The following is a 72,089-nucleotide window of genomic DNA, read 5'->3' as shown; positions in this document are numbered from 1 at the left end:
TCATTTCTCGTTGAAAGTCGACTTTCTGTATAAGCTGTGGAGGAATTTCAAGAAATGTTCTGATATTTCCCTAGTTATTTTGAATAAACTCGTATAACATTATTTGATTCCATAAATCGCCTACAAAAGGAAGATCTCTTCTAATTCTTCTCCGGTTGGCAAAGTTCTCAAAAGTAGCTAACACATTCCCTCGTTGAATGGGTATACTAATCCGTTATATGAGAAATGCTGTAGCTCTGGTATCTCCTGATTTTAGCGATATGCACTGGACAACCTCATTGATAAAATTAAACCTTTCGTACCCCCATGAACCACTTGATTCAAATTGCTATTGTAAGAAACCAATATTCGTCCAATAGATTGAGATATTTGTTTCTATATTCAACCGCTCTTCGCGCTGTTACGAGTCCTGCTCTAGTCAATGCTCTGAGACATTTGAGGATGCATAATTATCTGTGCAGGTGAAATCCCAAACAAGTGCCTTCCCTTTTTTCCATCGTAGTAACGTCATTCTGCCAGGTCTTGTTTCGTCATTGCGGTTGCATTCATTTGGTTCTCTCATGGTGCAACGGTGGTTGTGGAGCAACGGTGTGGCCCGCAGATATCTATTCCGAAAGGTAGAGCAGTGGCTACTCGAAAACTCTCATTAGATAGATGTCATCCCTAAAAAAGTGAAGGTAAGGCTTGAAGCCATGCTCTGTTTTCAGGGGATGTGACAGCAAGAAGCCTAACTTGATCTTCGAGGTTATCAGTTGAGTTTAGTACTGAAGCTATATGAAGCTTTATTATAGGTTCATCCCAGGCTGACTGGATATTTCTTTTTTCTAGTGCTGGGGGATCTAATAGTATTAACTCAGTCCATTTGGCCATGCAATCCTGCACACCTTGAACAGTGTTTATATCGACTTCCCACTGGAGCAGAGACCCTATTAACTGTCGAGAGCCATAGACTGAAGAGAAGAAAGGCGGAATCGCAATATCTATAGTGCAACGTATGCCAAGACCTCCATTTCTAACTTTTAAAGAAGCTTGTAGCCATGATTTGTTGCCTAAGGAACAGTTGAGAATTGATTCTAATCTGGTTTTTAAGTTTTCATCGAATTTCTCGGGTAAGACACCTCTTCGCCAACAAGGAGAACATCGCAGGAAAGAGAATAACCTTGGTATTGAAAATAACGAGTCTATATACCAAGATTCATATCTCTAATACGTCCCTAATGAGATTTCGAGATATGACTATATTACTATAACGATTGCTACTCCTGCCCTGTTTCTTCACGCTTTCTTCTTCCCTTCTAAAAGAAACATCAGAAAACCATCAAAGACGTCTATGAAAGAGAACTGTAAATATCAAATCTCATGTTTCCAATTGTAAGGCATTTCAAAGTATGACAATCTCTTTATAAAAGTTGCAAATCCCGTCCTTTTCTCTCTCTCTCTCTCTCTCTCTCTGCCTTTTATTCTCTTCTAAAGGAAACATAAAAAGGGATGTATCTAATTAATTTAATATAATTAATTAATTAATTTAATTAATTATTTAAATAAAATAATATGTCTCTAATTAATTTAAATTAAATGTTAAATACCTATTTTCATGTCTCTTACCTTAAGAGAGTTCTGAATATGGCCATTTCATTTTAACAATATTGCAAAATCTCACTCTCATTTTCTCCTTGTTCTTTTTCTTCCTTGCAAAGAAATAGAGAAAATGCTTAAATATTTCTTTAATTATTTTAAATGAACAGTTTAAATTTCGAATATCATGTCTTTAACTTAAAGAATTATCATGCTTTAACTTAAGACATGTTGGTGGTCGCCTTGGTATAACAATTGCAATTTCATCCTTATTTTCAATTCTGCCTCTCTTTCTTCCCTTCTACGGCAAACATCAAAAACGCTGAAACATATGTGTGATTATTTTAAATGTGAAGTACGCATATCAAATTTCATTAATCTACTGTTCAAGGATAAGGACATTTTAAAGTATCTTCATAATTCAGATGAAGAAACCCTACATTTAGACAATAGTAAACTCGGATGAAAATTTTTGCTTACATTTTGACAAACATTGAAGGATACCTTGCATTCTTGGAGAGAGTAACAACATGTGATGAATCGTGCATTTTAAGTATGCCATAAAATCAAAAGCAATTATTGCATTGGAAGAGCCCGAATTTGCAGCGCGACAAGGAAGATCGAATAAGCAAATCAAAATTTAAAACAACAATGTTAGTTTTGGGATAACTTTAAGGATATTTTTTTCGACATCCTTGGGATTGGGACTGCATTTTTGGCAAGCCAAATATCTCAGGTGGAAATCTAACCGGAGACTATGCATATAGGGAACATACGCAGTATGAGTTTGAGTGAGTTTGAGTTTTAGATTTTAACCTAAAAAGTCGATTTCAATGTGGCATTTAAACAAAGTAAACTAATAAAACGCCTACTTGAGAATGAAATAGCACACGTAACACCGTAAACTCGCTTATTGTCTTTTCCTAAGGAAACTTTAGTAATTTTAACTTTATGCGTAATACTTTGGCTTGATTAGTAAATTTAGAATTTAACATCCGTTTCAGCGTTAATCTTATATGAAACCTGGAAATACAAATAGACGCGAAATTCGAAGAGCATGAGCTTCCATCAGCTTCCACGCCGAATAATTGTATCGTAAGAATAACACCACAAAATAGCTGTGTATAGTACTTTCAATAATATGATGTGTACGGAAGCATACATGAATATACAGTGAATGATTAAAGTATCAGTACCATACCATAGTTTATATAATTTCAGCAGTTTGTATAATATCAAGGGTCTAAAGTGGTTAATTCAGTTACCAGTATTAGTTTATAGATCTAAGAATACATCGATATTAATATTTTCCATATAAATTTATTAATTTATGTAATTAATAGCTTATTTAAGTAAGGTGTTTTCTGTTAAAAAATTATAAGTGTAAAAAGCTGTTCGTACACCTGACATTTACGAAGCAAGTAACAGTGTCACATGTACAAAAGGTCAAGGAGTTTCTTTTTTGCGGCGTAATATTTTCTCAGTTAATATTGGAACTAGAAGTTGTTGGTTTTACTGAAGATATTAGGTTAGCTTAGCTTAGAATGCAAGCGGAATATATTCCTGGGACGCTTTCTTCACTGACAAAAAAACACTTCCCCTTTTATTACTGTTTTTACTCTATAAGATTAAAGTTAAAACCTGAGGTTTTTGACTTAATTTAAGCTATTTCCGGTTTGAATGTAGTATTAATAAGGAAGATGCTTTATATTTAAAAATTATAAATCGGTTTGAGAGAAAATGTGTCTCGCATTCTGTGATCATAACTCCTTTACACTGAGAAAATTCCGTTCTCCGGACAGCGATATATTGTATAAATATACGGAATCCTCTTGCTTACTACAGAAATCAGTCTGGAGCATATGCTATCCATACGCTACTTAGGCATTGTCCTTAGATATTACATCATGATGTTGCAGTATGTATGATATCTAACAGTCTTCCTTATATTACACACACACACACACACACACACACACACACATATATATATATATATATATATATATATATATATATATATATATATGTTACCTTCGTCAGCTATACGTCCATTTGTATGTGAGCTCCTGTCCGCCTGTACTATTTCATACGGAAAGTACATACAGATGGAACAGTTATACAGAAAGTATTATAAAACATGCCTGTTCAGTTACACGTTTGGTGCACCTTAAATCCAAAAACTACAGGATTTACAAATGTAACATACGATTTTACGTACACCACATACATTTTTTTTCTCAGTGTATGTAAGTCAACATTGAAACCGGAAATTCAATGGATATCTCTCACTTCCAGTGTTAGTGTAGCGTTAAGGAGTGGAGATGAAATATATTCAACGCTTACTCGATTGTAAGCAATCGCTACTCGTTATCTGTTACAATTTTTGCTCTGTACTCTCCAACGTTAAAACCAGAAATAGTTAAGTTCTACATCTTCCAATTAATGGATTACCTCTATCAAAATTTATACTCCTAACTTTGACGATTTTTTATATCAAGTACTTCTCTGGACATTTTGTCTCCCGAACGAACGCAGGAACATATAGAATAAATATATATAAAGGAGTTTTAACAAACTAACCTCTTAAAAATAAAATAATCTTCAAAGTGATATGATTGATATTTTGTGGGGTTAATTTTGATACCTAAAGTTATGTGAACTTTCTGGAAATGGAAACAACTTAAGTGTCGTTGTAACCGTAGGTGAAATCTTTTATTATTGAAGCAGAACATGCGAGATCGGTAAAAGATAATTATACAAAATGGTCCGGAAGTGGGCGTCTCACCGTTTAGTTTCAACAGTATAGTGTTACTTCTGGTAGAATGTCTGTACACAGTTACCTTGAAGTCTTAAGAGTTTTAAGAGTCATAAACATCGGTATGATCAACATCCATGTCGTAACACATCTGAATTCTGAGTCAAGTTCTCGCAGATTTTTTTTTTTTTTTTTTTTTTTGCGGACATACATTGTTGATTACTCCAATTTCAGTGCAAATAACTCCCACCAAGCAGAAAACAGGAGAAAACAAGTGAACATGGATAGGAATCTTGCCAGACAATGCCAAGCAATGATAAAAGACAAAAATGTTGGTAAAACCTTAAACCGTCAGAATAACACCAATTATTGGTACTCCCACTTCCGAACCAGCCAGTATGTATTTGTGAATTTGGGATGTTACTGTACATTCATTTCTACTCTTGCCTTGATATATTGCACACTGTGATTTGAATGACTAGCGTGCATAAAGATAACGTCATTGTTGAGATCGATTTCCTACCTTTCACCGATTTTTTGTGATCAATTGCGAATACTATTGGATCTGCTGTACAAGCTCGTATACCATGATTGTATGTAGTCTTTTGGTTTTTGAGTTACGGAGCAAAAACATTTTAGGGTTCAAACACTTAAAAAAATGAACTAATCTGATATGGGTCAAACGTGCCACTGAGCTAAATCTACTTTCTACTGAGGTATAAAAGGTTTTGAAGTATTAAAGCAGACAGACTTTTCTTCCCAAGTTACGGGATTTCACATTTTCGAAAAAAAAAAAATGCAAACTCCTCTGATTTGCATTAAGCTTGGCGTGGTGGTAAATCTTGACATGCAATACAAGCGTGTGACATATTATGGTTCCCGAGATATGGACACAAAAATATTGTGGTTTATATTTATTGATTTTTTTTAAAAAATATTGAAGATTCATCAAAATATCACAGAAGGAAATGTTTCTCTGCACTTGGGAAAACCAGTTAGAATACTCGGTCGCAGAATGTTTTTCAGAATCCAGTCGTAGTTCATTTGTTTCAGCCTTTCTCCTACAAAATACAACAGTTACTAACAAAAACCCTCAACTCTAAAACCACACATCGACAAATATGTTTCACTATGAGAGTAATATTTTTGAGATTGAACTTTGAATTCCTGCTTATTCACAAAGTTTCTACATGTGAACCAAGGAAGTTGAACTTACTCTCATCAATCGTGTTCACTTTGTTCCCAAAGTTATTTAGTTTATCCTTGTTTTATGAGAATGTCAGGTGTTTCTTGTTATTCCTACCTCTAATCCAACCTTTAATCTTGAGACAAGCTTTTCTCATTGTGGATACTAACACTTGTACTCCTCATCTCTGCAGTTCATTTGCAATTAGAGGATAACATACTTTACGATTCCTTGTAGTAGCACGCAATATATTGTTCATTCTTTATTTGATAATAGTCTTTAGTGACTATCACTATGCTTGCTTTTAAATGTCCGGCAGCTGTACAATACTTATCTCTGGTTCGATCTCCAGCCAAGTAAATTTTTGTGGACAACATAGTTTCCTCCCTAATCCAATTTTCTTCCACATTCTCATTCCACCAATTCTTCAATCATCATTCAACTAACTTAATCATTGTCTCCTTTCAACTAAAGGACAAATTGTTGGACGATAAACTAAAAGATTCCCTTTTCATTTAATTTATGAATAGCTCTGTAAGGCAATGTCCGTTTATGATTGATAATGTTGTTGAAGGAAGTAGTCTCAGGATTTTCGATATTTCAGACAATTACTTTGTGAAGTCTGACAATACTTTTTTTTACTGCCTTTCTTCGTTCTTCCTTCCTAGGTTCGATCTCAGCCCCCACCAAGTGAACTTTGTGGTGGACAAACACCGTGTGCGTGGGTTTCCTCAGGGTTCCCCCCGTTTCATCCTCCTTTCATAATTCCACCATTTCATTCATTACTTATCATCACCGTCTCCTTTAGCCTAACCGATATAGCCATGGGACGTAAAACTCAAAGATTTTATTTCATTTCATTTCGTTCTTCCTTTCGCTTCTCGCTTCACATTTCCCTTCACTAAGTGTTTGTGATAAATAGAATTAGAGAAATAAGTTGATGTATCTATCTGTAGCCTTTTAACGCATCATTACATGAGTTATCGTAAAAGTGCTTGGCAGGTGTGATTACTATAAATAATACTACGTTGTACGATCACCTAGTTGACAAGGCTAAGCTGTGATAACTAAGAATAGCACTGAATAGATGGTGCAATTAGTAAACTACTGGCACAATATAATGTAGACGTAATGCCTAGGGTTCATAAATATGACATGTACAATCTCGACTTACTTTGCTCTCTAAACAATTGTAAACACGATTTCAATAACTTTAGTGTATTCTTTCAAGTCATTGCATACCATATACACAGACCGAATTAAAAAAAAAAAAAAAAAAAAAAAAAAAACAGTCTTGAATTCAAAATATTGGAGTTTTATGAGCTCTTGAATAGTTTAGTTTTATCCTCAACGAACAGAAATGTATGTTGTTTCATACAATCTACGGTTGTTAACATTGTGTTTGAAAGCATATGTTTGGACACAACTATGAAACCTATGTCCTATTATTATTAAATTCTTTCCTGCCTTCATACAGATACCAGAATAATAAAATATGTATTATCTTTTTATACTTACACAAATCTCCGGCTGTTAAAGGATACGTTGTACACAATAAAACAAACACTTGAAAACTTGTATTGAGAATCCTGCGTGTGGAAAACGCCATGTTTCTGTTAGTCTGTATACTTCAAAAACTAGTATCTCAACGTATTTGATTTTGTTTACGATTTAGAATATCACATAACGCCTGTTATTTTACGATTTCTCACATACTAAACTTACAATTAGTGAAGATCTGCCTCTGACCTTGGCACTATGTTTTTCTGAGCGAAAACATGCTAAGTATTCGCGTTGTTATACGAGTTTTTTTTATTTCTTTTCTTTCTTTTTTATTTTTTTTAAATATAAAACAAAGTTTCAAATATCACGTAAGAATCACTAATGTAGCCAAATGTTAAATTGCGCATTCAACTCAATGAAACACTCTCAAGGACTCGTACAAACCAGTTGTGAAGTGTATATTTCCCAACGTTTAGTTGTCGAGACATCTGAACCTAAATATAATCTACTATTAAGGAACAGCCCTGCAAATAATTTACATAAAACATAACGTAAAACTTACATAAAACAAAACTCTTGTTGATAAAGCGATACTCACTCTTACATTTACATTGTTAGAAAGTATTGACAAATTTCATTGCCGTTAATATTACCATTTACAATATAGTTTGACTATAATTAGCATTTGAACAAAGTAAGACAAAAAAAGCTAAAATATTTTGAATTGCCTTTTTCTCTTCATTTGAAAAATGAGATGAAATGAAATCTTTGAGTTTTACGTCCCACGATTATGCTGGTTAGGCTAAAGGAGACGGTGATGATGAGTAATGAATGAAATGGTGGAATAAAGAAGGTGGGAGGAAACGGGAGAACCCCGAGAAAACCCACGCACGCGGTATTTGTCCACCACAAAACTCACTTGGCGGGGGCTGGGATCGAACCCGGGATCTCTTCATTTGAGTGTCAAAAGGTTAAACAAATAAGATTTGCGAAGTCCATTGAGGGTCTTCGTACTTATCAATTAAAGACTCAAGGACATCTTAGTTTACTTCACCTATTGCCGGAGTCTTACATTGTAGGGGCGTATTTTTTATTCAAGGTGAAGAATTTTAAATTGTAAATGTTTTTAATCTGACTTTTTTAAGTAAGTAAAAATATTTAAAGTTGTATTTATTTTTTGAAGGAGCTCTTAACACCATGCACATGACTGCATAGAAGTGGTTGAAAACGGGAGAACTCCAAGAAAACCCAAGCAAAGGGTGTTCTTTGTCCACCACTAAGATTACTTGATGATCGAAGCAAGAACTGATTGCACTAGAGGTGAACGCTGTGCCACTGAGCCACCGCGGTTCCTAAAGTAATAGATTATACTAGCAACTAGTCTTCCAATAAAAAGGGAAAAAAGAGAAAGAAAGAAAGATAGGAAAAGCAGAAAAGGACGTGCACATTATGATTGAAGAAAAATTAAAAGAGCCACGGTGGTTCAGTGATATAGCGTTCACCTCTGGTGCATGGGGTTTTTGGTCCGATTCCACCTCGAGCCAAGTGGATATAGTATTTACTCGGTTATCTGAAATTAACTTGAGCCTGAAGGAATAGGCCAATTTTTGACTTTCAAAACGGCGCATTTATGTTTCATAAAATAGAACTCGGATGACTTTTAGAAAATTCACTCTGGCTTGTATTTTAAACTTAAATTTGAGAGTGTGAGGTGTAAATTTGCAATATTTTAAATACCAAACAAGGAATATAATTAGTGTGGAACAAACCACTTTCCACAATACATCAGTATCTTACAATGTTCAACGACATCCATAATAATCATGTTCTTTCTACGCCGAATATACTTACAATTTTTCCAATTTCCTTGTTTTACTATAAAATAAATTAGAATTAAAAATGGTAAATTCCCTTATTATTACTTTCCGGACTTCGGAAAGTAAATTCGGAATTCTTAAAAGTTTCAGATTTCTGCGAAGTTTCGATGTCAAAAATTCCGGAATTCGAAAAATAATCGGAATTTTTCCGAATTCCTGATTTTTCTGAGTTCGGAATTTTTTTAACTTCCGGAATTTTTTTGATATCGGATTTTTTCCGAAATACTTAAGTTTTGGGAATTAGGGAACTTTTCTGAATTCCGGAATTTTCCGAATTCCGGAAACTGAAATTGCCTATTACGGAAAATTTTGGGTATGCCTAGACAGAATTGATTTTATTTATATCGGGGGCAGTTGTTTTTTCGGGGATTATTTGATAGATTTCCGGGACAGTGATGGGGATAGTGAGTGGATTTTTTGGAGAAAAGTTTTGATCGGGGTGAGATTATAAGTTCAGTGGGGAAAGGTTTATATGAGATCTAGAAATGGGTAGGGAGTACGTGTAATTTTGAAGGTGAGTTGATGGAAACGCTTCCAGAACTTGGTGGAATGAGAGGTATCAGCAAGAGTGTTGCACATTTTAATCAAGCTGAGGGGCCTGTAAGCCACGAGATAATTATGGACTGTACGTTGGTACTGACACTTGAGGCGAAGGGATTTCGGATTTCCTGTACGGGTAAAATCTCGATATAGTTGGAGAGAGCTTGTGATGAGCAAGAGATAGTGCGTTGGGAGTGGTGGTTGGTGTGGTCTGATTACATATTATAGTATGCATTTCTGTGACACTAAGCGAATGGTGTTGGTGTAAGAGTCGTGTACAATTCTATTTGTGTAGTTGGAGGCGAGACATCAGAGAGCTTTTCAGAGATCTTTTCAATAACAAACCCAGTATACTTTATCGAAACGAGGAGTACTACGACTGGAAAAGACTGGGCAGTAGAACGTGATTGCCGGAGAAGGATTGCAAGTTTTACCGGGACATGGTCGCTCCCGAGTGGGTCCAAGACCGTGATCGCACAGCGTGGAGAGAGAGATTGTCGGATTTTATTACCACGTCCGGGCTGGAGTTACTTTCGGGACGAGTTGGTTTGGGGAGTGTATGGATTAACCCAGTAGTGTGAGTAATGATATACGTCTGAATGTCCAGTTTCTGGTGGGATGACCGGCTATGAAAGTTGAGATCGGCCATAATAATGAAAGAGCGGAGATTAGAAGAGATGTAGTGAAAAGAGTCTTAAGGAATGGGATGACCGGGCAGAACATAAGCAGTAGCAATAGTGACAGATGGATGTTTAAAATAGAGCGTAAGAATAAGATTTTCCAGAAAATTAGAAACAGTGGAGAGATGCTGGCGATAAGGAACACTTGGTGGAAATCCGATGACGACCCCAACACTAGCATGATGTGCTGGAAGAGCATTATCATAGCGAACTAACTGATAACCAGAAATACGGGGATGGATTCGCGGGAAGATTCCAAGCGCATCGGCTTCCGAGAATATTAGAAATACCTAGCTACTGGCTGTGAGAATTTGCATTCGCTTTTATTGTTTATTATAAGCAAAGATGTACGCAGTATATTTGGCATTTATATCAAGTAACAAATAAACCTGTGAATTGTCTGACAACAGTTTCATGATAACAGTGCCGTCATCTGTTTTCCTTATGTCCTAGCACATAACGACAGATAGCTCATCCTGGTTTTGTCATACAGTGTGAAATTGTCAGTAATGGAAATTTTGCGTTTCTTTATCCCCAACCTATTATACCAAGAATAATGCATTACTGTCTGCATGGTAATATTAAAGTAACATTTTAATACTAAACCATTATATGATTACAAAGAGTTTCATTACTTACTGGAAATCACTCATTGTAAGTGTATTTTTATCCATTTCCTGGGATATATAACGTTACAATGATTTTATATCATTCCTTTACGTAGTTTATTTGTCGTACTTTTCGAGTGAAAGGTCAACTGTACGTAGAAATTGTACATAATCATATTACTCTTAAAATATCTTTTAATAGCAATGATAAAACAACTTGTCTCCCTTTATAATGTCTGTATACTACGGATGTGTTTGCTCTTTGCAGTGCAGAAATGGACAGGTCTCATCATCATGCCAAAATTTCATCCCTGACGTACAATTTGCACTTTACTACGATCATTTTCACATTATTCAGTTTTCTTTAACATTACAATGTAAAAAAAAAAAAAAAAAAAAAAAAAAAAAAGGGGGATTGCAAGGGAAGTTTTTCCTTTCTGCGATATTTTTTCTTATTCATGTCAAAAAACACGTATTGGATAGGGTAGCTTTTCATATTTTCATTCTTCAAAGACATTTAACTCTCTTGGACGACGTCACGATCATCTTTCCAGTCTGGAATGTATTCTTAACATTGCAAAACTGAAAACGTTCCTGTCGTTACGGACATTTATTAGGTACTACAGATTTTTCGTAGAAGACAAAAGGTAGCATGTTTATTTCCGCCTCGACGCATGACAAATTAACACTATAATGGTTTCAAGTCAAAATGTACGTAATTTAAGTACGGAATCAGTTGTACATGTCTTTACTGTTAAATTTTCGATGGAAATTTTTCTTAGTTCACAGTTGATTTATTCAGGTGATTTTCTTCACATTTCAGAGGCATACAGTATATTTCATTAACACCTATATAACAGTGTTGGAAAAATCAATTAATATCAATTGCAATTGATCAATTAATTGAAAGTAATTACTCTGGTAATCAATAGCAATTGATGCAAATTAATCCTTTATACATTACATAATTTGCAATTAATTTTAAGTCAATTGTTAATCGTTAGCTGGTCACCAGGAAATTAAAACTTGTAATTGTTATTTATCAATTGCATAAGTGCAATTTAAACATTTAATTGTTAATTCCAATTGAGCAATTGAAACATGTAATTGTTAACTACATGCGAAGTCAAGGAATAGTTGAATTGACCTATTATTATTGCATATTGCTTACTAAATTTGTCAATTGTTCAATGCTCTTCATATGGACGTCTGATAAAAATAGTGAACACCAGCAACTTAGTTTCATTTGACAGTGTGAATTATGATAAACTTGCAAATTATGCAGATATATAAAGGTAACCAAGAAAGTTCTCTTGCGAATAGAAATAAAGAGAAGGTCAGTTGAGGGTGTGGGCATATCCAATATATTATCTGATTGTGGCAGTTTAGTTACACTTTAAAAATGCGTAAGGACAGAGTGAACATGGGACCTGCACGAAGCGTGAAAATGGCGTGTATGCTGTACGATTTTAAACTGGGGTAAACGCAGCTGCATTGGAGAAGATATGGCAGGCCTTTGGTGAGGGTGTCGGGACTACCCGGACAATGCACTGGTGGTTCAAAAAGTTTAAGGACGGTGACGAAACACTCAAAGACGCACCGCATGCTGAAACACCAATACATGTTCAAAATGAAGATCTTCAGGCAGCATTGAGACGATCAGTGGCCAAACATGTGAGGAACTGGTACTACAATTCAGTGTGAGTGCAGAAACTATTCGGCAGTACCTTCATAATCTTGGGAAGCACTACAAGTTGGGTCGATGATTCCCACATGATTTGACTCCGAGACTGAAGGCAACGCGAGCAGACACCTGTGTTTCTTTGCTGTCTCGTCTGAAAAAGAGCCATTTCTGGACAGAGTGTTGGCAGTGCGTCCTATACGGGGCTCCACGGCGCAGTCATCATTGGTTAGCGTCCTATAAACCGATTCCAAAACGGCCGAAACCAGCACTGCACCATAAATAGTTCTGTGTATGCAGTGGACTGCTCGCTACATTGTGCATCCGGAACTGCTACCAGATGGTTAGAACATCAATGCAATTATGTAGTGTCAGAAGTTGAGTCATGATCAAGAAACCTCAAAACTCTGGAGCCAGCATTTCTGAATCGCAAAGGGGCCTTCCTATTAGAATACAACGCTAAGTTCCACGTGGCTAAAATGACCTGTAATACCATCTACGCCTTGGATGGGAAACACTATTGCATAGGCCTTACCCCCGGACATTACACCTGCCGATTATCATATGTTCTATTCCTTGGACAATCAGCTTCGAGGACGCCAGTTCAAGTCTCTGGTAGAGGTGGAAAATGCACTTTATACCATCTTCACTTCACTCCCCACCAAGTTCTACCGCGACGGAATTCATGGCCTTCCAAAGCGTTCGCAGAAGGTCGTCGATGCTGATGGGGACTATTCTTGGTCTTCCAGGTATGTATTAGGTAACGTATGTATGTTCGAAGGAGGTGGATGGAAAAGCGGCATAACTTTCTTGGTTACCTTTATACTATAACTACAAGTTGCAATGGAGGAATGAATTCAAAGATAGAATCTGTTCCTCTGACTCTGAATTCTTATCAAAAATCCATTACTCGCTATCTCTTACTCTTTTTCACTCTGCGTAGCTTAACATTCAGATTGGAAATTCTAATTAATGTCTATCACTCTCTTGCAATAAATGAGTAAAATCAGACATGAAATATATTCCTACAAAAAATGCTTATTGGTAACAACGCAATCGGTGTTGTAACCAAAAAGTACTAGATGTTCACCACTTCCGTTTAAACAGATGTTGAAAAGTCGAAACAAATCTAACTGTTGGGATGCTGAATCTGTGTTGAAAAAACAATCCCTTCGAACCTTCTTTGCCCTATGAAAATAACTATTGAAATCGAAAGTACTACTATACTTCAAGTACTTCCCGTTTCTTTAGAGTGTTGCGTATGGTGATGACATGTTCTCTCCAGACACTGAGTCGATTGTTGAAAACTGCTTGTTGCCATCTTTCAGCGAAACCGCTTGTCACTAAGTTTTACTGTTCTTGTTATATGACGATCAACGCTGAAACCGGAATTGACTGATTTTTACCACTTAGCATTTGAACAGAGGTTTAATAAAGGAGATGGGCCTTATTCTCGAGACGCTAAATCGAATGCAGAAAACAGATTCTCGATTCCTTTTACTGCTTCTGTCCTATAAAAATCAACATTAAAACTGGATGTACTAGCAAACTTTAACTAATTCCGGTTTTCGTAGATTGTTGCAAACGATGATGAAATATTTTCTTGAGACGCAGAAACGCTAAGACGATTGTCACTAGCTTTTACTGTTTTTTTTACTGCGAGGATGAACTTTGGAACCGGGAAACGTTTGATTTCTACCTACAGTATTTTGAAATCAAATTAACCTGAGCAATAGATATTAGAACCCTTTTAGGATTCCCACTTTTTGAAAAAACTTTATACTTTTACTCAAAAAGCTACTGCTTCCTTAATATTTATCATTGGATCATGATTCATACTTCTGTTCTTCAGGATAGAGTATATTTTCCAACGGTACCGGGGAAAATAAGGAGAAACCTGGAGATGTGAAAGTTTAGCGCCCCTCTGGCCCGGACCTGGGTTCACGTAGAGATTTTATTTTATTTTAAGATACGGCCTTACGTTTGTAATATATGTAAAAAATTTCAATCTTGTATCTTGAAATCTAAGGTCAGGAGAAATTTATGAAAATCTGAAGGTGACCCATTTTTCATATATATATATATATATATATATATATATATATATATATATATATATATATATTGTATATATACAGTATACAGTATATATACCAGGTTATCATAAAAAGTATCGCTGTTCAGAGAACTCTGCAGACGTAACTACTTGACAGAATACAACCAAACCTGGTAGGAGTACATTTGGGAACATACAGAAGCGATTGCTGTAGAATGCAGAATTAGTTCCAATTTTCGCCACGAGAGGTATTTGTGGTGCTGTACAACACCAAGTAAGTGCATTGTGGAAGAAAAATGACACTAGTGATGATAAATCATAAGAAAAGCTGTGACTAACCCGCCTGTGGATCTCGTGGCACTGATTACCAGTGCAATTAATACTGCGTGGTCAGTGGCGGATTTACGGGAAAGGGGCCTTTCGAAATGAAGCGTCCTTCTAAATTTCTTGGATATCTTACAAAAATGAAGTTAAATGTTAGTCTTTCCTGTGATCCCTAAAATACAAGCTCCCTTCAAAATCCCAGAAAAAGATCAGTGTCAAATTTCGCCTCCAGATATCATTGTGTTTCTGTTCAGTGTTAAGTACGGTGGGTGTGATATGGAAGACAAATGATATTCTTGATATTCAATGTAAGGAAGGACGTATTTATACCCCTTGCGACCCGTGGCATTGATTTGTACTCCTATTAATATCCCCGTGGTGTAGTAATGTGTTATGAGCGATAACGGTGATATGGGGTTCTGTCCAAAAGTAGGTCTTTGACATGAAGGTCCCTGAGGAAGGAAAATATATGGAGACTAGTACCGTATGGGATGATGATGGCGTTCTAAGGACGGGACTTACAGGGTAACATGGGATCCGACTCATATGTGTCTTCACCGGAAATCGAACCCGGGACCCCTTGAACAAAAGGCAAAGAGTGTAGGAAGAAAAAAAGAAGCAGACATCGGATCACCATCAATTCACTTCTGGCACATAATGGCCCTTAAACCCGTATTAGCAAAACACATGCAGACGTGAGTAAGCGCCTGGGGAGGTAATTAAGTCTTTCTTATCATTTAGCATCACTAGTGTCTTTTTCTTCCACTCAGCACTTACTTGGTGTTGCACAGTGCCACAATTACCTCTGATGGCGAAAATTGGAACTACTTTCTTCTGCAGCAATAGTTTCTCCATGTGCCCAAATATGCTCCTATCAAGTTTGGTTGCATTCTGTCGAACGGTTACGTCTCCAGAGTTCTCTGAACAGCGATACTTATTTTATGATAACCTGGTATATATATATATATATATATATATATATATATATATATATATATATATATATATATATATATATATATATATCATATATCCAGGGTGGAACGTAACTCCACCAAAAAACTTTCGAATGTGATTCCTTATATGAAGTGAAGAAAAAAGTTCTAATAAACATGAGTCGAAAAACGTCTCTTCTCAGAGTTATGAACCGCCAAAAATTGGAAAAATGACGTTTCGAAATGCTCTGCTTCAGAAACTATAGGACATATCCTAAGCGGTTCAAGGAATTACACAGGAACTAGTATGCGCTCTATCTAAATATCGATGTTTTTCCATCCTCCGTTGTCGTCGAAGAGAACTGTAAAAAGGCAGTTGAGCTATAAGGATACTACTTTAAGTACCAATGGTACGTTTGTTTCGCTAGTCGTGGTGAATTCTGAAACATGGGTATTAAGATAGAGCGCATACAAGTTTCTATGTAATTTCTTAAACTCCTTGGAATATGTCCTATAGTTTTCAAGGCAGGGCGTCATTTTGAAACGTAATTTTTCAAATATTCGGCGGTTCATAACTCTCAAAGTGGACGTTTTCCGACCCATGTTGATGAGAACTTTTTTCTTTCATTTCATATAAGGAATCACCTCGCAAAGTTTTTCGGTGGCTTTACCTTCCAACCTGTATACAGGGTGGTCCATTTTAATTAATCCACGGAAATATCTGAAAAATGATAAAACATAGAAGAAATGTTTCAAGTGCACGTTATATATTGCTAAGGGGGAAACCCAATCCGCCAAAAGAACCCCTCTCCGCCCCCCCCTAAATGAGGGTAACGGGGGTAACTTTGAAATGTCAAATAGGAACATGGGTCGAGTAATACCTCGTTCGAAAGGTCTTGGAAAACTAAGTAACGTTGTACCACAAGATGTTTCATATTGTGCACCGGTTTCAAAATGGCCGCCATGATATGGTTCGGAAACTCCAGTACCCGTAGTATGAAAACCAAGGAAGGTAAATGAATGGAACAAAATTAAAATACGTAAATATCATAGGGCATATCGAACGGTGTGGTCCCTGTGATCCCAGTGGTCTCCCTAAAGGGGTCTTGGGGACTAACTTCTAAATTTCAAATAGTAACATGAGTCGAGTGGTACCTCGTTCGATAAATCTTGCAAAATCTAACATATTGCAGGAGAAAACGATTGATGTGAAATGGCAGTGTTCTCAAAAGGTCGCCGAAACATAGTATCCGTGTCAGAGAAAAGGTTTAGTACCCGTAGTATGAAAGCGATTGGAGATAAATCAACAAAAGAAAAACTGGAGTAGGTAACTGACTGAAGGCACATCGAGAGGTGTTGTCGGGTTGACTCCAAGGGCCAACTGAAAGGTGTCCGGGGCCAACTTGAAAATTTCAAAGAGCAGCTTGAAGCGAGTAACATCACGTTACATAGACAAATTAATATGAAACAGATTCTGTAAGAAAATTTTCGTCATGAGACACCGTTTTCAGAATGATCGCAAAGACATGGTGACTGTATCTAAGAAAACGGCTAGTGCCCATAGTATGAACACGGTTAGACATAAATGAAAATAACGAAAATTAAATAGGAAAACCACGGAGGCGTTCCAAGGCTCGAGAATAATACAACAGAGATAAAAATATTAGAGTAAAATTGCCATAATGTATAGAGAGAAATACAAGTCCTGCAAAATAATCTTTCCCTGCGCTCTGTATGTGAGTGGGGTGGAAAGTAAAGTGAAAGTTCAAACGAGAACTCTACTTTAACTCGTAAATTAAGGCTAACCTTACAAATAGGTATGGTGTGGTTGAAACATTTGTTTGTAAGGATGACGCTGTAGTGACTAAAAAAAGAGAAACTTTTATGTAATGCGTGCTGGTTACTCAGAAAGTATTTCGGGGATATATGTACACACCGTTTCGTCCCTCAAGCTCACAATATGACATGAATGCTAATAGTTAATCAAAATGTAACTGTGGCCATCCGCGTTAACTTAGTGCACCAATTCTCTATGCATGAAGTCTGCCTTCCAAACAGCATTGGGTAGGTCAAGCGTACGCCCGAACCGTTGTCCGGTCGGACATTGAAATTTTGAAGTTAGCCCACAAGACCCCTTCAGGGAGGCCACTGGGATTACAGGGATTACATCATTCGATATGCCCTATGATATTTACGTATTTTAATTTTGTTCCATTTATTTACCTTCCATGGTTTTCATACTACGGGTACTGGAGTTTCCGAACCATATCATGGCGGCCATTTTGAAACTGGTGCACAATATGAAACATCTTTTGGTACAACGTTACTTAGTTTTCCAAGACCTTTCGAACGAGGTATTACTCGACCCACGTTCCCATTTGACATTTCAAAGTTACCCCCCGTTAACGCCATTTAGGGGGGGCGGGGAGGGGTACTTTTGGCGGAATTGGTTTTCTCTCTTAGCAATATATAACGTGTCCTTCAAAAATCTCTTCTATGTTTTATCATTTTTCAGATATTTCCGTGGATTAATTAAAATGGCCCACCCTGTATATGCACTGCATCATTACTATTTGTCCTAGAGGCATGCTTCAAACGCTATTTTCTTCAGTATAGCAAACTTTTGACAAAGGTAGCACTCACACGTCCGCATGTCCGTATCATATACCTCAACCGAAAAATTCGGGAAAACCCCTGATTGTTTGAACCTTCCCGCCAAAACACTTTGTCCCTCAGGCCTTAGGTAGGGATCTCAAGTTTTCTTAAAAAACGATGAGCTGTAATGGACGTAATACGTGTGAAAAATGCCAATCGTGTATATTAAAAACTAAATAAATGAAAACTTTGTGAAATTTGCCTTAAGAAAGAAGAAAAAGTCACGCCCCTCCGCCCCACTTGACGCCGCAAAGTTGATCTTCCGGTTCCAAAATGTATCTAGAGTGTTCTTTTGTCCAGCCTTGACTTGACCAATGAAAAAATTCCGCTTACGTACCTGTTATAGAATCTAAATAAGAGGTCAAAGACTATACTAACCTATAGTAACAAAAGTTAGCAAAAGTCCTAAAAGGGTTAACCAGCGCCGAAGTAAAGTTGTCTTGTAAGATATCACTTAGTCTTCTATTAATCCTCTTTAACAATATTTATTCTGATACCATAATATTCTCGACAACTAATTGACATTTGCCAGTTCATAGTTGAGAGCAAACCCATAACCACTCGCTTCTTTTAAATCCCTATTTTTAGCTTTATTCCCTTTCAATGTGTAAAGTCATTCGCATACCCTCATTTCGTATGTTGACAAACAACCATGCCATTTGTTTCTCTAAACCTATTCGAACCATAATGTTTGTCTCTCTGACAAGTATTGTGTAGCTAGGTTTGAACATTTATTTAGGTATTATGAGCTAAACACGTATGGTATAAACAATCCGTAATTTTGAACTTTATGTTTTAGTGGAATGAGATCAGATAATATTTATTCGAACACAAAAACGATATATCTACACATAAATGAATTTGCTAAGCTTCAAAGCTGATCTTCTTAGTTTTCCGTACAATTTAAAGCATACAGCATTCACACTGTTTTCATAATAAAATAATACTCATTAGAAACTACTGTAGTTTAATTACATATAATAATACCAACAAAAATAGTTTTGCAAAACAACTTTATTACCGTTATTTACATATGACAAAATATGTGTTTTTAATCCCGAGGAAACATCTCTTCGAAATTTGTAGTGTTGAAAATATTTTGAACTAAGTTCTGAATTAACTTTCCAGTTTCTTTGTCAATTGCTGGACTCATAAATTCACATAGTACAAGGAAGTTATCATTCATAAACTTGTTCAGTGTATTTCCTGAAACGAAAGAAGAAAGGTTGAAAATGCACAAGTTAAAATCACATATGAATAACAAGTTTTAAAAAGTTAGAATGTTGTTAAGCTTGCTGTTTAAATACTTTTTTTTTTTTTAACTTCGAGTTACGAAGGGAGAGAAGAATGTATAGTGATGTTGAAAGATTCAAACTTGAGATTTCAACGAATTTTAACATTATATGGCATCTAAATTATGAACAAGTGTGTTATGGAAGTATGTCCGCCATTTGTTCAGATGTATGAATACTCATTTTGAGGCCATATCACTTAATGTAACCACATTAATGTTTAAAGTTTCTTTTAAATTTTCAACATGCTCTGATCGAAATTTTCTCCCTATCCCTAGAAGCAATTAACTGAAGGATGAAATAAATGCAATTTTCTTGAAAACGATACTAGTAATTTTTTTTCCATAGTGTATAAGCCAATAGTTCGTTAACACACTATAATATGGTATCAATCTGTTATTTCACATGTTACTCTCAACCCTACAATGGGGTCTAAGACGTTCCTCATATTAAAATCCGCAAGATGTAGTTCCTTGTGTGCGTGTTTAATAATAGTTTGCACGTGTGTTTCGGTCAAATTTCTCAAAATCTGCTAACGGCATTTTTGCTCATATTCAGTAAAATATAGTAGTTATTTTCCTTGGAGATATTCAGATGTAAAAGAATGTTGGGTGTGTTCTCCAAGTTCGAGTTACGCCAGTAGTGAAGTCCTGTGATCGAGAAAATATGAACTGAAGATTTGACCGTTTCATAAATTGTATGTTGCCCATTCAATGCACAAGAGAATCAAGTCCACATTTGTTTTGTCATTTTTGACATTTTTCGTCTTAAAAATATTGGCTTGAACGTCCTTTCTGGTATTAAAGGATTGTTGTCCAGATATTGTAAATAACTTTAATATTGCGCAAAAGAATGTTATCGTTTCATGTAAAAGTTTTATGTCTCTTCTCGCACAACTCTGGCAATCTGACTTGATTTCCTTGTGCTCTGAACACCGCATATGCCTAAGCAGTGTTTCTTCAACTTTATTCAATCTGTTTACTCCTATGTATACAAGTCTCGAAAGTGCACTTTTCAAATGTATCGTGACCAAATGTTTAAAGCATCGTTCCAATAAGTTTCCTAGTTAGTTGTTTTGAATTTTCATCTAATGCCAAAATACATGGGTCTTTACCGCAATGATTACCTTGATATTTTATGGAAATAAGTCCTTATCAAATCTACAATATGACTCAATTCATTGTATAAACGACACAAAAAGGGTGGTGTATTAATTGTGAATATTCAGATAATTCTTTCTGATATTAGATTTAATACCTGTATTATCCACTCTACTATCGCTTGGATAACATACTTATAAATTTATTTGTAAAGTTCCTTCTAAAACAAATAGTTCTGTGTAATTCTAGTACAGTATATTCGGAAGATGATACAATAATGAGAATAAAATTCAATTTTTATGGGCCACCTCGTTCATAGTGTTCAAGACCCATCTTTCGTTTTGAATGAAAATTGCTGTTATTTACAAGTAATAGTTGGAGGTCCGTCATGGCTATGTCGATAGCAAGCGCACCTTTGGTATGGGAGACTTCGTTTCAGTTTCTGGCGAGATCTCCTGTGGCTCGGATCCGAGGTTAAGATGAGGTCTACGTTCCACACTGCTAAATGGGGCACTAAACTTAAATCCAATACAAGAAAGATTTATTATTTCTAAATTTGAGAACGAGGTTGCGATATTATATTGTCAAGTCTTTTCTGGATAATGGTTTCTAATAGTATAGTCGATAACCATAAAAACGGACATGCAATATTGAAAAAATAACGAATCATGTATTTGACTTTAGAACGTGGGTAAACTGCAGAATGACTGGAAGTTTGATTTTCATGCAACGTTTCAAAGGTAGTCTACAAATGTGAATTATGAACAACGTTAACAAATGTAGTACCATTTTGAAGTTCGTAGAACGTAGCTTAGATCTTCGACAAAACTGCAAGATAACTATATAACTATTGCTTTTAATTTGCCAATAATATATCGATATTACCAAGCATCAATGTCAGCTTCAGTTCATTAATTTAACGTCTAAATAATATACAACCTATTTCTAATCAAATTTGGAAGGTGAATATACTATCTCTCTCTCTCTCTTACACACACACACACTATATATATATACTGTATATATATGGAAGCAAAACATAAATACCAGTAAACATTTACCCGGAATGGAGTGGTTTCAGAATTACAGGCTGCCGAAATCGTTAGAAAATGAACCTTGGAGGTGCATATCTCGAAAACTACTAGGCATTGAGCTCAGATGGCATGTTATCGTCTTAATCTTGTGAACTGCTGTATCAAAAATGCATGATTTAGATTCTTTAAACAGCGGCACAAGGGATTTCCCCACACTAAGCGAGAGTTGCCCGGATGTTTCGTTAAAATAGGTACGTCGTATCGTACAATATCCGTGACGTATGGAACGACGTGCCAGGAAGCTACAGAAAGTCATTGTCAAAACTACTATATGAAGGGTTTTCGGTATGTTGTGTGTGGTTTCATAATTACAGAAGGGAATGTTTGTAGTTGACACAATGAAAATAAAGAAAATTTTAAATTTAATATTTCACGATCATATCAAATGGGTTAAAGAAGAGAGAAGTTTATGATATTTAATGATTTTGATGTGATGAAACATGACAGCAGGAATATTCGTTTCGGGTAGGTCTACGGAAATTCCGATGTTTCTCTAAATGTAGTGTAATTTTAAGAATGATTTTGCAAATTTTAATATAATTTATTCTCGCGTTGAATTTAGGCCCGCCCCGAAATGAAATTCTGTATATGTACCTGCGTGGGTACAACTCAAGTGATTATGTCTCAACAAGGTTCAAAAGAATATGTTAAGCAGGTAGACATCTCGAAAAGCGTGCATAAATGAACTTTCTAAACGGATGACGGATAAGACAAATGAAATCGCGGTGACAGGTGGCCCATAAAAAATCACGACATGGGCAGACTACTTGAAAGTGAGTCTCTGCGCACCATCGTGTGCGCACCACCACTGAGTGTTCGGCATATTCTTGCAGAACGTCTAGAATAATGAATCTTTAGAGATCTAGGAAAAAACATTTTTAGGGAATAATACCAAGTTTTGGGTGATAATGTGGTCTATAGTGACCATATTGTCAGTCTTATTCATTAGGTTGAAGTAGTTAACTTTCTATTAGCTTTTCCGTATCTTAAAGGTTTTTTTCTGTATTATGATACCATTATTGACCTTGCGTTGGTGTTTCTTTTGTATATATATTTTATGTACCCTATGGCTATCTAAGACTTCATTCACATCGAGACTTTCACATTTTCTGTACCTGTTACCACGCTTCTCATGCAACACTCCCTGTTTGTGCTCTCGGCACGGCCACAATACTTTTATGTCTTCTTTCCTTTCTAAAAAATTAAGCAATTTTCCACTCCTTAGAATACGCAATTTAATTAGATTGAAACGATAAAACCCATAAAGCCCAAGTGATAACTGTGCCCAAAATCTCATTTCAAATGATTCATTTTCTCTTTTCCCCTGACGATAAGACTGACAACTTTGAAGTGATTTGCATGTACTGAGAAAAAAAAAGAAAAAAAATGAAATTGTTTCTTCTTCTTTCGTTAAAAGCGGACTTTCGGAAAACACTGTGATCTAATTCCCGGAAACGTTCGCCCACTTGTTTTGAATAAGAAGTTTGTATTCCAAGTCTCGTGTGTCTAGTCTTCGACCAAGCCTCATGTCTGGGATTTCGAGATACGGCACCATCTTATTACATGTATAAGAATTGCAATCCTTCGCGTTTTGTTAATCTCTTCTAAAAAAAAATAAATAAAAAACTCATCAGAAGACTACTTATCGTAAGCTGTGTGTAACATTGGGTTTGTACAGTACTATTTGTTCTCAACGGATACGTAGTTTGGTTAAAAGATTTACCATTACTGTTACAAATTTCTTTCGAAGCGCTCAGCATATAGCAACGAAATCTATTTACTATATATTTGACACACTATTATGGATATCTCATGCAAGAAGTCGATTTTGCTAAATTTCGAGACTGCGAAAAAATTTTAAAGAAAAAGTTATTTAGGAACATTTGTGTTAAAGTTTACGAAACTCCAGTGAAATCAAACTTGTTTCAACAAATATTTTGAAACAAGACAAAAGTTAAATATGCACTAGAACGTTTCACATAAATAATCTCTAGTCTTTCTATGACGAACGGTCATTTAGTTAGTTCCTCATTTATTAATAATAATGTTATTTCTGCAGAACTAATAGTCTTTTATGTTACAAGCTTTTTAGAAGATATTTGCACCAAGCAAATCTGTTATGATCGAAAAGGAAAATTGCTTCGTATGCACTACTCTTAAAGGAGTAGCAAAAAAAAAAAAAAAAAAAAAAAAAAAAAAAAGATAAAGTTTATATCCACTGGCCATATAACATCTCCAGATACGAATTAATATTCTCTTCAATCGTCTAATTACTTTAACTCATAAGATAGTCATTCCCGACTAGAGGCTGTATGACGTCCTAGTGCTGATTCCTTAATAGTGTAAATCACTTTACTACGTAGGGAACAACAAGCAGGCTGAAAACTTGGTGTTGATAAAAACCAATGGAAAGAGAAAGAAATATATCAATGCCATAGTACATGATTTTATGGATACACTTCTCGTCAAGTCATGACTACTCTTGAACTACCAATACTTCTATATTTAATTTATCTACACCGTCTCTTTCCCCTTCTTTACTGTACCGTTTGCTCTATCAGGTCGTGAAAGCGTAGGCCTACATTATACATTGGTCAGTTGGAGATGACTGCTCTAAGACTACTGTATTGTTGATTTTGAGTTTAACATCCGTTTCAGCACCGAGACTATATGAGACGTGGACCTACAGATTAACGTGGAATCCGAACCACATGAGCTTGCACAGGGAATCATACCCGGATCTCACACGCCAAAGGCACGTATGCTAACCGCTTAACCACGAAGGATCAACATGTTGTTTGATGTGGCTACAGAATTAATTGTCTAGTGATGACACAAAGACAGATTATTGTTTGAAAAGTTGTTAAAATACCCGTTCCTCGCACGGGAAGAATAGCCTGATGGAAAGCACTTGTACCTTTTCCCGACGCTGAACTTGGACTTAAATGGTGTCGGAAGTTCCATTGATCATCTCAGCGACTACGAAATTTATGGATTTGAAATTAATAGTTGTCGTTTCTGCTTTTATAAGTCACTCCCTTCTCACTCTCACTCATCACTACGCACGCTGATTGGACCTAATTTGAACTTAATCGGCACTGACAGGATTACTATTATAACATGCTACTCAGACAACTATGGATTGGACACCCGAATAGAGATAACGGACGAATTTGGGCTTAAAGATTTTAAGAATGGAACTATTCAATTTCAACAAGCTAGAAAACTATAGACAGAACGCTCATATTTGCCACTTTTGCTTATTTGTACACGCCATCTGCCTCCATACACCGTCTTAGTTGGGGGGCCGCGGTGGCTCAGTGGTAGAGCGTTCACCTCTGGTGCTTGGGCTCCCGGGTTCGATCCGAGCCCCCGTGAAGTGAACTTTACGGTGGACAAACACTGTGTGCGTGGGTTTTCTCGGGGCTCTCCCGTTTCCTCCCACTTTCTTCATTCCACCATTTCATTCATTACTCATCATCACCGTCTCATTTAGCCTAACCGGCATAATCGTGGGACGTAAAACTCAAAATTTCATTTTATTTCATTTCACCGTCTTAGTTGTCAAAAATTTGCAATGATGAAAAGCTATGGTCAGTATCAAAAACATGAAAATCGGCACAACGATACAAGATGAGTCCCATGTCATGTTTCGTATATAGATATTCAAGCTTTTTTGAGTCTAACGTGTAAAGCAAGCAGAAAACACATTGCAAATATTAGAATTAAGAATACTGTATCAATCTGAATCCCAAGAGTACGGGTAGTAGAAGAATTGATAGCTCCAAATGCTTAGTAAATATTCGGTCTCTTAGATATAGTTCTTTCCGCTAGTCTAGTATCTATGGGACATTCTTTGGTACACGTGGTCCTAGATTCTATTCGCAATGGCGAAGCATTGAATACAATACAGCGGGTTAGATCCTACCTTAAAATGTAAATCAACATTTCCTACAAATCAAGGTAAACTACAGGAAAACACAAGAATAATAAGACTCACATATTACTTGAAGCATCATATAATCTTTGGGGAAAGTTATTCACATTACTTTGCTTTCAAGAGTGCAACAGAAAATATTAGACGTAATTAGAGAAATATTCTTTGTTCTTGATCAATTGAAACGAATACTAAGTAAGGGATAATCGGTTTCGGAACGCGTAATGTAGAGCAATCTGCTACAGATTGAGTTCTGATTCTCATCCTAGATAGAAGTATATTACTTATCTTAATGTATTTTTTGTACATGATTACACAAAATTTATAGTACAAGACTTACCTAGAAGCTTGTTGCCGTTAAATAAGTTAGTGAATTCTGTGCTTCCTCCATGGACCTCAATATGATACTTGAAATTTTTCACTTTCATGTACGTAAGTCCTTCTTTTTCTGTTAGTTCTGTGTGAAACTTTGCGTAAATGTCTGAATTTACTGCATATATAAAAGTATTATTATTATTAACTAGCATATTTCCACAATTTTTACAACTATTCAAAGAACAAATTAATTGCATGCATTATTCAGTACATTTCTTAGATATGTTTTTCCTCTCTTAATTTTTTTTTTTTTTTAATATATAGTGCAGAGATTATTTTCCAGAACAATCATCACCTACAGTAACACGTCTCGGCTGCTGCCATCTAATTCCCTTCATTTTCACACTATACTACAATATACTAGGGCGAGTAAAAATTATCTACACTTTTGTCATAACTTTTCTTACATTGCGCACTTTGTCTTCTGTCCTCGCATATTTTATTGTTATACTGTTGTGGTAATGCTTTGAAAATGTGATCTTAATTCCTCCATTTTTCTTCCTTCTGTTGCAGATATATCATGGCTGCTCCATTAGAAGTTTGCACCAAAGAGGAACAATGAGCAGTGATCCGATTCCTCTGGTCGGAGGGGGTCAAAGGATCAGGCATTCGTCGCAGACTATCAGCGCAATATGGAAGAAGTGCACTATCATGTAAAATTGTGTTTTCGTTGCTCGAGAAGTTTAAAAGTGGTCGAACAAGTGTAATGCATGAAGAGGGAGAAGAACGGCCATCGACCTCCACTACAGATGACAACATTCAGCAAGCTCGAGAAATGGTTCTGGCGAATAGGAGAATTACTCACGACGAGGTAGCTGGATCCGACTTTCACTTATGCTCAAGAATGCTTTGCGTAGTCGCCGATTTGCCTCAGATTTAGACGTGCAAAATGTGGTGCAAAAGTGGCTTCATGACCAACCGAAAACCTTTTATTTCGAAGGAATACGTAAGCTCGTTGACCGTTTCGCCACGTTCATTGATAAGGAGGGAGATTACGTAGAAAAATGATGTGCATAGTATAACATTCATGTAAAAAAAAAAAAAAAAAAGAAACTGTAGAATGAAAAGTGTAGATAATTTTTGACTTACCCTCGTATAATAGTCGCGTTACCTTTGACATCAAGTAATTAAAATAGACATATCATAATTTTACTATAGATATAATGTAAAGTTTATACTGTAATTTTTGTGTGTAAAGATAAGACTTGTTATTTAATAAATCAAACCGATTTGAGAAATAAAAATGAAGTGGTTGAGGTTAAACTATAAGGCATAACTTTCGAGAGAATCATGGAAAACAAATTGTTATAGCATTCGAAACGATGGTGTTCGTTGTGACTTGGTCACAGGTAATACTTTTTATTCTGTCATCTGGTTGCAGTTAATAGTTTTTATTTTCTTGGAAAAGATTATATTTGTCTTGTTATGTATATATTTGACTTGTTATATACCAAATAAGAAACTTATAGTGTGACTTCTCCTAACAGTGACACATACACACTTCTAAGTCACAATTCTATTTGTAAGACTTTGATCTAAGAGTTAACCATGGATGGATATATTAAATGTTACAGAGTATTAACAGAAACAATAGAAATAAAATTAAGGAATAACATCTTCAGTATGAAGGAAGGCTTAAAAACGAGACCAATACATAAAATATTAATATAATTATAAAGTGAAGAAACACACACACACACGCACACACACACACACACACACACACACATATATATATATATATATATATATATATATATATATATATATATATATATATATATATATATATCGAGAGAGAGAGAGAGAGAGATTTGTTTCTAAAAATAGCCAGCGTGCCGGCACGCTAGACCTCAGATTCATAAAGGTTTAAATGTTGCATGACTTTCAGGGCAATAATAATAATAATAATAATAATAATAATAATAATAATAATAATAATAATAATAATAATAATAATAATAATAATATTAATAATAATAATAATGTTCAATAGGCTTTCTGCTTTATTTATCTCACGAATCCCATCCGCAACTTTATATGTCTCACGGCCATTGAACTTCAGCGACAAACACATTTGTTTTGTTGATATTATTTTGTTGCTCAGTGTTTTCAGAAAAAAAAAAAAATCTGGTCGGTTCGGAACCTTTACGGTTTACGTTACCTTGTGAAAAATGAATGGGAAGAGCAGACGCGATGACTTGCCCGCAAGTGAGAAACAGAAGAGCTTAAATATTTCTAGTCCATGAATACAATTAACTGACTTCAAGAAAGAACATAGATTCAACTTTTTCTCTAAAATGAAAAAAAAAAAAAAAAAAAAAAAAAAAGGAAAAACAATAAAGAACTCTGATTTTCAATAAAACTATATATTTACTATTTGGAATCCTCGAAGTTTCTTACCAACTCCTTTTTTGAAACAAAAAAAGAAATATTTCGTTATCACTAAAAGGTGCCGGTAGACTGTACCTTTGCGTACTGCCTGGAACAGAATTATACCTTAAACTATTTTACCTTTCATTTTGTTAGTCAATCAGCAAATTATATTGACATGCCTTAAATAAAGTGTTTCGCAATTTTCTCTCAGAATATTCCTAACTTGCCTTAACTATAACTTTTTCTTATCAGTAATAATGTGATTTAGAGGTTTAGTTTTACTTACGGGCCGTAGTGTTAGTAGTTCCATGACCTTGAATTGGTAAAACCATAAGTCTTCCATTGACGTCATATTCACCTTGGAAATTTGTTACGTCTACTGTAGAATTCATTTCAAAATACAAATTATCTAGGTCAACTCTGCAATATAAAAGAACATATTTTTTTTTTATTTATTAATTCTTGGTCTATTACAAGATAGATTTAGTATACCTATATGTCGGAGTATCTTCGGTAATAACAGTAATAGTGGTAATAATTTGGAAACCTAGTCCATTGCGTACTAAGTCTAAATGAGGCGGAACCAAGCATATTTATTCAGCACACTGTTTCCAAAGCAAGTTCAAAGACTATAAAGCTGTGGTTTTACCAAAATATTAAAATATATTTTAATATACGCTTTGCTTATTATTTGTAAACTTAACATGAACGAAAGTAGTAATGAATATAAGAGTACACAATGCATTACTGATATAATATCAGTAACAATTTGTACATGTTATAATGGGGTGGGGGGACACTGAACAATTTCATGGTAATTTACCTTATAAGCAAACGGTTCGCAACGAATCGTAAAAACTTTACATAGAATCGAAACCCCAATATGTTGTTCAACACTCGGTGCAAGCACTGCGCGATATCTGGTATAGAATGGATGCTACGTGCGTGGAAATGAACACATGTGTTTTGTTCAGAGTCACCCACGATCGAGAGGTAAAACGAAAGAAGGGGGATGACACTGAACATTAAAAAAACACTAAAAATATGCAGAAATACTAAACGTATATATTTTAGGGAAGAATAATCTGCATGAATGATCTGTCCAATAAGAACAAAGCAAGAGATTTACTAAAGTCAAAACAAAATCAATAATATATCTACTGTTTATTAAAACTCCTCGGGGAACGCATACCCCGTAGAACTAAGCAATGCTAACATGTGCTCACGCACTGGTTCTGCATCGTCCACAGATAAAAGTACATCGTCACCAGTGCTTACACAGACTATGCGGTACCAACGGCTGCATCCTGAACATTCGATCCAGTTACCTATTGCAGATAACCCAGGACAGAGAAATGAAAGCGCTTGCAGCATTACATCACGTAATTAACGAAATTTTTTTTCTTTCTCGGTGCATGTTACGAACACTGAATTTGAACAACCTTTGTCTGCCAAGACACGCTCTGATTTATTGGTGAAAGAAAGGTCAGTCTCTTCCACGTTGTAGATGTGTTCCGGAGAGTTGACCAAGCCAGTGCCAGTGCCTTCTATTATTTTGTTTATCAAAATATTCTGTGACAGCTTTCTTGTTGAAACCTTTTGCTCTTGCAAGAGATAGCTGTTTCAGGGTTCGTAATAATAATTCAGGGTTTCGTTTGAGAAACAATCGAAGCCAATCTTTTCCCGCCGATCGCGTCTCCCTGCTAAAAAAATGTTTCACTGCTTTCTTTTCAGCGTAGTCAAATGCGGCTTTTCTTACATTTTGCGTTGTTATAGGGAAAGTTTTTCGTGCCACCTTGAGCAACAAGTTTGCCATTTCGTCTTCTTCTTTCCCAAATACGGGCTGACCACCTTGTGACCTCCTACTGACAGATTTCAACAGCAAGTATAACGTGCCCTCGGGTATCTCGTATTTCTCGGCAGCCTGGCAGAGGGATAGTTTTTTTTTTTAATTTTCTCATAGGCTTGCGCCATTGTTTGCCCATTCCATCGTTCATATTTTGTGCCATTCTTTACTCTCTTGTAGTCTCTGGGCAGCTGTAATGAAACATGAAACCCTGATAAGGCACTGTATACAAATTGTACAGTAAAACATCATAAGAGCAATACAAAGCTGCGTTCAGTGTCACCCCATCAAATCTGTTCAGAGTAGCCCCACAACGCAGGTTATCGGTTAAGTGTTCGTCATTTTTCAGAGATGGCAGCACCAGTCAGCATGTAGCAGTCAGGCATGACTAAATCCCCGCCAAATTTCCATGCATCAACAACGTGGTTCTGTGCTGTCTCTCATAGAAATTACACACTATATACACAAGGTCGCAAACTACAGTATGGCTATTTTATTACTTGATCCTTACATTTGTGTTTGTCTCTTTCGCTTTCCTCTCCAAACCAAACGTGAGTTCCGCACGTCGCATGAATATTTAGCTCACCAAACAAACGTATTCAAATTCCACCCCTTTCTACCAAACTCAAGGTGGCGATTTTTAGAAACAAATGACAAACGTTAATATGTTCAGAGTCGCCCGCCGTTCATAGTTCCCCCTCCCCACTCTAGTTTGAATCAAAGGTCAAATTGCTTTAGTAATTATTAATCACCATACGAAAATTTTATTTTTTTATGTTTGCAACTACCGCCGCCTGCAGCCAAGTAGAAAAGTGAAATAATTAATAGACTTATAAAAACCTAAACCAAAATGCTTAAATGATACAGAATATATGCAAAATATTGTTTCAACACCTAGAAACTAGCTAATCGTGTGTTTATAACAAGCGATTTGCATATTACGATGAAGAAGCGTAAAATGAAATGAAATCTTTAAGTTTAACGTCCCACGGTTATGCCGGTTAAGCTAAAGAAGACGGTGATAATGAGAAATTAGTGAAATGGTGGATTGAAGAAAGTGGGAGGAAACGGGAGAACGCCGAGACAACCCACAACCACGATGTTTGTCCACCACAAAGTCCACACGGCTCGAGCTAGGATCGAAGCACTGACCCCAAGCACCGGAGGTGAATGGTCTACCACTTAGCCACCGCGTTTCCAATGAAGAAACGTAGTATACCATAACATATAATCGTAGAAGACGCAAATGACCAACTTCTACAGAATCAAATAACCATTTTTGTGATTGAACGACCACATAGTAGCAGCAAAGTTGTTCAGAGTGAAGTTATGCCACATGTCACTAACGCCGATTCATAGCACATGGAACGCAGAAGAACGCCCACTCTATCTGAACTTCAGTCATCCTGATTCCGATAGCCAAATAACCGGATTGATTTAATAATTTAAAATAAATTTATTTCTTTGCAGAAAAGAGAATTTCATAAAATTCCAATTTAAACTAATGTTAAAATGTACACAGTTTCTACGTAAAATATAACCCGAGTTTCATACACTCATCAAACAGCCCAAATAAGAAACTTCTTTCTTATTTTTTCTTTTCTTGCATATAGTATACTCGAATTTATTTCATTTCAGCATGACTGGTGAGATGGATATGATTGTAAATACCTTATTTTCAACTATACCATCAAAGTGTTTGCGGTTGTTTAAATTTTAAATTTTCTTGACATGTACCAGATCTTCTCCGTACCCCGTCAGTACTTCAAAGAGGCCAAGTAATTTGTCCCCTGTGAATCTATTTTCCACGACATCTTCTGTTGATAGCTGCAAGAACATAACAGATAAATTGGAACGGATTAATTTTAACTGATTCTTTAAACCATTAACGTATGCTTTTATCTGGTGATTGAGATCTCGCATCATACGTTGTAGTGATCACTGATTCAGTCTCAGTGAACCAAATGACACGCTGTGCTTTTTTTTGACTGACTTCACCATCGCAATTCAAGGACAACACCATGACACTAAAAGTTTTAGCAAAAGTCAAACGGAAGTGAAACTTGATGATGCAACAACTTCACCTTTCTAGGAACAAGTTTCACGAGTTTCTGAACAGCATGGGAAATGAAAAATACGTTAGTCTAACATACAGGAAAAATGCCACACACTTAGAGTCCCCTAATTATTTTATAAGGACCATGAATTTTTAAATATAGTAAGATTAATCTTTTTCGAAATATGTTATGTGTATCTGTTTATTAAACAATATTTTAGAACAAACGTTTAGAGATATTTTAACCAATTTCGAAAAAAAATAGAGATTGTCAGTTTCACTTGGATGTAAGTATGTATATAGGTATTCACGGTAAGTATGTATATATGTGTGTAAGTATGTTGGGGATTATATTTAGAACTGTTGGTGATATGTCAATATTGGTTTTATTAAGTGAATAAGGTAGATTTAAAGTATGAAATATTTAAACATTTTAGTAATTAATTAACAACTTATTTAAAATACGGAAATAATTCCTGCAATTCTGGCGATGAACATTTATTGTGCAATACGTGAGTACAAGATAACCAGGAAAGTAAAATGGATTGTTTACAATTAAGGTGCTAAGAAAATGTCTATAGACAGCTTTCTCAACTGCAAATTTAGCCTGTTGAGTACCAAGAGTATATGATACGGAACCAATGAGACGGACAATGAGATGATGAAGGTAGGTGGTGATATCAATACTGCTAACACGCCGATTTTCTTTGACTTTTTGTCAGAATGAGCTATCATTCATTTTGTATGAAATTAGTCACCCGCTACGAGAAGCATCTTGAACATCAAAGATGGACAAGTTAAACAAACTTAAAATAAAATCAACTTACTTCAACTAAAAGGCAAAAAGAAAAAAAAATACACTAAGCTAATACACTTTAAAAAAGTGCACTTAAAAGCAGAAAATGAATTTTAATAATTCAACAGACTTCCGAAAGCACTAGAAACTAGAAAACAATATTAATACAGCGCTTGAAAATACAAAATAATTTGTTACTATTATCTGAGCCAAACATATTAATGATTCAAAATTGCAGTAGAAATAATTTTGTATTAGGAATTAAGTTGCTCTTCTTTGCAGTTAATATTTTATTATAGATAATAATAACAAATTTTGTCTCATTTTCATCGTTTTAAAATTAATATTTTAAATTACACATCATGATAGTGTAGGCATCGGGGCTTAAAAGTTAAGTTCTAAGCCCTGATTGTTACAAATCATGTAACGATTTGGCGTCCGATATTTTTGAATATATACCCAACACTGATCACAAAATTGCAAGAAAAAATACCGCACTGAAGGGAAGCGGGAGGAGGGTAGAGCCGACATTTTTGCCGTTTCTATTATTCACTATATCTCTGTAACCATTAGAGCTAAACCACCCAAATTTATTTTATTTTGTTTATCTAATATTCTCCTACAATTTAACAGTAGTACATGTTTGTGCTAAATATAATGGTTTTGTTGTTATTTTCATTTTCCCTCAGTATTGGTTGCGCGTGACGTTACTTTATAATCCATAAATTCTTTACAAGATCGAATTCGGAAAAATGTTTTCTCTAGAAGTATTTTGTCATTTTATGCTTTTCTTTCAAAAAACGTATATTTATATTAGCGTAGGACTAATACTGCCTGAGTTATAAGCAAATTTATTCTGTTTAGTGCGAAACTGGTAACGGCGCTGCCCAGGAGTTACCTTCCCACAAGGGATAGATATAGCAGCTGATGATATTATATATATATATATATATATATATATATATATATATATATATATATATAATCTTGTCTGTCTACAAGAAATATAATACTGATGATTAAGTCTGTCTATGATCTAATTAAAAATATCCATTTTTAATACTAATTGAGACACTTTTTCCAAAAATAACTTTTGTCAAAACAAAATTTATCTGAAGAATGAAAGGAAAGCTTTCTCTAGCACACACAAGAAGACATCTGCGAAGCTGTTTCTTTATACGTGTCTCTGATACCTTCTAAAGCACATAAACATGCAGCTTTTTATTAATGTTTTTAAATAAAAAAAAAAGTTTTTGCAAGGGCTGTTTTTGCAATAAGACCTTTCATTTATGCACTGTAATGATAGTGAACGAAATAGAACAGGAACCAAGTGTCAAAACTGCCTTCAAGGAAGAATCACGAACAATTTGCTATCCACTTTATATATATATTACCACCTTCCCTTCTTAATACTTACTGTGACGCAAAGGGGCGCGGTGGCTCAGTGGTAGAGCGTTCACCTCTGGTGCTTGGGGTCCCGGGTTCGATCATAGCCCCCGCCAAGTGAACTTTGTGGTGGACAAACACCGTGCTCGTGGGTTTTCTCGGGGTTCTCCCGTTTCCTCCCACTTTCTTCATTCCACCATTTCACTCATCTCTCATAATCACCGTCTCCTTTAGCCTAACCGGCATAAACGTGGGACGTAAAACTTAAAGATTTCTTACTTACTGTGACGCATTAAGAAGAAAGCATAAAATATGCCTAGTGATCAGTTTTAAAAATGTCAAATCTTATTTACAGAAGCAGCACTTGCTTATTATTATGTACAGCTGCTATATTACAATAAATCTACAAGAAGAAACGTAATACAAGGAAACCATATGTTTAAGAAATCTCTACACAAGGGAAAGAATTATTTGATTTCTAGAATTAGTCCTCGATAATGCTATGCCACTCTTATTAGAAAAACATGAACAAATTTGTGATGTCTTTAAGGCATCATTCAGTCTTCTTCATAACTCTGTTCATTAACTGATATTGAATGTTTATACTCGCTCGGACAACTACACGTTGAAGTGCAGAAGAAACCGCGATTCTTACATTTGCATTTCAAACTTACACTCTCAGGTTTCTGACAACTACAAATGGTAATCTCTAAACAAGAATTGGGAATGTCTTCGAATGTTTTCAAAATTGGCTTCAGAATTTGGTCCTTCAAGTACCATCCGGAGTCTTCTGGCCTTGGTAGATCAATCTCACACTTATCAGCGTTTTCCAAGTTGCTGCTTGGTAATGGTGTCTCTTTATGTGCTGTTTCAGAGCATCACTAGTTGTAAGTAATCTCTCCAGGCTGTACTTTCCTAAAAGAAGGGACCTAGCTTCATCACTTGTCTTCACATCTTATGCTACTTTTTTTCATACCGTTACAGTAAGTACTAAAACGGTAAGGTGGTATGTAAAAAAGGTGGATGGTAATTGTTCATATCCCCTCTTTGAAGACAATTAGGAAGCTGTTTCATGCTCTATTTCGTTCAATACCATTGTAGTACATAAAGAAACAGCTTTGCAGAATATCTTCAAGTGTGTACTAGAGACAGCTCTCTTTTCATTCTTCAGAAAAAATATTTTGACAAGAGTTATCTTTAGAAAAAAGCGTCTCAATTAATATTAAAAATGGATATTCTTAATTAGATTATAGACAGACTTAATCATCAGGATTATATACTTGCAGACAGACAAGATTATATATATATATATATATATATATATATATATATATATATATATATATATATATATATATATATATATATATATATATATATATATATATATTAAATATCATCGGCTGCTATATCTACCGTTTGTGGAAATGTTACTCCTGAACCGCGGCGTGACCAGTTTCGTCCACAACAGAATAAAGTTGCTTATAACTCAGGCACTATTAGTCCTACACTAATATAGTTATACATTTTTTGAAAGAGCATAAAATGAAGAAAATTTTTCAGATGAAACATTTTTCCGAATTCGATCTTGTAAAGAATTTATGGCTGAAAAACTGACCTCACGCGCAACCAGTTCTCTCTGAAAATGAAATAACAACGGAAGCTTTATATTTAGCTCAAAAATGCACCACAGCTAAATTGTAGAAGACAATTACACAAACAAAATAAATAAATTAGGATGATCTAGCTCTAATGGTTTCGGAGATATAGTGAATAATAGAAACGGCAAAAATTTTGGCTCATCTCTCCTCCCGTTTCCCTCCAGTGAGGTGTTTTTTCTTGCATCTGGCATTTTTGTGATGAGTGATGATTATATAATTAAAAAAATATCGGTTGCCAAATTGTTACATGATTTGCACTTAAACTTGAAGAGGAGAGCACTTTTGTCAAGTTGATGTCTAGAGTATAACCTTTTTTTAAAAAAAAATAATTTCACAAATTATCCCGATTTCTACATATCCAGACGAAGACCAAAACTCATTAATATGGACAACTAGAGTCTCATCTCATATATATTCACATTTAAGTAACTAGTGAGTTGGAAGATGACGACTAATAACGTCAGACTAGATTTAAACACAGTCTATTCAGAACTTTCATTTCTAGACTTTAAAACTATGCTATGCCTAAACGTTGGTAGTCTTTTAGAACGGATATGTCTGAGAGCGTCTGTCTGTCCGTCGGTCTGTTTATCGGAGGTATCACAACAAAAGCTGTTAGATATATCGAGAAGCTTTGTTATTTATTTATTACTTACTTTTGTGGAATCCGTTAAACGGAAAATAATAGAAAACAACAGTTTCCAGTTTAAATGTTGATCACTGTAGACCACAAGAATGAAACAGTCAGTTGCAAGAAGCTCGACTTATTATCTCAAGAGAACATACTGTACTATCATCATTCGCAACATTGCATCAAAACCAGAAAGTATTCCAATTTACTAATGTTCACCGACATCAACGGAGATTTCAAAAACGGAAACAACAATACAAATGTTCCTTTTACTTGTTGCTTTTTTTTTTTTTTTTTTTTTTTTTTTGCAATTCATTCAGTGTCACAAGAATAGGTCCACCTCATCAGTTAACAACCTATTGAACCGGAAGTGGTAGAATTCAACAATTTTCTGTTTCAATGTTGATCGCTGTAAGATAGAAACACTAATACATAGCGACAAGCTTCTTTGTTGGTAATCGATTCAGCATCTCAGGACAACATACTATCATCACCTATAGCATTCTAATAAGATAGGAAGTTGTAGCTATTTATTGGTACTTCTAATTTTCTTTTAATAGAGCATAAACGGTAAGATATATCCTAAAGCATTTTTATGAAATCAATTGTACACCTCTGAAAAATATTCCAACTTCTTAGTTAACCTTTTGTTCAAAATGGAAGTTGCAGAAATAAGTTTAAAGAATAGTAGCGAGGGAACAGAAACTGTAATAGATAGCGACTAGGAAGATTGCTTGGCATAGAGCAAAACTACTAAGATATATAAATTTTTTTTGCAATTTATTCAGTGTCCCAATTATAGAATGCATCATCTCGGTCAACCCTCTATTCAAAACAGAAGTGGTAGAATTCAACCGTTTTTGTTAGATGTCGAAATCCACAGAGCAAAAAATAGAGAAAAACGGTTTCCTGCATCGACCAGCGTCCCTGCAAAAAGTTATAATTCTTCCGTAAACACTGAATTCAGGCCGCAATTGATAGAATTCAACCATTTCCGATTCCAACATCGAACACCATATAAATAAAGTAGTAATTAATAGGACAAACAGTTTTCTTTTTTTATTAATAAATTTAGTGCTCAAGATAACATATACTCATCATCCGTAACATTTTATCAAAACCAAAATACTTAAAATTTATTAGAGTTCCCTTGTGGCTAAGCTGTTAGCGTACGCGCCTTTGGCGTGGGAGACCCGGGTTCGATTTCCGGCGGGAGTTCATAGGGTTCAGATTCCACGTTAACCAGTAGGTCCACGTCTCATATAGTCCCGCTGCTGAAAGGGACGCTAAACTAAAATCAACTCAACTCAATTTAAAATTTATTAGTACTTTCGATTCCAATAACATGTTTTGAATACGCATATATTGATTGAGAATATATAGATTATATTTTTATTTTACTATGTATACATACTTTTCATTGTTGCACAATTAACAATAATAATTCAGTTGTTAGAATACAGAAATGCACTTGACATTAAATTAACTAAATAACCTATCAAATACCTAAAAAATTTAAATATCCTAGGAACACCAAGGTATTTTTTGTTTACATGGAACATCAACGGGGGAAGGGGGGGGCTCTGAGGCCCACAGGATAAAGGTAATTATTAGGCACAGAAAATAATTTATCTTGTCTGATTTATGAGCTTGGGTTGTCTAAGACATCATATACTTTTATTGTCTTTTATTACTAGGTTTCTAAGTACAGTGTTGCCAATTGTGTGTGTGTAATTGTTTTAGTTACCATTTTTATTAATGTCAGTAACTATGACATATTTATTTTAGTTGTTTGCATAGAAAAACTATTAAACAGATCAATAATAACTTAGTAGAGAGTAGTATCCCAGACAACCCATACGTGTACGACACATGTGCACTATCCATACATAAGCCGTACATTTGCACATGAGCATTTGTGTGGATGATGAACACATACATAACCCGTACACGTGAATTTGCGTGGATGAAGCACATATGCATAACCCGTGTATGTGCACATGTCCCTTAACGTGGGTTATGCACACGTACATAACCAGTGACTAAGTCGTGCATGTGCACATGTGCATTTGCATGGATAAAGTACACATTTACATAACCCGTGCCTAAGCCGTTACATACACATGTGCATTTGCGTGGATGAAGCACAAGTACAGAACCCGTGCTTAAAGCCGCTATGTACACATGTGCATTTGCATGGATGAAGTACACATTTATGTAACCCGTGCTGTACCCGTTATATACACATGTGCATTTGTGAGGACGCAGTGCAGGCACGTAACCCGTGCTTAAGCCGTTATGTACACATGTGCATTTGCGTGGATGCAGCGCACGTACAGAACCCGTATTTAAGCCGCTATGTGCACATGTGCATTTGCATGGATGAAGCACACATTTATATAACCCGTGCTTAAGCCGTTGTGTACACATGTGCATTTGCATGGATGCAGCGCACGTACGTAACCCGTGCTTAAGCCGTTATGTGCACATATGCATTTGCATGGATGACGCATATATTTATATAAGCCGTGCTTAACCCGTTATGTACGCATGTGCATTTGCACGGATACAGCGCACGTAAGTAACCCGTGCTTAAGCCGTTATGTGCACATGTGCATTTGCATGGATGAATCACATATTTATATAACCCGTGCTGTAGCCGTTATTTACACATGTGCTTTTGCGTGGATGTAGCGCATGTACATAACCCATGCTTGAGCCGTGCATGTGCACATGTGCATTTGCGTGGATGAAGCACATTTAAATTACCGTTGCTTAAGCCCTTGTGTGCACATGGGTATTTGCAGAGCTATTACACGTGTATATAAGACGTCCATATTACCGTGCAAATGTATAATTTTACTTTCATTCTTTTACTCTCATTCTCATCAACAGAAAGTAACCTCCATTTTTGGTAGGTGTCGTTTTTCCTCCAGGCGGCGTTATAGAGATTTTTCGCCGAATAACAGCTGAATGATTGTAAAAACTCCATAACGTCCACTGAGCTAGGATACAATTTCAACAGGTGGCAGCATTGTACTGATGTAACTACAGTCAGACAGTTCATAGGTTTACAAAATTATTTTCGTGACCTATTACAGCAAAATATGTTGCGTTATTTGTTACTTGACAAACATGTCAAAGATACTACCTAGAGCTTTGCTTGTTGCAAATAATAAACTCCAAAACTAAACTTCTCACTGACAATTATTAGTTACTTGTTATATACTTTGAAGGTGAAGTCTTTGCAGTAATAGACGGTGTTACTGCGTAAGACACTAAATATATAAACTCCTTTTTTTCGTTGCATCTCGAATTTGCTTTTACATCACCTCTGTACTACGAGGAAATCACCTGTGCACTACATGTAAGTCATCTGGGTACTGCTTCAAATCACCTCTATCGTACATGTAAATCATCTGGGTACGGCGTGTAAATCACCTGTGTGTTACGTGTAAATCATCCCTGTCCTACATGTAAATCATCTGGGTACTGCGTGTAAATCACCTATGTGCTACGTGTAAATCACCTTTGTCCTACATGTAAATCACCTGAGTACTGCGTGTAAATCACCTGTGTGTTACGTGTAAATCATCTCTGTCCTACATGTAAATCACCTGGGTACTGCGTGTAAATCACCTGTGTGCTACGTGTAAATCACCACTGTCCTATATGTAAATCACCTGTGAACTACATGTAAATCAAATACGTGCTACTTGTAAATCACCTGCGCGGTAGGTGTAAATCACTTGTGCAGGACGTGTACGTGTGCATTGCACATGTTCTGTGCACGTGAAGATGTTGAATAGGACCTGGCATGTATATGTGCATCACATGTACAGGCGTGCATTTATATAGATGATGCACATGTTGCATCCGTGCAATTGCACATGTACTATACGGATACTGTACGTGCATTGTGCTGTCTGGGATGTGTATAAAGGCGGCTTCTAAAAGCATTTTGGCGCTGGTGCAGTAAAGTGAGATAGAATGGTTAAGAGTGAGGTATAGGCCTATTTCAGTATTAAAATAAATTCAGGATTAATCTTTTATAATTCCAACCCAGTTATCCTTGAAATGGCGAAATTCCTTCAAATTTTGTTTCTGCGCAAACATAGAGAGTATGAGGAACGTTCATTTGACACTATAGCGGATGTCACCAGAGAAGTAGTGTTGCCAACAAAATTTACATTTTTTCTAGTGGCACAACGTCAGGTTTTTGCACCTATGGAATGAACATATAAAACGTAAGCAAACTGCGACTTGTCTGTCAGTTTTGTAAACTAATACCACTACGACATCATGAACATTACAAGGGATTCATTGCAAGAAACGTATCACTGCTTCCACTTGTACCATTTGTACTATCAAATAAAATGTTCAAATCACTGTCTTTTTCATCAAAATTTGACAGGGTTATTTCCACCTTGCTATATTCGAACTCACTACCTTCTATGTTAGATTCATTTAGAAGTTTTTTAAGTTCTTTCTCAATTGAACTTTGGCGAAGAGCACTATTTGCAATTGTTCTAATGCTGCTGCAGATTCCCACATACAGTCACAGTCACACAATAACGAGCTGACAATTTCCTATGAAATATGCGTTTTTAGTCAGTGTTGTAGGCAAGAGGTGCAGCAGCATAGTTCTTTACAATCACTATTGAAACCTGATTATCTCTCTTTATATATATATATATATATATATATATATATATATATATATATATATATATATATATATATATGTGTGTGTGTGTGTGTGTGTGTGTGTGTGTTAGTGTAATATAAAGTTGCATATTCAGGTGTTAGCAAGTTTGAAGGAATAAACTAATAGAAAATAAAATATTTAGATGGTAAAAGTACTCAGAAAAATGTATATATTAATTTTTATAATATGCCGTTGGCAACACTGCAAAAGAATAATAGCTTAGAGCGCCCCTGCATGTTCTAATACCAAAATTGTTTCAAAGAAAAATAAAATAAATAGCCAAAACTAGAGATGGGCACGAGCAAGTTCGAGCGAGTTTTCATTGAAACTCGACTCGACTCGAAACAGACATCTTTGAACTCAACTCGAGAGCTCGGCTCGAAAATTTTCCTCCAACTCGACTCGAATTTGACTGTAGTTCCGAGTCGAGTCGAGCCAAAACGAGCCAAATGCTGTTCGTAGTTTCAAGTACTTTCTTGAAGTATCCTACATAGACAATATAATTATTTTCTATGATACTATTACTACTACTACTACTACTACTACTACTATATTATTATTATTATTGTTATTATTATTATTATTATTATTATTATTATTATTATTATTATTATTATTATTATTATTATTATTATTATTATTATAACAACACCGTGCAGAAACATGAAAGATAGGTGGTTTGTATCTGAGTACTAAAAACTAGTTGACTGCTGGCCTCGGAGGTCGTGAAGTCTAGGAGGCAAGGACATCGTTCACGAGGTTCTGGATTTGAGTTTCGGAGGAGCGAGTGTCCGGACTCGAGCCAAAAGTTAGAGGGCACCGGTCACACATGTTCAAAACTGCTTGATCCGGGTTTAGGGTTCTCAACGGCTTGGCTCACAGCTCATTAATTCCCTATCGAGCCTAGCCAACTGCTCACCCACCCAAACCGACATGAGCAGAAACAAACCGAGCTGATGGCTCCCCCCAACCGAGCCTGCTCGAGACGATGGTTCACATGAGCCGGGTCGGTGCCTAATCTCAACCAAGCCGGCTTGAGCTGTTCGCTCAGTTGAACCAAGCTCAGCCGGTTAACATCCCTACATGGGTTGAGCTTCTGGTTCTGCTCAAAACTTTATCCGTGCAGGTCTTAGCCTTGATGGTGACTACTACAGTATATATTTGTGTTAGTGCTAACGACATTTGAGGCTGTTTCGATTCAAAAATCTATTGTCGTCTTGTCGTCTCACCTCGTGAGCAACACTAAAAATATCCCACATTACTGCTTAAATTTCTCATAGCTTTCGCTTTTCAGTCTAATCAGGTAAAACTTTCAAAACGAGTTAAAACGAGCTAAAGGAGCTAGCCATTTTTCAAATTCGACTCGACTCGAAACTCGACATCAAAACAGGGACTCGGCTCGAAACTCGACTCGAGAAAATTACCTTTGACTCGACTCGAATTCGCTTCGAGTTTCGAATCGAGTCGAGTTTTAGCTCAACTCGTGCCCACCCCTAGCCAAAGCAGTTCCCCTAGCAATTATAACAGTTACCGTATACGTTGAATAGCTCCTTAGTACCACCAGGAGGGGGGCTCGCCTCTGAGGCCCACAGTACTTCATTTATTTATAAATAGAAAAAACGAAACACAATACCAATTCTTTTTTAAGCTTGACAATACCAATTCTTTTTTAGATTTTTATGCATTTAGAAATGTTAAAAAATGTAGGAAAAATAACTTGGGTTCCTCCGAGGCCTCCCCCCTTGGTGTTCCTAGTGTTAACAGACGTTTCAGGACCCATGCATAGGTAAGGATTCCAATTGTCCTTGTTTAGTCAGAAGACTCTTTTCATTTTGATCCTAGTCCCGACTTGTTTTCAAGTGAAGTTGGGATACCAAATGTCCCTATTTAGAAATAGTTAATAAATAAACTCCATTGTTCTGAATAATCATTTTTTCAGATAAAAACAACAATTAAAATTATATAAATTAATATGCTAACTAACGGCTGAGAGATATATAAAATTTGCTGTCATCTGTCTTTTCTCAATGTCTGATCAAGAGGACGTTAGGTCCTTGAAACTGTAACAAAAATCGTATAGTTATTAAATAATTCATTTTGTTCTGGCCAGAAATATGTTTTAAATGTTATTAGAAATAGTTAAATTATTTTTTTTCCTTTTTAAAAAAGTTAAATGACATACAGACTGTTATTTTGTTCTTTGAAGCGTATAAGGTACAATTTAGATATTCGTAAAAAGTCAAGAGAAGCGCCGTTGCTTGCGGATGTGTGGAAAGTGCGCTCCGATAAATCCCTCTAAAACCAGGGTCTACCGTGGTGCTGGACTTTGCCGCTTTCACGGATTACGGGTATGGGTAGTGGTGTTATTGTGTCAGAATTTCATGTTACTCTAGTCAACTCGATTATATTATTCTTATGAATTCAGTGTGGTTCTTGTAACTTCCAATCAGTAAATTTAACTTTATAATCAAAGAACGAAGAAAGGAAGATTCTTTTGAAAAGTAAAAACTTCTGACTAGTTAAAAAGGCAGAAACTGTGAGTGTCATGATCTTGCTAACTATCTGTGTGTGTGTGTGTGAAAGACCTGGACGAATAAAGACGTTGACGTTGGAGACACGTAAGTAGAACCTAATCCTGTTATCAGCACACTTTAACAGAATATAGTAAACATCGTAGTAAAAACACGTGCATGGTTTTAATAAAAAATCTCTTAAGGCGGAGATTAGGAAAATGACATTATAGTAGGTATAGTGTGACTATAAAATACGAACTGGTATCAATATTTGGTGAACTAATAACAACCAGTGACCAGACTCTTAGGATCCCTCCTAATAGTTTGAGAGTCTCCACTAGAAGACTAACATGAGTCAGTCGGACGAAAGAAGACCCAAGAGTAGTTTTGGTAGTTATGAAGAGATGATTATGGCCAACTTAAATCATTGCCTGCGAGCAGCAAACAAAAGAGAAGAAGTGTCAATCCCCCCCCCCCGAACCACACGAGAAGAAGATGAACAAGAACAAGAAAACTCAGGTGTTCAGAGTGAGGTTGACAGTTGCTCTACAGGTATGAGTAATTATCAAGAAGCACTTAAGTTTATTGATAATACACTCGACGTAAAAAAAAAAAAAAATAGGAAAGTAAAAATTGATGCAGTTAAAGAAGAACTAGCGAAATGGCTCTTCTATCAATCCAGGATGAAAGGAATCATTGATCATATTAAGAAAGAAAATCTAAAACTAAAGGACGAAAATGACGAACTTTAGACTAGTCATTGCTGAGGAAAAATAAGAAATCAACGTACTGTTTCGTGCACAACTGCTGATCCCAAAACAAAACCTTTTGCAGAAATAGTAAAAAAGCAAGAGACGGTAAGATCAAGAGCAATTAAAGAGGCAATGGCCAAACAAAAGTAGTCATATTTCTAAAAGGGAAGGAGAATGAGTCCATCAAAGATCTTCAAACCCAGCTTGTGAAGTCTTTTAATTCAATTAAGGAAAGAGTTAAAGTTGTTTCTGTCAAGCGGGTGGGTTGATCACTGATAGTCGAAAAAGAAAATGAAGAAGATATAGAAAAAATATCAAAAAATTAAAAGGTGAAGGAAGAATTCAAAATTGAAGAAAAGAGAAAGAAAACACCATTATATATAAGGTACCGGCAGAAGAGAAAGACGCAGATATTGTGTCCACAATTATTGAGCAAAACTTGGAAGATAACGATGTGTAATTGGCAAAGAAAGAAGAAAAGCTGAAATTCAAAACTGGACCAAAGAATGACACCAGCTGCCATTTGGTAATTGTAACACCCAATGAAATCTATAAGAAACTACTACACATAGGGTATATTATCTATACATACAAATAGGGTATATTATCTATACGAAGCCTAAACAATCAAAGATTTCGTTTGAAGTCCTAGATGCCTTCGTTGTCTTGATTTAGGACATACCCAAAGGTTCTGCAAGGATGACAAACCAACTTGTAAAATTTGTGGACAAAAATATCATGAACAAAATCATTGTTCGGGAAAAGGTAAACCCAAAGTTTGTATGCCTTACCAAAAAAGAAAGAAAATGTGTACGGCTTCCAACGAAAAGGAATGCCGAACATACAAAATGTTGTATGAAGTAGAAGTATCCCGAATTGGCTATGGATAAGTGTTAGTTAGAACTGATATTTAAACTACAAATTAAGATCATCTTAGAGAACAAGAGAAACAAAACAAGACACTGGAAATCTTAAAGAAAGCAAAATATCGATGAACACGTAGATTTACGTATCAATCTGTATGAATATAGTTTTGACAATATAGAACAATTTTTTAAAAACTGTATTGATTCAAACAATAGGGAAACTTTGAATTTCAATTTTATATTTGAATGCTAGAAGTATACGAAATAAAATTAATGAATTAGAACTACTTTACATAGAATGCATATTGTAAAACATATAATTATTGTTGAGACATGGTTGTATTCTCGTGAAATTGAATACTATAATATTAATAACTATAAGTTCTATGTGTGTAGGGACTATAATCGTGGTGGAGGAATACTTGTTTATATCAGTAAAGAATAAATTTGTAGACAATTACGTATTATAGATAAAGCGTATAGTGTACTAGAAATACAAAATTTTTATCTAAGAATTTAATTCTTTTAGTATATATAATCCAAACAAGAATATCGTTAATGAACGGTTAGATGACATGGACATTGTGTTAACTAGTTGTAAACATTCATCCATTCTAATGGTAGGGGACTTTAACATTCACACATTAAACTGAGATTCAACTGAAACTTCAAAATATGTACAGTTTTGTGGAAATTATGGCCTCTTTCAGGCAAATATTAAATATCCGACCAGGCTGACTAAACAGGAAAACCCTGATAGATCATGTATTAGTAAGAGACTTAAGTGAAGTGGTTTCTGTTAATAATATATTAGCTGATATAAGTGACCATAATATATTAATATGTAACATCATATTTCAAAGAGTTCAATATTATATAAACAATATAGAACATTCACGTTTACCTAAAATAAATTCTAATAAACTAAATAATTATTTTAGGAATACAACACTTTCTTTTAACTACTAATTGTATTGATGCGCAATGCAGTAAATTGATAAAGTATATGACAGAAGGGATTGGAATATCTAAATATAAAAGTACGCATAAGGTCTGTAGGAAAGGATATAAACCTAAGTCTCCTTGGATAAACGAGGAATTTTTGAGTTTAGTAAAAATGAGAGATAAATTTAAAAAAATCTCTTTAATTAAAAAATTCTCAGATAATATAGATAAACACAATGAACATAGAAAACTTAGAAATATGGAAACAAAGTCGGGACGGCAACTGAAGAGCAAGTATTATCACAAAAAATACAGGAATCTTTGACTGGCAGTAGGAAATTTTGGGGCGATGTTAAAGAAATATTAACTAATAAGATAAATAATGATATACATTCCATACAATTGAAAATAGGAAATACCTTAGTTGATAATGAACGTATATCAAATGTGTTGAATGATCATTTTGAAAATGTTGGTAAAACACTAGTATCAAACATACCCTTACTGGAAGATACAGCTTTGAATACGGGTATGCTATACAACCGCCCATTTGGTTTTACCCCAGTTACCTACATGGAAATTATTAGAACTATTAGTTCGCTAAAGAAAAAAAGAAATCAGACAAAAGATGGATTACGTAATGAATTTTTAATAAATTATAAGGACGCCATAAGCCATACTTTATCTGAAATAGTAAATTTTTCCTTTTCTCTAGGCGAATTTCCAATGCAATGTAAAACTGCCAAAGTCTTTTCAATTTATAAAGGTGTAGATAAGTTAAATCCGAATAATTATAGGCCAATATCAGTATTAAGATGCATTTCCAAATGAATTAAGAAGTGTGTACATAATAGAATGGTAACTTATCAAGAATCGATAAATTATTTTTATAAATATCAATATGATTTTAGGAAAAAATCAAGTACCTTAAATGCTGTAACTGATATAGTAGTAGAAATTCAAGAATGTTTGGATAACAATAAACTTGCAGCAGGATTGTTTATTGATTTAAAGAAATCATTTGATACACTCAGACATAACATATTGCTTCAAAAGCTAGAAAATGTAGGATTCAGAGGTGTATCTCTTTGATGGTTTAAAAGTTACTTGTCTAATAGGTTACAATATGTCTTAGTAAATAGAAAAGAAAGTAATGAGGCTCAAATAGAGTATGGTGTTACACAAGGTTCCATATTGGGACCGTTACTGTTCTTAATTTATGTAAATGATATTCATCTGCTTAATCTAAGAGGTAGAATAACTTTATTTGCTGATGATAGTGCTATATTCTATAAAGCTGATATTATAGAGGAACTAATAACTGTACAACAAGACTTATCTACATTATATCATTGGTTGTGCATAGACTGGTTACCATTAAATTTAGAAAAGTCTCATTATATAATTTTTCACAAGTCATTGTCAAAGATAATTCTGTCTAACAAAATTCGTATTGAGAATTCGAATACACTACATATTTAGGGATAATAATAGATCAACATCTAACTTGGGAATTACATACTAAAAATTTAGAAAAGAAAGTAACTCCTATTTTAGGTATTATGTACCGCTTTAGAAAAAACTCTAACAACGAACTTAAAAACAATGATATACAATGCATATATACAAAGTCATTTGATATATTTGTGTATTAAATGGGACCATGCTAATAAATTAAAAAAAAACACTCATAATTACAAAAGAAAGCCATTAGAGCAATGTATGGTCGACCTATGGACCATCCAAGTAAGAATTTATTAATGGAATCAAATATACTGACATTCGATTTGTTAATTAAAATCCAATACTGTATGTATGTCCATAATGTACTGTCAAATAATATACATAGTAATCTATTTTTAATAAAGAGGAAAGAGGTACATAATTATAATACTAGAAAAAATGATATTGATGTTGATAATGTTAATACAACAAAGTATGGTATAAATAGCGTTAAGCATAACATTACACAAACTTATAATAGTCTGCCTAAAGATATAAAGGCTATAAAAACATTATCTTTATTTAAAAAAGAAATTAAAAAAACACTTTTGGAATAAATTTGCTGAATAATCTAGTAGCCATAAAAGTGTTAAATGAAGACAGGAGATACTGACTCATTACTACATAAAAAATAGAAAAAAAAATCTTAGTTCCTGAAAGTGAGCTATTGCTTGTTGGGACAATATTTTCCATCTTCTACTATCCACATGTTATACCTGTCAGTCATAGGGAACTTGGGGGACCAGTTCCCTTCGTAATTTAGAAATATTAAGTGTGGGAAATCTGGAAGACCGCTTTCCCTATTAATGACGTATATTAAGTATGAGAAATTAGGATATTATCAAAATAAATTGTAGGAAATTTGGATTTCCAATTTTCGTATAGTATGGTATTTCTGTTACTCTTTGTATTTTTTTCTTTTCTTTCATTTCCTCTTATTTTTTAAAGGACATGTGTTAGTAAAAATATGTTTAGATTGTAATAGTATAATATATTAAGAACAAATGTAGATATCTTGTATAAATGATCCAGCACTGGTCTATATTCTGCAGCATCTCTTTTGTATAATAAAAATAAACAATATTCTATCTGAAAGTGTTAAAGTGTATTTAAACAAAAATACTATAACTAATGTATAGTGTTGGTAAAGAAAACCAAAGGAAACTAGAGAGAAGGTTATATGTTATTGGTGTTTTTATGAAAACATAATAATAATAATAATAATAATAATAATAATCAGAGAGATACATTTAATACATTTAAATGAAAGATACAGACAAATGTCGCTCACGAATTGTGTTCAAACAGGACACTGATGTGCTAATACTAAATTCCTTTGTGTCTCGGCCCACTTAAATCTCTTGTTGACTACCTTTTATGCCAAAGTAAACTGCCAGTACCTAATTACTATATGATTCTGTCTACCTATTATTCAGTTAGAAATTTAGAAAACGTCCCAATTTCACTGTTTAAAAATGTGGTAACTATGTAAGATTACCACTCACCTCACAGAATTCACTTTAGCTTTACTAAGTCCAGTAACTTTAGCATTTAAAAATCTGAAGACAACATGTATTGGACCATGATTATCACCAATTACAATTTCTGGTATTTCCATTGGGTCAATGGATGGAATCCCGAGGGAAGGAATTCCTAGAAGAAAAAAGAAAAAGTTTGTACTACCTTGTTCTAATCATGAACAATATATTATAATAAAGAGCAAAAGGGAATAAGGGTTAATCGAGGATTCGCGCGGGAGAGTGATACTACCGAAAGTAGGAACTAAATACACGGTTTTGATTGCTTGCCGTTATATTTTTTTGCCACGTAGCACACATATAGCTGAAATCAAACCCTTGCTGCTGTCGGTCCCAGTGGCCGAGCGTTCTAGCGCTACAGGCTAGTAACGGAAATTGCTTTTTGATTGGGTGCCTAAGGAAAGTGTTTTATATTTTTAAGAAAAGAATCATAATAGCATAGGAGAAACTCCGAAATATATAGTGTGATACCTAGAACTAATTAGAACAGAACAGATATTTGAGCACGCTATACTAATTCGCTTTCCCTATAACATACACAAAATCCGCCAAAATCAGTCCACGGGAAATGCCCCAAAAATGTCGATCGAATATAACCATCGAGATGCTCCTCAATTTTCTCAGGTATAATTACACTATTGCTATTATTTGACTGTTACAGCATTTAAATTGTTACAATTTCGTAAATTTTGTTCACCTAATGAATCAGTATCTAGATTTAGATCTCTAAAAAATTGTTGACTTTACCAGCTTATGTTCAAAAGAGCATTAATCAATGAGTATATAGTTATAAAATTTTATTTTAATTTTCATACCAGTAAATTAGTGATGAAGTTTCAAGACTTAAGCTGATATTTTAATAAACGGGGTTTGCTTGTCTACATAATATACAAAAATAAACTATTCACAAAAGAAAAAAAAAAACTTAAAAATAACTCAGAAAGAATTTTACGAAACGTGAGGTTTCAGATAAATCATGTTCTCCGTTCCAGCAAGTAATGTAGACTAGAGAAAGTTTCGGACTTTTTGATTTTGTGTCTGGGCCTTTTATTTGATATAAAACCTTCATATAAGTTACAAATACTTGCACCATTATCAGATTTTGTTTCACTTTTTGATTTTTCCCTTTGTTCGTTCAAGAATTCAGCGAGTAATAATGAAGTCAAAGAATAGTCAACTTACATGTGACCTCGAAAAGCTCTTGAGACAGCATTGAGAGTCATCATGAGTCTCACAGTATTTTCTCCATAAACACTTTCAAAAATGTAATTTAGACCAAAACCTTCCATTAATGTGCCAATCGCACCTATGATATCCATCAACAAGTGAAACGACCCCAACATCAACATTGTGTCTTCAAGTTCAGTTCTGAATCTACTATCATTCAGGATAATCGACTCTCTCTAGAACAATGGCTGGTCAAAGGTAGTCACTGGGGTGAGCTTATGAACTATAAATTGCCAATATATGTCCAAGTAGACGGAAGACAACTCATGTTACTTGGTAACATACCTATGATGGAAAGTATCATTACAGAAGATATCTTAAACTCGCCTGAAATATAAATATTTTCAATGGCCCTGACCAGCTTGTGGTACGTGCATTGAGGTACCATGCTGCCTTCCATAGGATATCTTTTTTTTTTTCAGTTTTCTCTTGGAGCTTAGGTAATTCTTCAAACATTAAACATGATGATATCTTGGATTTGATAAACTCACACATGTTAATTGTTGCCATTTCTTTCACGTCGTCATCTGAAATATTATTTCGTGGAATTACTCGTCTCTGTCGTTTATTAGTTGGTGTTATTGAAGCCATCATTCCAATTCCATGGAATGTATCTTGACCTCTTAATGTTTGCAAGTTATGATCAACATTATCTGCCTCAAATATAAGTGTTTCATTTCCATTTATTTTAAGTAAATTTTCTTCTGTTGCTACCGCTGCATTCTGCTCGAACTTTCTGACTACATCGTACGAAAAGCAGAAGCTAAAATGGTTTAATCAACCTGGGGTCAGGAACGATAGCCAAATTGCAAGTGTTAATTATCATGGAGCTAGTACACTTCTAGGACTACAGGCCTGTATTATACATTGATCAACACTAGATATCTTCAATTCATTATTTGAAGTAAATATTTTAGACATAAGTATTAATAGGCTTGGAGGCAAAAAATCTTGAATGTTCTCAGTATTTATTCTATTAGCAGGAGGGTAAAATTCTTGCTATCAACGTTCATTGTTCTTATATCACATATAATAAGTCTTGCTGCTCTTTCATTAATTCTTCTCTTCTCACTTTAATAATCCACACTGTGGTTTCTTTTGTAATGACCTCTTATGATAGACTTTGTAGATTTCTTAGTAAGTACACTGTCGCCAGTACCTTCCTTCTCATGGAAATATATATATATATATATTCTTTGAAAAGTGACCAATTTAGATTACATGTACTTACGAGAGAATGCTTTCTCACTAGAATCCTTTAAATGTTCTTCCATTAATGCTTTAAGATCTCGTATGGTAAACTGATTATCCTGGTGTTCTAAGAAATAATGTACTTTGAGGGATGTTTCTTTTAATTTTTCATTTTGTGGTTTTCCAAATACAACTGCTTCTTTGCTCCCAGTATCTGTCCTTTTTTCTATACGGGCAAGGAATATACTTAACGGATCGAAAATTTGATCTACAAGTAATGTGATATATAACGTCTGCGACAGAAAGATCAATACTTTAATATCCTAAGCGTTCTTGTACTTGAAGAGACCAATCATTTTTCCTATTAGCACAAATATCACTTGCTGTTTTAGGGAAATTGTTTCTTTTCACACTGAAGGACCCTGATTTAGGTAAATGCTTGTTTTGTCCACAGAACTTGTCCATACAACTTGTCGGCAGAATGTACAATCAGTTTGGCTGTTAAAAACCACCACTTATACGACACCATTTTTTAATTGCAGGTTTCACATCACCCGAAGCTTTTCATAAGTATCCTTCAGTGTATTTTTGGATCAGAAGATCCAATATATTTTCATCAATCATTTTTCTTGTAGGCTTTATATGTAGAGAACTACATATAGTGTAACCAAACCCAAACTATCACTTAACACAGTATGATGTGCTTATTCCTTTGAAAATACAAAAACTCGATTTAGGGGTCGTTCAAAAAAAATTTTTGTGGCCTCTGATCAAAAGATCCAATGCATTTTTCAATCAAAAATTTATTGTACGCCATAGAGGTAGTGTAAAATTAATTGTTGGCGGAAATCGCAATCTTTTGATTCTTTAAAATTCCGGTTTATCCGTAAACGTTTGCGGTAGGAAGAGTGCACAAACCAATTACCTGAGGCACTGATATTCAGTCATCGTAATTTAGCAGCCCTATTAATTCCTTCAGCGCCTTTATTAAGTCAATTAGTTTGTCTGTTTGTTCGTCACTTTCACATACAACACAAACGTTTGTAATTGACACCATTTCTTAAATGGTTTGTAATAACTTCGCAGTTTGGATTTCCCAGTGATCTACGTTTTATTCATTTTTATCGACACATGAAACACACAACAAAACAGAAAAAATAATTATTATAAAGATTGTATTTAAATGAAACACAATATGATGTATCACATTACATAGAAGAAACATAATAAGCATGGAAAATTAGTATTAACCCGTGGTTTTTTACTCGAAAAAGTTATAATGGAGCCACACCGAAATGTTTTCTCTTTCCACGACAGCCATTTTGAAAATATGTTTCCGTGTCTGGATTTTGACGGATTTTTAGTATATTGCATTTTAGCATGTTATAGTTAATATACAACACCAGTCGTCTATGTTCCAATTTGTTATAGGTTAAATGCTAATTCTCCTGCACTATAATATTTTTCATTAAAATAAGATGAAAATAATATTCAAAAAAGTAATTTACTTACTTTCGTGCAGATAAGTAGTAGCAGTAGTAGTAGCGGCAGCAGTAGTAATAGTAGTAGTAGTAGTCGTAGAAGGAGGAGTGGGAACGGGTTAGAAGACTCTCAGGACTCGTTTTGTTCCATCTTGAAACACATTATATAAATTTTGTGACCACATTTGGTGCATTAACATCAAGTCAAGTGTGCTAAAAATGCACAAAGTATTGCGTTATTGTGTAAAAATTGAATTATTTGTGTTAGAAATTGTATAAAAAGTTTGCAAATGGCGGACGTTGCCATTTGCAATAGTTGGCAGACACAAAAGTCGAAGTGCCTGAATTAGATTGTTAAAAATTGTCAATAGTTAAATAATAGAATTTAGTGTAGGCATAAAATTGCTAAAGCAAATGTTGAATTCAGGTAAATCATCGAATTGTAAAAATCAGTAAAAATTGAAATCAAAATCTAGAAAGAGATCCAACGGGTTGAAGAGGGCCAGCTACCCAGTTTGTCAGGGTGTAAAATTGAGAAAAAAGTGAAAAATAAGTGAAATATAGATATGTAGAATATTTTTAGATGAGTGTAGATGAATTTGGGTATAAATATAAATGTGTGTAATGAATGTAAGATGTGCACTTTTCACTTCTTCCTCTTCCTCTTCTGCGCAACACACCAGGGGATGTTGGCAATACCACAATCACCGGTGATACTCTGAGCCACATTTTATATTTTATGTTATTTCCATCAAAATTGCGTACATTTTTATACAAATCATAATTAGAAAGAAGAACAAAATTGGCATTAAATTCATAGTCTATAGGGTCCAATTCTTATTATGTGGTGCAGACAGAGAAAATATAGGCACACTAGTAACATTATGAAAATTAACTATTTAACTTTGGAAAATTATAACACCACTTGACTAATCAGGAAATAATCAAATAAAATGAAACAAAATTAATGAAAAGAAACTGTAACGAAATCAGGTCGTTACAACCGCAATACTTTCTGTTTGTAACAATAACCTGTGTATATCATTCAGTCAAACTTTGATTCCTACGTCAAGAGAGTTTACTGGAGTGACAATTAGAAAAAGACGTCTTTCAGTGCGCAGGTTATCTAGCCATGAGCTCAGAAATATCATCCCCATGGAGAGTTATTTGAATCACGCAAGCGGATTTTATCGTATTCGTCTTCCGTTCTTCCGTTACTCCACACAAAATTTTTGAGCAAAAAAGAATTTTAGAATTGCGTTTTCCTTTTCTTTTATTGCTTGCAATAGATAGAGAGATTATCTTGGCCAAGTGAATGGATTTAGTGAATCTATTATCATCACGAGGAACGGTAATTTTAATGGTAGATAGAAGAAGTTTCACTTTCCGCCGGTAGGTGGCAAGAAACATCCTTCAGCGGTTGACATCTACCAGACGAAATTCAAGATTCTAGTGGGTCCTACTTTTTACTGTCTATCAAGATTTTGTTTATGAATTGAAACAAATGATAATACAGTGTTGCAATGTTAGGGGTAAGCGAGAAATGTATTGGTGTTTCCCTTTAACTCCGATAACTTTTTTTTTCAGGTAACCTTAACAAAATGTGGCTTCAAGTTGTCCGAATAGAAAATTAAGGCATATCCGCGATTTACAAATGCCCATGGTTTAAAAATCTTCATGTACAGATCTCTGATATTACTTTAAGCTTTAGGTCTACGTTTTCTATAGGCTCATTGCTGAAAAAGACGCTAATATAAATCAACAAGCTAATCAATAATTACGGAGAATAGATAAGTGTATTGCTTGTTGACCGAGTAGCACGTAGTCCAGAATAGATGGTATCCTGTGTAGCCCATCCTTAATAATATATAAAAGATCGTGTGTGTGTGTGTGTGTGTATGCGTTTCTGTCATCAGATTTTAGGACAAAAGTGAATCAACTAGATCCACAAAATTATGGGAATATATATATATATATCTTCACCAGTTCTGATGGCATACGAATCTTTCTTTTTATTTCTTTTCGAATTTCAACTCGAGGAGGATTCGCGTGGAGGTTACACGCTTTGGAGATTTAAACAGTACGGAATTTATCAGAAGTCCTCAAGTTAGACAACACAGGCTACTCTAATGCTTTCCAGACTGCATACTAAGTTCGTGCGAAGGAGGCAATGATTTGCTAGTCAAACATATGTGAAGTTCAGTTGATGTTTTATCAGTTTTTGTTTTTCAAAGTGGATTTATGTGTTGCCAACCACTGGTATTGGTGTGGTGGATTTTCTATATAGTTTCAGTAATTCGGAACTAACACAAATTGTACGTTGCCTCTCGAAATCAATATTGCACACTGTCCAGTTCGTGACACATGGAGAAGATAATACTCGCTAGTACGTGAAAACAATGACCATATGTTAGGACACCATCTAATTGAATTTGAATGTATAACAGGAGCTTACGGATATAAATATATTGCTTATGAACACGTATGAAATGCGTTCTGAGAGATTCATCACTGTACTTAAATTAGTTAAATCTCCATTGTGTTGTCCGCACGTTATTTGGAAGATCGCTGTCGAAAATTCGGCGTATTTTGTTTTCTTCCCGTTTCACTAGCATCTGATCTCAGTTTAAACTGGTGAGGCATACAGGAACATATAAAACTGAGTCGAGTTTCCCCTTTTAAACTGATCTTACTAATCTTTCAGATCTACAGCGATCACAATATACGGGTTATAAGAAGAAACACTCACTAAAGTAGTTTCATTTCTGATATTGAAACGAAACATACAAGGAACCCCTTCTTTTAAGCCACGTGGGAAGTTTTTAAGTACCTGACTACATTTTGTTCTTCGGAAAGTACGTGAAATAGATTCTGTGACTCAAGAATCAAATTATTGTTCCGAGATCGTGTCTTTTGTTAGTGTTGAAGTCAGGACGAGAAATTTGTTAATTTATTAAGATTACATACTGAAAGAAGATACACGTTAATGTTAACATTTTTTTTTCTGAAAAGTAGAAATATTGAAATGCTATTATGATACTTATTAACTTTACCCTTGATATTTTCCACGTTAAGGAAAATCTCCTAAAGCTAAATACATGCTACGAAACGTTCTCACGTCTGTCGCAAGTAAACAATGCATGTGAAGTAACTTCACAAAACAAAACAAAGGAAAATTACTATCCCATAACGTAAATTAAATATTTTGAGAATTATTTATTTAAGAAGGAAGTATGTCGTACAATAATCTACACTGTTACACTCGACTTTCAATTGGATAAAATTCATTCAACATCTGGGGAAGTTAATAGATAGTGTAATAAGTATAAAAATTCAAGTACATGAATAGGTTAAAATAGGAATAGCAAACAAAAAGGAAAAAGAAAACAAAAGAAGCAAAAATACACAACGGACATTGGATATAAAAAAAATCCTAATACATTCTAAGTAATACTTTTATCAATGGGGATATATATATATATATATATATATATATATATATATATATATATATATATATATATATATATATATATATATATATATATATATATATATATATACAGGATGTTTCAAAAAGACACGGCAAAAATTCAGGGCAGATTCCTTACGGGTAGACAAGTAAAAACGTTAATATGAACATATGTCCGGAAATGCATCGTTACAGAGCTATATCCACTGATACCACCTGACGGTGTGAAATAGTCACCTTCTGTGCGGAACTGTTTAACGACGTATTACCAGAGTGTCGTGTGTGAAAGAATATGCAACACAGGTTCGAACGAAATTAATTAAGCCGATTGCGCGTTGAATGGTACAAGAATCAGAACAAACACGCGCAAATAATACATAATAATTGGTACTTGTAATGTCTGTATTGGAAAGTGCAACACTAATACAAATAGCAGTGAGAAAAACGCACCCAAAAATGCAATTACACATGCTCATCAGGCATAAGAAAATACCATAACGAAAGCTTCGTGCAGGAGCTACAACCCAAGGAATGAACGAGGGAAATGTTGAACGCAAGATGTCTCGCGAGTAGGTGTGGAGGAGTACCATGGCTGACAACAAGAATCATTGCTAATGGACAGCATTTCTAATTAGATTAGTTACAAGTTAAAACTTAGCATTTGCCGAAAGGTGCATGAAGCTTTGGATGCACTCTCAGATCTAGGAGGCCACTGCAACATTAACATCTCGAAGATATTTAAGGCAGATAATTTACTGTAATTGGAGCTGGGTACAATGAGAGTCTTCCAGTTTTGCATTCGTCTTACCTCAGCACTACATGGTAATAAATGTATTATTTTCTACAATATTATTGTCTCATGCTTATATCATGCTTGTACTTCATTAGATGTTATTCTCACCCTTCCATCACCTCTCTGTGTGTATATGTATTTAATAAATAAATAAATCTTATATACTTGTACACCTCTTAGACCAGCCACATTAAACTGCAAACTACCTTTTCTATAAAGCACTTACCCGAAGAAAGGGCAAAACCCTTTAGCGGGACGACGGACAAAAAAAAAAAAAAAAAAAAAAAAAAAATGAGAGGCGATACTTCGCTGGTTTCCCATTGGAGGCATTGTTTTCTCAGTGTCAAGTCCAGGCTGTGATTATTACGTATTTGTGGACGCAAGTACGGCAAGTCTCAGCAACGGGCGAGAGAGTGGGAGAGATTAAGGGTTTCACTCGAGTGGAGACTGCATTACCGTACACATTAGTGTACATATTTTTGGAAGCTTAGCTTCATCATTCATCTTTTCATTTCGACACACTGTTTCAGTCATTACCTACACCGTGACTTATGGCGTCTCAACCGGTCATATGACAACATTCTGGCTTACCACCTATAGCACCGGAACCTTCTTGCTCATCCGGGAAACCGCTTAGACGACGTTGCCATTCTCTGGAAAGGATTTCTAGCAGTCAGGGTTCATCAGCTCGTCAACGTTCTCCTGTTGCATCCACAAAACTACCACCCACTAAACGTCAACACAAGCTAAGCGATGCCAGCTCTGAGGCATCCATGATCATTGACATTCAGGATGACCGTCAGTTTCCAAACCTGCCTCTTCCTAGTCGACCAACCATCCATTCTTTCCTGCTTCAGAACTTTGATCCAAAATTTTCAAATCCAAAACTACTTTTAGTACAGATCACAAAATACATGCCTCGGGCGAACATCACTCAAATAGTCAAGACTAGGAATGGCATGGTTATTAAGACGCCTGACCCGGAGTTTCTCCGTACGACACGGAACAAGTGCAGCTTTGAGATTTTTGGCTCCAAATCCACCATGACAAAGCTTAGCGACCAACGCCCGAAACAGCCACCACCACCGAGGAAATCACCAACATTGTCTGTCGTTATACGAGGGGTAGATCCAAGTTAGAGTGACGAGGAGGTCTTTGAAGATCTCAAACTGGAAGGGCACAATATCATAAAATGTATCCGAATCAAAACCGATCATGGGTTGACCTACATGGTGCGAGTTCTTACAAGCTCTCAACAGACTATCGATGAGTTACTCACCCATGGCGCCTATATCTATAAACAGCACCATCGTGTCGAACCATCACGCACCTCCGCTCCTTTACCCCTTCGCTGTGAACGGTGTCAGGTATATGGTCAACACTCTACTTCCCAATGTAGAAATCCGTTCAAATGTGGTTACTGTTCCGGCCTACATCCTACAAGAAGCTGTACAAATTTACAATCACCTCCAACCTGCTCCACGTGTCAGGATCATTCTCACCCGACATACAGTTACAAATGCCGATCTAAACCAGCTCCGGAACCAACAAAACCAGAAACTCTGGCACCATTACGCATACCGAAACAAATCCAATTACCCGCCAATCCAGTCTTACAACAACCTGTAACTGTCCATCAGCTTCTCACCTTCCTCACTTTCTCGCTACAAAATATCCATCCATTCCTTCGAGATCACATCGCCCAACAAATTCAAACCGCGGCTAAAGCAATTTTCCACGCCAATATCTGCCCAATATATTCCGGCAATAATGTCTATTATCACTCAAATGCACTCGAAACCGAGGTTTAAGAGTTATCCTCTAGCTATCCATATTATTATTCACTGCATTATGGCGCTTTCTTTCTTGTTCTTAAACATCCGTTCTTTACCAAAGCATAAGCCGCTCTTCGAAGCACTTTTACTCGAAGAACAAATCCATGCCTTTATCCTTAATGAGACACATCTCACATCCCGATTGTCATGCCGCATACCTCGCTTCCAACTGTTACGTCAAGATAGCACTTTACCTGCTATGCGAGCCAACGGGGGAGTAGCGATTGGGTTTTCACCTTCTATTCCATTTCGGAGTCATTCTCCGGCTCTGCACAATCTTCCTGAATACCTTATCACATCATTATACTACAAGGAATTGTATGTGACTGTAGCAACCATATACATCCGTCCTGGGCACGATATTCCGTTCAGCTTCTTTCAGTATATCTCCAATACCTTCCGAACCTACATAATTATGGCAGATGTGAATCTACATAGCCGGACACATACGCAACGGGATCGTTTCCTCAATTACATCACCAGTCATACTACTGGAGTGACTCTGCCACTTCCAAAACCGACTCGTCCCACGAATCAGACTACTCCAGATATAGTTATTGTTTCAAGCAACATATCACATCGTAGCTGTGTTAACGTTCTTGATCTTATTGGTAGCGATCATGCTCCAATCAAACTAGACATTCAGACCCGTGTAACTACCACTTCTCAGCCTTCTCCTCACCGTACTATCTATCGTTACGATAAAGCAAATTGGACTGCCTACAGATCGTATCTTCAGGATCATCTTCATCATTTACCTCCACCAACTGCACAATCAGAACTTTCTGAAACTCTGGATGCTCTGGTCAATACTATGCATAACGCCACCGACAAATACATTCCTAAGTCAACAGTTTCGACTTTTCGCCCCTCTTTACCGCCTCACTACTTACCACTGACCAAACGGTCCCGACAGTTTTATAGAGATTATGCTGCCACTGGCAACCTTGACTCTCTTCATCATTACCGACAGTTGCAACGAACGGTGCATAACTACCTTAAAGCTTACAAATTGCGATGCTGGGTCAAAGCTTGCAAAAATCTCGGTTCACTTTCACACCCCACTCAATACTGGAAACGATTCCGGCAACTTACAGGTCGCAATACTCGCACAACATATCCTCTTATCGACAACAATACTCCGCTGCATACCGATACAGATAAGGCAAATGCGTTTGCAAGGTATCTCCAGGACATCTTTACACCTCTTGCACCTGACAATCCCCATCATTCGCATCCAGTCGACAAACTCAATCTGGATTCTCCTCATCTCCAGCCTAATGTTAATCACACTCTGCCCGACAACAATCCACTTACTGCACCAATCTCTATCTCTGACGTCACTTCAGTTGTAGCTCACAGACGTAACACAGCCCCTGGCATGGATTCTATTACATATAGACACATTAAAGAAAGTCCGTACGTAGTCTTATATCTGCTTTGTCACATCTTTACCTTTATTCTTCGCACTGACTTTGTACCTGCTGACTGGAAAACTTCGAAAACTCTTATGTTTCTCAAACCACATAAACCTGTTGCTTCTGTTAGCTCATACCGTCCTATTCAACTAACATCGACCTTCAGTAAAATATTGGAACGGATCATTGTCAAACGTCTTCATTCATACTTGGCACATCATGACGTCATTCCACTCGAACAAGCTGGTTTCAGACCTTCTTTTAGTATTAATGACCAATTGCTTCGCCTCTCAAATTCCATATCTAATCATTTTAACACAGGCAATCCATCCTGCTTGGTCCTGTTTGATCTCGAGATGGCATTCGACAAGGCCTGGCATCCCGCTCTCATCTATAAACTCAAACCGCTTCGCCTGCCTATTGCTTATCTTCGATTCATCTTTAATTTTCTTAGCTGTCGACTGGCTTACGTCTGTATCAATACTAGTTTTTCATTTCCTATTTTTCTTCATTCTGGAGTTCCCCAAGGATCGGCTTTGTCGCCCTTATTATATATCCTATTCGTTTCTGATTTCCCAGCAATTCCAGATTCTGTTAAGCTCTTTCAGTATGCCGATGACACTGCACTTTTTGCCATGGGAAAAACATTTCATCAGCTCAATTTGGCTCTCCAGGATGCTATCAATGCCTTTGTTGATTGGTGCTCCCACTGGAGACTGAAAATAAACCCAGCAAAAACTCAATCTATTGTATTTCTTGCTCCGAAGCGTCGCTCCCGTGTACATCGCAACCCAACACTCTTGAACCTCACTGTACAAGATGTACCTTTAAAACCAACTCGCAGTGTCAAATATCTAGGAGTAACCTTCGATCACCATCTAACCTGGACAGCACATCTGAAAGATATCTCCAAGAAGGCGTACTCTCGCCTCAATCTTCTGAAAAATCTTGCTGGAACTACCTGGGGACTCCATACTCATACAATTCTGAACACATACAAAGTTTTTCCTCGCCCTATTCTCACGTACGGATTTACAGCTTGGATATCTGCTCCGACCTCATACTACGAGAAATTACTCATCCTGGAACGTCATGCCTTGCGAATAGCTTTTCGTATCAAATTGCCTAGTCCCACTCAAGATCTCTACCATAGACTTACATTTCCGCACATCTTATATCATCTAGAAACACTACGTACTAAATATATCACCCAGCGCTTGCACAACAACCATCCACTCCTTCAGCAAACTTTTGCCGACCACGCTCGAAGTACCTCCTCCGTTGCTGCTCTGTATCCTCCGCTCTCATTACTATTCACTTTGTACCGTTACACTCTGCCTCCAGACCACCCTGACGCCGTCTACTACGAGCCATACACTACAGCCGCTCATCTACCTCACATATGGCCATCATACGCACAGTAACACCTTCTGTACTAACAGGGCTCCTGTGTCTTCATTAATGCCTAGCGTCGCCCCTAGGCGAGAAGATAACCTGCATTTGTTCCACTAACAGAACCTATGTGTTGTGATGTGTTTCGCACTTCATTTCATCATCTCACATAATATCATTACCAGTTATTACTTCCTTCACTGAAGTATGTACCTACCTTACCTCATGTTTATGGTTAAATTCCATAAAGACCGTTACAGTATGTGCAATAAAGTTTTGGATCTACCCATATCCCCACCACTGATTCCTGCACATCGTACTACATTTTCTTGCATCTCTTCCCCTACAGAGGGCGTAACCCTCTTCGGGTAGTAGCTAGCGTGCGCTAGCTGGACAAAAAAATTGAGAGTCCCGAAGAGACGACGTTATCGTCTGCGGTAAAACATACTAAAAAAAAACAATGTGAGCTGAAGTGACAGTAGTGCTGTGAAACAGAAGTGTACATTCAAAGTAAGCAAATTGTGCTGTGGAATAGACGACGTGGTGAGAATTGACTGCACTTAGTGGTGTTAAACAAGAACGGGAAAAGTGACTACAACTTGTGCTTTGGAAGATGGGAATACGTGTTTGTGGAGCATGTGTATGTACGTATCGAAAGACAGTGTGTTTAGGACAGAAGTGAAACACGAATGCAGAATTAGCAGATATGCATTTCACATATGGATTGGCTCATGGAAATGCACTAGAAGCACGGCGTCTGTACCAGGAGAGATACCCCGGACGTCACATTCCAGGCAGAAAAACATTTGAATCCCTCCATCGCCGCCTGCGTGAATATGGAAGTTTTGCGCCCCATGCTGCTGGAAACAGTGGCAGACCAAGAGCTATTACCCCCGAGGTAGAAGAACAGATAGTGGATGCTTTTTAACACAATCCGGAGGACAGCACACGAGGAGTAGGTATGAGACTGCATGCACCTCACTCACAGATATGGCGTGTTTGTCGGCGAGCGAACCTGTATCCGTATCACCTTCAGCGAGTGCAGGCTTTGTCGCCAGCCGATCATCAGCCGAGAGTGCGCTTTTGCCAGTGATACCGCGAGCAGTGTGCCGTCAATCCAAACTTCGCATCTGCAATAGTGTTTACAGATGAGGCGCAGTTCACACGTGACGGCATCTTTAATTTCCATAAAGCACATGTCTGGTCGCCTGATAATCCTCATGCGATCAGTCAAAGAAGACATGTTCTAAATGTGTGGTGTGGTATTGTCGGCGACACTTTCCTAGGTCCATACATACTTCCACCGAGACTGACCGGAAACAACTATCGAGACTTCTTGGAAACCCACATTCCAGATGTGCTGGATACTGTACCCCTGGCTCTACGTCCAATGTTACATTTTATGCATGACGGTGCGCCCGCGCATTTCAGTGTTACAGCCCGGCAGTATCTAAATGCCGTATTCCCTGGCAGATGGATAGGGCGTAGAGGACCAGTTGCTTGGCCTCCACGCTCACCAGATATAAATCCATTGGACTATTACCTGTGGGGACATTTAAAGTCGTTGGTCTGCGCATCTGCTGTGGATACTGAGGAGACGCTACGTATTCGTATCGAAGTAGCTTACCAGCGACTACGGAACACCCCTGGTACTTAGGCACGCGTTCGTTCATCCATGCGGCGACGGGCTGCAGCTTGCATTCCGGCAGAAGGAGCACATTTTCAGCACTTACTGTAAGGTACTACAGTATCGATTTTGTGGCGCTGGTGATGCAAACAATTTACTGTTTCTGGTTGTAACTCTTGTTTGACGATGGTTCTTTGGACTTTATGACTATACCTGTGTCGTTTTGCTTTTCTCACTGTCATTTGTATTAGTGCTGCACTTTCCAATACGGACATTAAAAGTACCAATTATTATGCATTATTTGCGCGTGTTTTTTTCTGATTCTTGTACCATTCAACGCGCAATCGGCTTAATTAATTTCGTTCGAACCTGTGATGCATATTCTTTCACACACGACACTCTGCTAATACGTCGGGAAACAGTTCCGGACAGAAGGTGACAATTTCACACCGTCAGATGGTGTCAGTGGATATAGCTCTGTAACGATGCATTTCCGGACATATGTTCATATGAACGTTTTTACTTGTCTACCCGTAAGGAATCTACCCCTGAATTTTTGCGGTGTCTTTTTGAAACTTACCGACAAACTGTAAGAGGTGATTCCTCACATCAAAATAAGAAAAAAAGTTTATGTGGACCTATGACAAAAAGTGCATAGTGTCATAGCTAGGGCTGTCAAAATCGCGAAAAAGCTAAATTTCAATAGGCCCTATTTCGAATTCGAGAAACTGTGGATGCTGGTTTTTATCGGCGTAACGAAAGCCACGCATACACAATCGAAAAGTGCATATTTCGTCAATTGTCAAAGGTGTAGAGGGTATTCCGTACAGGGTGTAATTCTCAGATATGCTCTCAATAGAGTTTTCAGATATACCCTTATTTCAAGGTGGTCCAAAGTAGGAAGGTCAATAACGAACATCCAACGCTTCGGAGGGAGGGCTGAAGTGTTAGGAACCGGCAGTTCCACTTTTTTGTTGTTGTTGTTCGGAATAACTTGTGGTGCGACGTATTTCGTCACGGAATATTTCACGTTTTCTTCACTTGTAAGCGTGGAAGACAACGAGTACGAGAAACCGTGGTGCTGACGGTCCTTCATACTTCTGACATCGCGCCAAAAGATTCCGTGCTCACTACTATCAATGCTTACCATTTGCTTACATTGGACCAATCATAAAGTCAGAGCATATTTCAAAATTCGTTTAATGGCATGTCTGGGAATACCACCGTGCAAGGAATACTCTGGCACCCATTAAACATTAACGAACTATGGATTTTTTGATTGCATATACGTGACTTCTTGACTCTAAGGACCGTCATTCACAGTCTCTCGAATTCGAAATGGGCCCTACTGAAATTTGGCGTTTTCGCGATTTTGGACAGTCCTAGCTCTGAAATTATGCAGTTTTCGCGATTTTGGATAGTCCTATTTCTGAAACTATGCACTTCTCGCCATAGATCCAAATAAACTTTTTCTCTTACTTTCATGTGAAGAATTACCCCTTACAGTTTGTCGGTACACTTCATTAACACATTATATATATATATAGAGAGAGAGATAGATAGATATAAAGGGTGATCGTGCATGAATGACGGAAAATTCCGGAGATGAATATACAGATAAAAACAAGCAAAAATATCATATGAACATTCGGTCAATGCGGCTTCGTTTGGACGCTAGAGGCGTCTGAAATGTCACCTTCCAAGGCAGCAATTCGGAATATCGCAAGATCGGAGAGAAATATGAATGTCGGGTCAAAAGATATCAAAAGAAACCCCATCCGAAGAATCGAATTATGCATAAGTTATGGCGAAACAGTGGCGGCGCTAGAGGGGGCACAAAGAAAGTGAATGAAACATGGAGAAAAGTGAGCAATTTACACTGAAAAATTGTAGGCGGGGATGTTACGTGGAACATGCAGCAACAAATGTTAATGAACAAAGGCAACAATGGCTACGCTGTAGGGACACTATGGGAGGCGGAATGTAGGAATAAAGTATCTTTGTAACGGAGAGCAATAGGAATGTCGGGTCAAAAGATATCAAAGGAAATCCCATCCGAAGAATCCAATTATGAGCACGTACTGCGAAACAGTGGCGGCGCATGGGAGCTACAAAGAAAGTGTTAAACACTCGTAATGATGATACATGCAAATCGTACAAAACACGTACGGAAGATGAGGCCCTTTTTTTTTTGTAAAAACAAGAGGTATTGTACTTAACGTGGTCAATATAATGCTGTCTTAAAAAGGTGTTCAATATGTCCTCCTTGTTCTTCGAGACAGACAGTTACACGATGGCGTAAGGATTCTCTGACTTTTGGCAACAACGCTGGAGTTTGCCTTAGTGTGGCAAATGCAGCTCATACACGCTAGCAAAGATCTTCAATGCCATGCACGGGCCGTGTATACACGAGACTCTTAACGTAACCCCACTGGAAAAAATGTAGGGTATTCAGATCTGGTGAACGAGGGGGCCATACTCCTTTGCTTCCACGAACTATCTACCTGCGTGGAAATTTTTCGTTCAGATCTGCAAGAATAGTGGGACATGAATGGGAAGGGAAGCTATCATGCATAAACCACATACACTGTCGTGTTCTCAGTGGCAAGTATTTAAGTAGAATAGGTAGACCCTAGGTCAGAATCTGGAGATAAGATATTGTTTGCGTTCAATCGCTGTGGTAAGAAGTGTTGTTTCGCAACGTCGTCATCAATAATACCAGCCAACACATGGAATTGGAAACGCTGATGATGCTTCGTCTTTACAATTGCATGCGGGTTGTTGGGTGTCCATCAAGGGTCATTGCGGACATTTGTGATGCCATCCCGTATGAATGCCTCATCTGAGAACAATGTCTGTGCTAGAACTTTTCTCCGCGTTTCATTTACTTTCTTTGTGCTTCTTGGGACGCCACTGCTTTGCCATCACTTATACATAATTGGATTCTTCGGATGGGTATTCCTTTGAAATCTTCTTACCCGACATTCCTATTTCTCTCTGTTATACAGATAACGTATTCGTACATTCCGCGTCCCATAGTGGCCCTTCAGCGTAGCCATTGTTGCCTTTGTTCATTAACATTTGTTGCTGCATGTTCCACGTAATATCCCCTCCTACAGTTTGTCAGTGTAAATTGTTCTTTTCTAAGCCTTTCATTCAATTTATTTGTGTCCCGTGGCGTAGCCACTCTTTCGTCATCAGTTATGCATAACTGAATTATTTGGAAGGGGTTTCCTTTGACATCTTTTGACCCGACATTCCTATTTCTTTCCGTTACAAAGATACTGTATTCCTTCATTCCGCCTCCCATAGTGTCCCTACAGCGTAGCCATTGTTGCCTTTGTTCATTAACATTTGTTCCCGCATGTTCCAAGTAACATCCCCTCCTACAATTTTTCAGTGTAAATTGTTCACTTTTCTCCATGTTTCATTCACTTTCTTTGTATCCCCTCTAGCGTCGCTACTGTTTCGCCATCACTTATGCATAATTCGATTCTTCGGATGGGGATTCTTTTGATATCTTTTGACCCGGCATTCGTATTTCTCTCCGTTCTTGCGATATTGCGAATTGCCGCTGTGGAAGGTGACATTTCAGACGCCTCCAGCGTCCAAAGGAAGCCGCATTCACCCAATGTTCATATGACATTTTTTGCTTGTTTTTATCTGTAGATTAATCTCCCAAATTTTGCACGACCACCTTATATATATATACCTTTCGGGCCTTTTCTGGAGTTTCGCAAATAAAGAGCCATAACGTAGATATACTAATCTATCAAATAGTTGTATCGATTCTTAACGAATGGCAGCTAAAGTCGGTTTCAGATTGATACAAGCATCACTTATTAGTGTAGCAATCGATGTAACTGCTTGTTATATTTGCAGAATGATGCTAATGGTTACAAGTTAAACAACGACGTTGCCACATTGTGATTTCCCATCGCGGGTGAAGGAGGCCCCGGAAGGCAAATTATCATATAACATTTTCGCTTTACTTTGGCCTATAAAATAGTGCTTTGTTGTTTGTAGGTGCCATTTTTAGATCACCCGGTAGGAGAGAATACCTGCACACACTGACCATTAGACCAATTTTGAAGAAATTCTTCCGCTGAGTTTTTAACACACATGTTGATGTCCGGATCATCGTACTTGCAGATTGTAGCATATTTTGCTGTAAAGAAATAAACAGTAAAACAATGATGTGAAAATACAGTTAATCAACAACATAAATATATACTGCTTGAGAGTTGCTGGGGAACGCAATTATTGCATAGTTCAAATATGAACAAGTCGGGATACAAGTCAAACCTTGCTTTAAACATCAATCAAGCTATTTATCTCAGAGACAGAAAACTAACTAGAGTCATTCACAATTTTAAACATAGTCCAGATGTACACTAACTACCACAATTATTGTTGGAAAGATTTCTACAATCCCGCAGGATGCGATCATTATCTTGTAATTACTAATGTACGATCGTCTAGGAAGCTCCACTTTCAATAGCACCTATGTATATATATATCACTCACTGACAAAATCTGTTATTCTTCCTAATAATTCAGATTGTGCAGCAAAAAAGGACTTGTTAAAAAACAAAAAGTGGCAGCCACTTTAGGGTGTTACTTGTGTGTTAATAACATGTCTTTTTTAAAAAAACATTACTAGCTAAGGCTCACTCCTTTGAGACGATTACGTCCTCTTTTAGGGAAGTGATGTGAAAGGATTGAGGGTTTTGAGATCTCTGGTTGGTCTAGTGCTTTATTGAACTTATTTCATAGCAGTAAGGGACTTAAAGAACTTTGCATTTCTTAAAATTAGGTGCAGAAAATAGACATAAATACATATATATAACAAAAACATACATGCAAAGTTGTAATAAAAGCAAAATATGAACAAAGATTACAGACAATAAATAACACCTACAATAAATACTATCAGGTGAATAGAAAACTAAATAACTGTAACCTAGTAGTATAGTAATATAGTGAATGATGATAAAGTATGAAATAATTAATTAAGATAAAGTGTGGTAGGCGCTAAATTAACTCACAAGTAACATGCTAAAGTGATAGTCATTTTGTGTTCTTTTAAGATTCAGTTTTGCTTAGGAATTCATGTTTTCAAATTTAGTGATCTTTAATGTTAAAAATCAGATAAATCTTTGGCTGTAGTAGTTGATAAGACAATATGTTAAAATTACAAAAAAATAATAAACTACCACATATCAAAAGTATTAATAATAAAAAAAATTTCTATTTCCAAAATCGGTAGGGAGAATTTCTGTAGTAATTTACCTCCATCATTAACATCCGCTAAAGATATATTACGAAACAATTTTGCCACTGATCAACACAGTCACCTTCATCGGGTTTAAAACTGTCCTGGATCATTGAGCGTCATAAAGAACAAGCTCTTCCTTACGCAAATAATAGAAAATATATCAAGTATGCATTAAATAATATTTCTATAAGGGATGTAAAAAAGTAATGTCTCCGTATAATTGCTAATCTTGCCGTGTTATTTACTACGCTTCGGAAGTTTAATTCCAAAAAATTCAAATTGCGATTTTTAAAACTGCAAACTAGGATTTTCTAGGTCTACAAAAATGGTGTGTATGATTTTGTGTTACATTGCACAATATAACATTCCATGTGTATTTGATTATAATCTAGCATTTTCTTGGTTTTTATATACTTGGAAAGTCATCTTTTAAGACTACTTTAGTAAACTTTAAGCCAACGAATTTTGCAAGCAATAAAGGTATTAATAGAACTCCCGTCTATTAGAATTGTTGCTGATAGTTGAAATTGGTACACTGTAAGCATAACCTGTTTGTATCTGTAATTTCTCTCTCTCTATCTCTCTCTCTTTATGCCTGATTAGAACAGCAACAACACAAGCCTTACTTCCCTAGAATCAATCACACTAGGAAAGAAATATTTTGAGTTTTTGTGTTCCCGGTAATTTTTAGTTACTATCTAGGTAAATATCACAATAAGTTCACTTTCTGGAGTTTCACAGAACAACAAAATATTTAGGAAGATTTTCTTATGTAAACGCTATTCTATCGTCTGTCAAAATTATCATGAATACCGAAGATCTGGTTTCTACAACATACGATGTAAGAGATGTGTTTCATACTGGATACTTTCCTAGGAATTCCACAGAACATTTTCTTAGATATTGTCTCCACGAAGAACTTGACTTGCTATCTCTATCTGCGCGAAATCCGTTGTCTTTATTCATCCTCATCCGTCACAAATTACAAAGAAACATACCGCGTGTAGGAAATCTTATTATTGCATTATTTTATGCGTTAAAGAAAAATCATTTTTATTTCAAAAATATTTTAAAGCTAAAAATAACTATAAATAGCAATTTAAGACGTTGACAGTTCTGATAGGTAATTTAAGATGTTTTCAAGTCATAACCCCCAAAGTAAAATATTTTAAGAACTATAGATGAATAATATTCTTACTAATAGCAACTTACAGTAGAAAGAGCACACGTAATTTCTTGATTAACTACACAGGAATAAAATAGTGTCAAGCCTGAGAATTCGAAGCTTACGAGGAAACGGTCTTAAGTGTAAACAACCGATTAGCTGGGGTCCGGATATGTGTTACGGGAGACGAAAGTAGGAGACAGGTATTTTGCCGTTTGGACCCATACGCAAAAATTTCCGAAATACGGGGCCCCAAAATGGCCCTACATGCTATAACTAGGAAGCGAATGACGTTACTTGTACACAACTGATTTGGCTGGGGTCCGGATATGTGTTACGGGAGACCAAAGTAGGAGACACGTATTTTGGCGTTTGGGCCCATACGCAGAAATTTTCAAAATACGGGGCCCCAAAGTGGCCCTACATGCTGTAACTAGGAAGCGAATGACGTTACTTGTACACAACCGATTTGGTTGGGATCCGGATGTGTTACAGGAGACCAAGGTAGGAGACACGTAATTGGCGTTTGGGTCCATACGCAGAAATTTCCGAAATACGGGGCCGCAAAGTGCCCAACATAACATAGCTAGGAAGCGAATGGCGTTACTGGTGCAGAATATGTTGGCCTGGGTTGGAATATGTTATAATAGGCTATATCCAAAGGTATGAGAGTTGTGTTTGTTGTTAGGTCCCACGTAAAGGAATATCGAATGTACAGGTTCCCATACTGGTAGATTTTCAATCAGGCCATGAAGTTGGCGTATGTGGTACCCATGCAATTCTGAACAGATGTTCAGCTGAAACGAGCCGTCAAGGGAGATCTGCTGACCACGAGGGTGTCAACGGAACGAAAGAATGTTTGCGTTTTTCGCTTGTATTTCTATGGCTAGGATGTGTGGAAACCGGGCGGTACACTTTTGTAAAAGAGAGTGAACATTAATATTTAATCGATACGGCGTGTGCTGTCAGGAAACCGGGCACAGTGGCGGAAGTAAAGTTTGCCGCCCTGTCAGGTTTTGTCGGAAGATAAACAACATGTCTTCGACTTGGGCTTATAATAGCCATATCCGGGTCTCCGCCAAACCGGTTGTGTACAAGTAACGTCATTCGCTTCCTAGTTATAGCATGTAGGGCCACTTTGGGGCCCCGTATTTCGGAAATTTCTGCGTATGGGCCCAAACGCCAAAATACGTGTCTCCTACTTTGGTCTTCCGTAACACATATCCAGACCCCAGCCAAATCAGTTGTGTACAAGTAACGTCATTCGCTTCCTAATTATAGCATGTAGGGCCACTTTGGGGCACCGTATTTCAGAAATTTCTGCGTATGGGCCCAAACGCCAAAATACGTGTCTCCTACTTTAGTCTCCCGTAACACATATCAGGACCCCAGCCAATTCAGTTGTATACAAGTAACGCCATTCGCTTCCTAGTTATAGCATGTAGGGCCACTTTGGG

The 72,089-nt window shown here is 36.3% G+C and overlaps 1 protein-coding gene across 1 annotated transcript; it reads right to left on the bottom strand.

Annotated features, from left to right (window-relative positions):
- Nucleotides 1-19,404: 19,404 nt before the first annotated feature.
- Nucleotides 19,405-68,351, bottom strand: LOC145691990 (protein takeout-like). Its single transcript, XM_081767288.1, has 5 exons — nucleotides 68,265-68,351; nucleotides 49,721-49,868; nucleotides 28,839-28,972; nucleotides 26,142-26,291; nucleotides 19,405-19,584 (listed from the first exon to the last, which is right to left on the bottom strand). Exons 1-5 carry the CDS (start codon nucleotides 68,311-68,313, stop codon nucleotides 19,430-19,432), a joined length of 636 nt encoding a protein of 211 aa, XP_081623414.1. The 5' UTR covers nucleotides 68,314-68,351; the 3' UTR covers nucleotides 19,405-19,429.
- Between the last annotated feature and the right edge of the window lie 3,738 nt (nucleotides 68,352-72,089).

This window comes from Thermobia domestica, chromosome 8 (assembly GCF_964235325.1).
Source record: "Thermobia domestica chromosome 8, izTheDome1.hap1.1, whole genome shotgun sequence".
Taxonomy (NCBI): domain Eukaryota; kingdom Metazoa; phylum Arthropoda; class Insecta; order Zygentoma; family Lepismatidae; genus Thermobia; species Thermobia domestica.
Note: the sequence above shows the minus strand (reverse complement) of the source record. Positions and strands in the feature narration are given on the sequence as shown.

Excerpts from the sequence above, each read along its gene's own strand:
- LOC145691990 (XM_081767288.1), bottom strand. The coding sequence starts at position 68,313 with ATGTGTGTTAAAAACTCAGCGGAAGAATTTCTTCAAAATTGGTCTAAT. Across the intron at positions 49,869-68,264 it reads TCTTCAAAATTGGTCTAATG|GAATTCCTTCCCTCGGGATT; the intron begins GTCAGTGTGTGC and ends TTTTTCTTCTAG. Across the intron at positions 26,292-28,838 it reads AACTACTAACACTACGGCCC|TAAATTCAGACATTTACGCA; the intron begins GTAAGTAAAACT and ends TTATATATGCAG.